The sequence below is a fragment of the Eucalyptus grandis genome, chromosome 9 (assembly GCF_016545825.1).
Source record: "Eucalyptus grandis isolate ANBG69807.140 chromosome 9, ASM1654582v1, whole genome shotgun sequence".
NCBI classification, from domain to species: domain Eukaryota; kingdom Viridiplantae; phylum Streptophyta; class Magnoliopsida; order Myrtales; family Myrtaceae; genus Eucalyptus; species Eucalyptus grandis.
In genome coordinates this window covers 4,530,412-4,591,359 of record NC_052620.1, presented here as the reverse complement: position 1 = coordinate 4,591,359, position 60,948 = coordinate 4,530,412, and the positions used below count along the sequence as shown (strand labels likewise).

At 41.2% G+C, this 60,948-nt stretch overlaps 2 protein-coding genes and 1 pseudogene across 2 annotated transcripts; 2 read left to right on the top strand and 1 right to left on the bottom strand.

Annotated features, from left to right (window-relative positions):
• The first annotated feature begins 3,392 nt into the window (after positions 1–3,392).
• LOC104420169 lies at positions 3,393–4,887 on the top strand (annotated as a pseudogene).
• Positions 4,888–5,830: 943 nt separating this feature from the next.
• LOC104418145 (serine/threonine-protein kinase ATG1t) lies at positions 5,831–10,349 on the top strand. Its single transcript, XM_010029391.3, has 10 exons — positions 5,831–6,133; positions 6,394–6,511; positions 6,598–6,656; positions 7,360–7,424; positions 7,525–7,618; positions 7,823–7,903; positions 7,995–8,106; positions 8,181–8,315; positions 9,200–9,302; positions 9,942–10,349. The coding sequence occupies exons 1-8, from the start codon at positions 5,876–5,878 to the stop codon at positions 8,246–8,248; spliced, it is 855 nt and encodes a 284-aa protein (XP_010027693.2). The 5' UTR covers positions 5,831–5,875; the 3' UTR covers positions 8,249–8,315; positions 9,200–9,302; positions 9,942–10,349.
• Positions 10,350–12,551: 2,202 nt separating this feature from the next.
• LOC104420168 (G-type lectin S-receptor-like serine/threonine-protein kinase LECRK1) lies at positions 12,552–14,888 on the bottom strand. Its single transcript, XM_010032064.3, has one exon. The coding sequence runs from the start codon at positions 14,886–14,888 to the stop codon at positions 12,552–12,554; it is 2,337 nt and encodes a 778-aa protein (XP_010030366.2).
• Positions 14,889–60,948: the final 46,060 nt, after the last annotated feature.

Genomic DNA, 60,948 nt, shown 5'->3' with positions numbered 1-60,948 from the left:
TGAATAGATTTTGACAAGAGTCTGTGCTATAACTTTAAAAGTCTACTATTCTTGAGAATAAGAATAATAACAAGAAATTTTGTCAAACCTGATTAGGAGTTTTTTCAATACTATGAAGATATGGTTTTAACAAGTCTGGATGGGGATCACATCAGGGCCCAACACCTACCAGAATTATGCTGGGCGCCTGGCAACTGCATTGAAAAACGCATTAGCTGTCGGCATTATTCAAGAACCCAGCAAGCTTTGTCAGGACACCCGAACCTAGCAAGCAGCCCTGCCACTCCTTGGCTGTGCGCTCGCTTGTTACTGATAATTCGCGTAGAAAACTGTCAACCTTTAAGTGTTTTTTTAAGAGACTTTCACAGAAAACTAATAGAGAGAAAAGAGAGAAAACTTTAACAATTTTCTTGGTTAGTCGAATGAGTAACATGACAAAACAGGTAAGAAGTAAGCTTTACATCCCCTGTTCGCCTGAGTCAATTTGTCACCCGGGCACCTAGAGCACGTGCACCATGCCTTTGCCTGTCTAGGTACGTGGCCGGGCGCTGACTGGACGCCCCAGCCCTTAGCCCGAGTTCTCATTCCCCGGTTCCTCTTCACCCTGAACGCGCTCAAACATTCCTCGAACCTACCTCACTTTCCGGTCTCGATTCAAACTCCAAATTATGCAAGAATGTGGACCCACGAATAATTCAACTAGACTGGTGTAACTTTTGGTATCTTATTGTTTTTGTCTCCAAGCAAAGAAGGTGCAGCAATGTGGCGAGAAGAGACAATTCTAGGTGGTGCTCAAGATTTTTAGGGAAAAGGGCCTTGTCAGCCATCGCTTGCTGACGAAAAGAGAGAAAAAAGGTAAAAAAGTGAGTGAAGAGAGGAAAAGTAAAAAAAAAAGAAAAGAAAAAAGTAGCCGAAACCTAATCGGCTACTGTTCATCTTCCCCGGAGCAGCCGCGCCGGCTGCTTTGCTCACCGCCGCCGCCGGCCTCCGCGAGTGCTCGCCGCCCGCCATGGCCGCGACGCCGCCGGAAGGCATCGTCATTTAAAGGGGCGCATCTATATAATATATGGTGTGAACCTTATGGTGAAAATTTGGTGCAATGACAACGCAGCCCCGTTTAATTTGGTTCATCGAATTTTTTTTTTTCCTTTTCATTTCCTTATAGAAGATGCCACAAATCTCTTCATGAAGGCCAAGGGTGAGAAAAGCAGAGAACAACAAAAAAATAATAGAAAAGAAATAAGAGCTAGCTAACGCATTATTATTCCTCATTACCATATTATAAGTTAGAGAAGTTCCTGGGAATAAAGAACATACTCAAGAAGTTTTAGTTACCTTGTCGTTTCGAAAACTATAATGTCCGACTTTTGAAAACCTTAAAACTCGAATGATTGGACTTTGTCCGCCCTGAGTGAAGTCATCCACGTGTTAATGCGCTTTGGATATTGCCATGTGTCTGGATTATTTTTCTTGGTTTAATCACAAAAGCCAATCAAACGTCGTCTTTTGGAAAGTTTATGTTTTAATGGGGAGCAACCGCCGACTAATCAGTGGGGGGTCTCCACCTTCAAGAAACCTACAACACGGCCTTGCTGGAATCATTGAATTTAGATTGACAAGAATCAAAGTTGGGGCTTGAAATAGTGAGCAGATGCTCCAAGGATGTTTTGATGAATTCATGCGAAGAGATTTTTGCGCTTGACATTACTTTCTTTCAACACTCATTTGAATCTTTTCTATTGATTACTTTGAATGCCACAAGTTTCATACGATTACTTGAGTCCCATAACATTTCAATTGATTATTTGAGTATATGATTTTTGGATTCTCTCACTCCAAAGGCCAATTCAAAAGGAATGAGGCTTTCATTCACACTTATAAAACAACCACTAGCCTTTTTGCAACCAATGTGGGACAACCTCAACAATCTCCCACTCACACATCAGGCTTAGGTCGGAGCATAAACAACCTGTAACTCTCCCACGTAACTATTGGATCTAGACTTATTGGCAATTGGGTTTGATACCGGTGTTAGGTAGTCTTGGACCTCTTTCATTTCAAAAGCTAGCTCAAAAGGTGATATTTTTTCTCATACTTATAAATTGATTACTAGCTCATTTCACAACTGATGTGAGACAACTTTAATAGAAGGTTCACCACAAGTTATTGATTAAAAAGATATGACATTAAAGCGAACGTTTTTCAAAATTTTGTCCCTTAAGTGAGCTTTATATGAAAGGTACGGCACTTGTGGCATCTTTTTTCTACATTTCTCTTTAGTTTACTTTTTGCAATTTCCAACTCATCCCTTAGTATGAGAGCCAGGATCAACTATTGTAGAGGAGGTAGGTTGAACTTGACCATTCGGCTTTTTTTATATGATGTGGAACTGGGGAAGTGCACTTTACGTAGATAAACCCCAAGACCATGAAATAAACTCAATAAACACATCAATCGGGTAAGATAGAACCAGGGTCCTTATATATATGGAATTTTTGCACTTGATGGTGTAGGGGTTTGAGTCTATGTTGAGCACCTAATCAATGCAAATGCATGCAATTGTATGACCTACTTTTCACTCTTCAGAGCTACAAAATGATAAAATGTGCTGCACAAAACAGCTTTTCTTTCACTTAGTCTTCACAACTTCGTACTTCGGAGCATAGTCATCTTCACACCAATCAATTCCAGTCACGCCTTGTAAAAAACTTGCCAAGATTCATTCCCAATTGACTTTGTGACAGCGGTCTTTAGATCACGTGGGTCTCAATCAAATTAGGCTTACTCGGTCATCGGGTACTTGTTCCAGTTATTAATCATCATATTGGGTATCTAGGAAACATGTATTCTCGTGCTTGAGATGGAATATTTCAATCTAGAATGGCATCTTTGCGTGAATGATAGAATGCAAGCTATGGGAAGATGCTTCGTCGGTAAAATAACAATCGTACCGATTCAGATACCAATTTTATTACACTTGGTTCTCGGATAGGCAGATCGTGCCAAGGATTCGGGAATCGAGTCCCCCTACATTTCGGAATGAGTGGTGGACGGGAGAGCTTCCCTGTCCATGTGACTGGCTACTGAACAATTAACATATTGAAAAGGTCATTAATCTGGGACTTTTCAGGCTCACTTAAACAATGATCAAGTTGTGGATAATTTATATATTTGTCTTGGCGGATATGTGTGGGTTTGTTTCTAGATGCATGAGTGCTCGTTTGAACATTAAGTACTTCATTTGTAATACTCATCTTAGACAGGTTCATCACAAATGGTCTCTCAAAGCTGGTATATGTATAAATAGGAATGTCTGAACTCAATCAGGCCAAGAGTAGGTCAGTTTCTCCAAAGAGCTTGCTCCGTTTGTTGTCTATGCTTGTTTCCTTATCATGGAACATGAACCAATCGAGCTCCCCATCGATGAACTTGTCTCTATCGACGACTTCTATGAATCCTATTTAGCAAACTCATTCCCTCTGCAAACAGACTCTCCCGCCCTTTTCAACCCAGAAAGACTGCTCCAGATTGAGTCGGAAATCACCCAACTGTTGGACTTCGACATCGCTACTGCACGACCGCCGGAGGCACAGGACTGCATGGAAGTTCTTGAAACCAGCATCGTGGAAGTTCTAGAAACTGGCATCATGGAAGTTGACCCACTTTCGGACATTGTTTTTCAAGGTCAAGAAGAAGCGAGTGAGGAAGATTCTTTGGGTGAAGAGCATTCCCCTTTGAGGGTAATCCAAGAAGAGTTGATGGAAGAAAACAGCCCGACTGATCTTTTACTGATGGGAGCTGAAGCTGTTGAATTGAAGAACTGGCCTGTGGTTTCTGCAATCATCTCCAAACTGAATGATAATCTATTCAATCAAGAAAATGAGAACAATCCATTTAACAGATTGGCCTTGTTTTTCGCTCAAGGCCTTCACTGGAAGAGCATCATCAGTCCTCTCGAAATGCCGCCTCGGACTTTCTCAAGGGGCCAAACACCATCTCCGCCATTCAGATGATTCAAGAGCTCTCCCCGTACATCAAGTTCGCGCACTTCACAGCCAACCAAGCGATCCTTGAGGCGACCCTGGCAGACCGGGATGTCCATGTCGTGGACTTCGACATCATGGAGGGGATCAATGGCCGCCCTTGATGGTCGACCTTGCAAGACACAATGACGCCTCGCTGCGGATCACTGCGATTGTCACCGACCTGGAAACCGAGGCTTCAATTCAACAGACCGGAAGGAGGCTCAAGGAGTTTGCGGACTCGATCGACCTGAGGTTCACATTCGATCAGCTCCTAATGCAGGAAGAAGAGGACTTCAGGACAATCCACCAAGCAGGTCGCACGGTGATAGCGAATTGCATGATTAACCAACCGCACATGCCTAGCAAGTGCCTCTCAATGGTGAGGACATTCTTGGGAGGCATGACAGCATTGTCACCAAAGATTGTTGTCCAAGTGGAAGAAGAGCTGCTGAATTTTGCCAAGGCCTCATCTTCCTTGTCCTTTGTGGAGTTCTTCTGTGAGGCACTCCATTACTACATGGCCCTCTCTGACTCACTTGTGAATGTGAGCGGCTTCACAGGTGGGTACGAGATGTGCCTCAAAGTGATTGAGCAAGAGGTGTTGGGGAAGAGGATTCTGGACAGTGTGAGGCAGTTTCCTTGCGAGGAGTGGGAGAGGAAGCTGTGGAGAGATGGGCTTTGCTTGAAAGGGTTCAGGCCTGTGCCTTTGAGCTCAAGCAATGTGGCTCAAGCCAAGTACTTGGTGAGCGTCTTCAGCGGGGAGTACTGGGTGCAATATGAGAAGTATAGGTTGGCTCTGTGCTGGAAATCTAGGCCATTGACAACAGCTTCCATTTGGGCTCCAATTTCAAGAGCTGTTTGAGAGACACTCGAGAGCTTATCTATATTCATTTGCATGTTTTGTTTGGGCTACTTGTTAGGAACTTGTACATTGTGATGTGCTTGTTGATAGGTTGAATGATTTAATCTTGGGTTCTTCCTTCTTCACATAAATAGAATTTCACATCTCTAGGGATTTAAAAAAGATGCAAGTTCATCTTCATCTCAGACCAACCATCGACGACTCCAATGGGACGAGCATTGAGTCCAATTCAACCCGAGAACTAAACCAAGTTGGCCTTCACTAACTTGTCCAAAGTTGATACCATTGATTTTATTTGGAATCTAGTTTGAAGCCTCTCTTTTTTTCTTGGATGGAGTAATCGCCTTTACACCTATCGAGAATTGAACAATAGTCTTATCATAAATAAGCAATGTCACAATTACTCGATGGATATATGTTATTTTAGTGAATGATGTGACTTTCACATTTTTATTATAAAAATTCGAGTTTTTTACATGGAGTCAAAGTTGTGCTGATTCCCCAAGTAAAATTGAAAACCGACTAGTTTGATTCCAAAATATAGAATTAGATGTCATAGGGCCCATTTTGGATCTAAGCTGAGAACCTGCTGTCCAAGAACCGATCACTCCCATTGAATTGGTACTATGTAATCTAACCCCTGTACAAAAAAATATTTACCTGCTTGGTCATTGATTAAAAAAAAAAAATAGACAATCTCGAGCTTGTTTATTAAGATTGAGAAAAAGTTAATCACATTTTTTTCTTTTCCCGATAAACTATATATATATATAAGTTATTATGAAAATTGCAGATATTTTGAATTTAAGAAATTTTATTTTTGGGTAAAAAATTTAAGAAAAGTTTGAAATGATATACTTATAAGATAATTAGATTTAGTAAAAAAAAAATAGTAAGCAAGCATGTACCTAATTGACTATTTTCTCTGAAATGGAAAAAGAAAAATGTCATCTTTATCGAAACGATCGAGCACTTCCCTGGGACATCGATGGAACCCGAAGCGGCGACCGTGAATCTCTCCGAAGCGACGGCGGTCGGCGACTACCTCCTGTCGTCGAAGCTCGGCGAAGGGTCTTCCTCGACGGTGTGGAGGGCGGCGCACAGGGCCAGCGGCGAGGTGGTGGCGGTGAAGCAAGTCCACCTCTCGAGGCTGAACCGGCACCTCCGGAGCTGCCTGGACTGCGAGCTCGATTTCCTGTCCTCCGTCGATCATCCCAACATCATTCGCCTCCTTCGCGTGCTTCAGGTCGATTGCTTTGGTCTCTACGTTGATGCTCACCTCTTTTCAGCTCGTGGGTCGTTGTCTTATGGACGGTCGGGTGATTAATACGGATCAAAGATGTGGTTTTTGCATTCTGAACTTCAGCTGTACATGCTTTACATTGTGATTGAGGGCGGGGCTTCCTGATATATCTTGGGTCGGTGTGGTGGATGAAATTTGTGTGTGGAGTCATTTCTGGGGATGGTTTCTCGTGGGATTGAAATTGGTTTGGTTTTCATCATCAGGCCAATGGTTGCTTATACATGGTCCTGGAGTTCTGTGCCGGCGGAGATTTAGCGTCTTATGTCCGACTGCACGGGCCGGTTGGGGAAGAAACTGCTAGAAAATTCATGCAGCAGCTGGGTATTTCCTCTGTTTCGTTCGTATGTTGGGCGAGTGTTGCTTTCTTTGAATTGATTACTGACTTTGCTTACTTGGCAAACATATAGGAGCTGCCTTGGAAATACTGCACTCCTACCATATGGTTCATAGGGACTTGAAACCACAGGTATGAGATTATTTTCCTTTGCAAATAGGCAGGTCATGAGCTTTTTGCATATGTGCCTCGCATTAAAGGTTTACATTGTTGAGGCCTATTTTATCATCAAGGTTGCCTTGAGTCTCAACAAATTTCTACTGCGTAAGACATCCTATCTAATAGCTGTCGAGACTGCTTAACTGAAGAGAATTATTAGGCTTGCCAATGAGATCAACTCAACGATGATCCCTTCCATGGGAACTTTCCTTTGGTTAACTTTAGTTGGACTTACCTTCTAAACATTTCGACATCCCGAGTGATCAATGGAATAATTAAGCAAGTAATCAGCATGAAGCTGAATGCCTTATTGTTGATTGTGTTTACTTTGATTGTTGCTTATATGCATATAGATAAGCTTGTTATATGAAGACTGCTGCTCAGAGGGAGAATTCAGTGATCGGGTGATGCGATGAAATATGTCATGACTGATTCTGGTTATTTTTCTGGTTGTGTATTCTTTTTCCCCTTTTCATATAGTTGGCATTCTGACCAAAAAAATTAGTTAGCATGTGAGGCAATGTATCTAGTACTCTGCTTCTAATCAATGATTTCATATACAACTATGTTTTTTCTGTAAATGCAAGTTTTTGAGAGTTTAAGTTGCAGACATGTCTTTGTTTAAACTTCAAATGAGCTTATCGCTGCTCTTCCTTTTTCGACACTGTTTGAGCAGAACATCTTGTTATCTGGTTCTGAAGAGGATAAAGTGCTCAAGGTAGCTGATTTTGGTCTCTCAAGGTACACTCAAATGTGCTAGACATTTTATAGAATTTAATTTGGTAATTGCTTTTATAGTTGAGGTGAAATTATGGGATTTTTTTTGGTATCCTTGGAACAGGACTTTACAACCTGGTTGCACTGCTGATATTGTATGTGGGTCTCCATTATACATGGCCCCAGAAGTTCTTCTATTCCAAAAGTATGATGACAAGGTACGAGAATCCTGTGTCAATGCATAATCAAATCTGGAATGAGATTTGCATTCTCCAAAGGTCCTGGCCAAGGATCAATTCCCTGGCCTTTGTTGGGGTAGCAATGTTGGTCTCTGTCTAGACCAGTAGGATGTACACAAAATACCAGAAAAAGAAAAGGAAACAGACAAGAAGAAAGAATTTAGGTTGAGTGATTTGCTGCAGGTGGATATGTGGAGTATTGGTGCCATTCTTTTTGAGCTTCTCAATGGTCGTCCACCATTTTGTGGGCCGACTAATGTTCAGGTAGGATTATCTCCTCAACCAATAGCTTGTTTAAACTTATTGAACCCAGTAATATGAGTTCCCTTGATTTGTTTGTTTCTCTTCTCTGCAGCTTCTGCGGAGCATCAAGTCATCTAAAAGTCTTCCATTTTCTCACCTTGTGCTACCTGAATTGCATCCTGACTGCATTGACATTTGTTGCAGGCTACTCTCTGTTAATCCAGGTTTAGCATCTACCTTGTCTCAGCTTCATTTTAAAAGACTTGTGGAATTAATTGTTCGATATGCATCATTGCAGTGAACCGTCTGTCCTTTGAAGAGTTTTACCGGCACAGATTTTTGAGGAGAAAAAGATCGATTACGTAAAATCTAAAAGTTGTGTTTCTGTGGAAGTACTACCAATTTTCACTCATGGTGATTTTACTTGTTGAAGGTTAGTATCTAATCAACTGCAAAGAAAACATCCTCTTCCAGTAATTCGGCTTTCCATTGATATGCTTCAGTTTAGAGGACTAAGCAATCTTGTATATCATCATCATAATTTGTTGGTAACTGTTTCCAGTTCTGGCCCTAGAGGGGTACATTAATCAGGCGGCCTAATTCCAAAAAAAAGCACGAACTTTAGGTCGAGTGGCAATTGTAGCCCCAACTCTTTTGTCACGTAAAAAATCACTTAACTTTAGGTCGAGTAACAATTCTGGCCCCCGACTTTTTTTTTTTTTTTTTGTCTAAAATAAAAAATCACCAAGTTTCACTTAAATTCCAAGTTTGGCCCCTTTAACATAGAACCATTGATTGTCCTAAGCAATAAATCCATGTGCACTTGCTGGGTGCATTTAAAGCACTATTAATTGACTTCTTCTCTAAGCCTCAGCTTGGAGAATAACAGTGAAGTTGTTCATCATGTCCTATACTTCACCGGCAAGAAAACAGCTTTCCAGTTTGAATTTCTCTAGCGAGACTTTCCCATTTTGTCGTAATTTGAAGCTGTAGACCACTGCCTGTTGAGAGATACCATGGACAAGATCTGCTAAGCTCACGACTAGAACCTTTTTTTATTGAAACAAGGTTGACTTTAGACAGAGAGTTAACGGTGGGGGCCAGATTTGGGAAAAGGGTGAATGTTTGTAATTTTTTATGAGATAAAAAAAAGTTGGGGCCAGAATTATTACTTGACCTAAAGTTGGTGTTTTTTTCAGAATTAGCCCTTAAGCAGGCTATCCCAGTAACTTTGTTTTTTCTATATCTGCCATTTTTCTCTTGTTGTGGCTCCATCGACTGTATCCCTCATACATCTGGTGTGATTTCCAATTTCAGAATTAGTGGATCCTCAGCATGCAATGGCTACTGTACAATCACTGTAGTACAGGGGGCTTGGAAAATTGTGGCGAAATCTGTTGTTTCATCACAATTTGTAAAGGTAATTGAATGTCCATATCGATGTTTATAATTGTTATAAAACTAGCCATAAGACCTGTGTTATGCATGGGAGAGAAACGACATTTTTTTCATCAAACTGCATAATAGATTCCTTTGAAAAAGATCATATGATTTTATCTAAGCTAAATCATCAAATTTTGAAATCATATTACATTGAGAAGTTAAATCATATTATTTTGGAGATAGATGAATTAGGGAAGCTCTATAGGATGTGTTAGTCCGTCCTATCACGTCTTTCATGTCTTTATAGCTCATATAGCTAGATTGACTTGAAATAATAATTTCTAGATTTATTTAAGATAATTTGCACTCTTTCATGTCTTGAATTTTTTCCTATGCAATTGTATCCAAATAAGATGAAACTAATGGATAAAAATGCAAAAGAAAATATGTCCATATCGCCAGATTATTGGATTGTAAATTTGATAATCGAAGTAAAATGATAGAAAGGATAAATGAACAACATGTTCATATGATTTTGAACTTTCCATGAATGTAGGTCATTTCAATACTGATGGATGTCTTTTATATTTTTAATTACTAGATATATTTTCATTGACAATAGGTTATATTTTTATAACTTAATAATGATAAAGAGTTAAAAGGCTATATGAAACAGGCGGTCTGGTGGCTTGAAACAAAGAACATTGCAGCTTGGGCATCTGATTTTGCGACACCTTTTCGAAATCCTTGATACCAAGCTGACAGCATCGACTGATTGCTCCCTTCTCAGCGCCCGACGGATCCCTGTCGGTGTTTGGCTATCTAACTAGCGTTAGCTTGTTCATTCCATTTTACTTCAGAACGGGCGGCAGGATATGTCTCTGTAGCCTAACCTTTGGGCTTGACAAAGGCTTGACTCAGGACGAGAACTGGTGTCTCCGAGCATTCTTGCATCTCTCTCTGACCATATACCCAAAGCATATGGAAGCAGTGTATTCCGCTTCAATACAACATCACATCAGAATGTCTTCATCACAGAACCACTCAAACAGCTTGCTTGCCCAAAAATTGAAAGAAATTTCTCGGACGGCATATACTCGAGATAAGGTAAGATCCTTGAGGTCGATAGGGAGTTTGACCCTCGACACCCCTGTTCAATTCTCTTAATGACAACTAGACTTGCTGCCTATTCGCTGGCATAGGTTAAACTGGTTCGAACATGGTTTTGACCGATTTAGAATGAAATGTGTGAGAAAGAAAAAAAGAAAACGGCCGGATTCATTACTTGTTCCCCTGCCCCGCCGAATGGGGTGGTCGGTCTGATTTCAGTTTGAAAACATATGGTGCCTTTGAACACGGCATCGGGCGAGTTGTGAAGGAGATTGGGGCGAGTTGTGATGGAGATTGGAGCAAGCTCTGAGGCTGTTGGCGAGTCGATGGACAACCAGTCCCCAGACTCGTTGTCAAGTTGATCGGGTGTTCGCTATCAAAGCATTTATTGCAGTATAGGGTGCTGATGTTGACCGATGGTGTCCGAGTAGAACCGCAGTCAGGAATAGGCGGTTCAATTGGAACAAGACGGAAGCACGCTGATAAAACTGACACAAAAGGTCACTTGCAAAACTACCCATCTCTTGTGCGAATATCCAATGCGATGGCCTGTCGCCTATGTAGCACGGATACTCTCCGAAAACCTTCGTGTTGTGTCTGACATTCTGACACGTGTTCGATATGCTCCGACACGTCCTGATACGCTCCGACATGCGGTCAACGAGTATCGAAAAATTCGACACGTAGTCAACTCTCTCCGACATGCGAGTTCAGAATTAGAATTTTGACACGCGATTCCGACACGTACGGGGTCAATTTTAAAAATTTATAATACTTGAGGGGTCAAAATATAAATATACACAAAAGAAGTAATAAAAGAAGTAATAAAATTGCTATAAATATACACACACGGGATCAATTTTTTTTATCAGTTTTGTTTTTTCAGAATTGTTTTATTTTTTTAAAAAAGTCTTTTACTATGAAAGAAGTAATAAAAATGCTATAAATGATAAATAAATACATTTAAAAATATCATTTCAGCATTTTTCTTTAAACAATGTTTTTTTCCTCTAAATTTTGTGTATTATTGTAACAAATTAAAATAATGAATGATATTATTTAATATTTTTCGTAAATTAATTCTAGGCTATTTTATTTATTTATTTATGTATTTATATATAAAAATATATTTAATATATAACGTGTCGGACGTGTCGAAATTCTTTATTTTTAAGAAATTACGTGTCGGCGTGTTGTGTCGTGTCGTGTCGCGCGTCGCGTGTCCGTGTCGGTGCTATATAGCCTGTCGGTTCTCCATTCCATGAAATAACCCCTTGAAGAATTCACGGTGATTCAACGAACATCACTCCTTTTTTCTGATGTATTGGCTTGTTGACTGTGGACATCTTGAACCCAGTGTGTATGAGTATTCGCTGCAAATATTTCAAATTCGTTTCTGCTGGTCAAGAGGATTCCTCCAGCAACCAGCAAGTCACGGCAAGTGAATTAGATATGCGGATTGTGAATGGAACTTAGCCGTAGCGAGACCAACCAAATGAGAGCATCCGTAAATGTCAATTTTGACGCCTTTTAATAATCTTTCCCTCGTAAGATGGGCTAATTTGTAAAGTACTCGACAGGTCAGTTCTTCCAACTAACGAAGCACAACAATCTTTGACGATTGGCCTAAATAAGTTATTTTCAATCTTTCTCCTTCATCACCAGCTGTGCTGCAGATTATATTAAGGGGTAATGACACCGTAAGTGTCCGAACTTTGCCCCTTTTACAATCAAGTATCTTAAAAATATCCTGGAACAATAGAAAATAGACATGTAAAATACTTAATAAGAATTTGGAAAAACATCACCATCCCAACTCATCTGTAAGTTTGAAACAAAGCATTCATGGCTGAAGCAACATGAATTCTGAAATCTGAAGTTATATACAGTGAAGAAAGAAGAGAAGGAAACAATAGTTGAAGGAAGCATGCACTCTGAGACGATAACCCTTGCTCACCGCCATTGTAGTCGTCTTCATTCTGTCTATAAATCGGGCATGTGGCGTTGGTTCGATTCGCCGTATATCATGGGAAAGTTACCAATTTTAGTGCACACATGAATGAAACATCATCTGTACTTTATTTAGTGAACAAGTATAACGTATACATATATTGGTCCAACCCCAAAAGGACTACTATAGAGGAGTCGATTCCCCAGCATTATACACATCAATCTGTTAAGCATTCACAACAAAACTTTTCTCTGTAAAAATGGAAGATGAAGGAATAGGAGGCATCAGGATTTGGGCACTTCCTTCCAACATCAATAGAACTCTCTTCATCGTAGGACGGAGCAACGGGTCATCAGAGACGCACCAGAGCGCAACCTTGATAGCGGCCTTCAGTTCATCCTCATCAACCTTCTCGTCACCGGTCAATTTCTCGATCTCACCATTCCAAAAGCATTCACAAACCCATTCTTCCAAGATGGCTTCCCTCTCCGGAAATTCCAATTCCAAGCTCTTCCGGCAACAGATGATCTCCAACAGCATGATCCCAAAGCTGTAAACGTCTGCTTTCACCGTCACGGGCTGGTTCCGGTGCCACTCGGGCGCCACATAACCTCTGGTCCCACGAATCCCGGTAAAGGTTCTAGTTTGGTCTTCGTTTAGCAGCTTTGCAAGTCCAAAATCCGAAATCTTGGCACGGTTCTCACCCATGAGTATGTTCTGTGGTTTTATGTCGCAGTGGATAATTTGTGTCTCGCACTCTTCATGCAGATATAGCACTCCTCGGGCTATATCCCGTGCTATCTCCATTCTTTCCTCCCAAAACGGCCGGCTTTCGAGACTATCGAAGAGTACGTTTGCGAGTGATCCATTGCTCATGTACTCGTACACCAAAAGCCTATTCGATCCTTCCATACAATACCCAAGGAGGCGGACTAGATTTCGATGGTGGGTTCGACCGATGACTTCAACCTCAGTCTGAAACTCTCTTTCCCCTTCAGCCAACAACTTATCCAGTCTTTTGACGGCAACCATTTTCTCGCCAATCACCCCTTTATAAACTGTTCCAAATGCTCCTCTACCTATCTGCTCCTTGAAATTGTCGGTGACTAATTCGAGTTCTGCATAAGTAAACAGTCGAGGTGCTTGATCTTTTGCCAAACCAACCTCTATCTTATTACGGATCCTTTGGTACGTCCACACGTTGTTCTTGCATATTAAAACTAGAGAAATAGCCATCATAATGAATCCAAAAGCGAGGAGCGAAAGGCTAAGAAATAGTATATCCATTCGGGTTGTCTCCTTCTTGTTTTGATTACCGTTAACGGGTTTCGCGATGCCTACCTTGATCAGAGCGCTGGTCGGATCAGTTACCAATCTTCTTCCGTATCTCAGTGGAAGCCTTTGTTTCCTGCAATTCCCACCATTGTAGAGCGCAGCCTCACAGTTACAGTCCTCTAAACAGGCCTGCTTGCAGCCATCTTTATCTGTTGACGAAACAACCGAGTACGAATCATCTTCCCAAAGGGTAGAATCAACAGCTTGGATGATGTAACTCGCACCTGCGTCTCCTGTCTTGCAAGTCTCCGCTGTGAAATTCCTCTCGCAGCCCGCTGCCCAATTTCCCGGCTCAACAAAATCAAATCCAGGAAGACATTGGCAATTCGCTTGTTGGTCATTTTTGACACAGAAACCGTTTAGGCCGCATAAACCCTTTGGATCACATTCATCATTTGTAGACGACCATACAACCGACCAATTTCCCTTTTGATTCAAATCATACGAATATAATCTCATCAAGCCATCAGAGTCAATCCTAAAGATATAAATGATGCTATTCGTCGGCAACCCTCCGGATGTAATATTCTTTATGACATAGCCTGTGGTGTTGAGCAAGAACAAATGACCATCAACATCAAAGTTGAGCGAGACGTTGTCTCCGGTGCCGCCCGTCCAAGATGTATAATAAGAATATGGAGCAGTATCCGGAGTGTTCACTGGATACTGAATCAGATTCCCATCGTGTTGCATCTTGAGACGGAAAATTCCAGTCGAGTGGTTCGTTCCGGAGATGCTAGAGATTATCTGTTGGCCTGCCAAGAGGCGCTGGGTCGGCAAAAGGGTATCTGTCGGGTAGTCAAAGCTCTCCCATAGTACGCTTCCCTTAGGATCATAGAGCACAAAATTGCCCGAATCAAGAATAGAAGCGGAATAAGCCGATCCAGTGGCCGAAGTAATGGAAGTTTCTTGACCCTGTGAGGATCGCAGTATGAGGCGACCATCGTTGGTGAAAAGCACGGTGGCACCAGCAGAAACAGGTGGATTGTCCTGGTTCACGGTCCAGATGACGGTTCTGGGCAGGATCCCAGCGAGGAAAATCCCGACCGCGTAGCCCTGGCCTTGAGGGTAGAAACCGAAGGCATAGAGTCCTGAAGGTGAGAGCCAAGAAGAGGAGTTAGAGGTTGGACTTAGGGAAGAACTTTTTGTTATGTTTGATCTTGTTTCTTGAGCTTTCGCAAGAAAAGCAGAAGCTAAAAGAAACAGAAAACATGTGATAGATGCCATGCTGAGAAGATGGAGACTCTGAATTGCCCAACCAGATCACAGAACTTATAGCGTTTGATCTTCTTGGAATCAGTCAAGGTTGGATAGCAACCAGGCCCTTTCTCAGCAACTTACGGTTGGAACCAGTAAGTCAAAGTTATCATGATTTTGATTGGTTAAAATAATTCTTTAGGGTTCTTTCTAGGTTGTTTGAATATTCTAATCCTTCAATCTGAGGTGTGACTGTCGTTTTCTCGATCGGATGCTTAGTAAAAACTCCCACACCGCCACGTGGCACCAAACCTAGTTATGTGGTTGAATTTCCTTTAAGCTCCTCTTAATGGAAAAATTAATTTGGTGAGAGCATGGTCAGATGTTCTTCATCGAAACCTTAATCTCCAATTTAAATGTTGTGCAATTGTAAATGGGAATTTCGTGTTCTGCTTATGTTTGATTGCTGCGAATCGCTAGATTAATTTAGTGAAAATGCTAAGCTAAGATCATCTTGGAAAGATTCAAGCGTTGGTTAGCAACCACCCTTTTTTCCCATTAGTTATCAAAGTCCATATGATTTGACTGGTTTGAAAGTTTCATTAAATGCTTTTCCGACATAAGACTTGTCAAGGGTTCTCTAGGTGCACTAGACATTATATTATTTGAATGGTACAACAATTCTTAAACCGAGAACTTAATTATCATGGCACCACACCGAATTGCGGTCAAAACTTTTAAGCGACTCATGATTAGAAAATTGACCAAGGGAGAGCATTGACCTCCTGCCATCATCTATATAGCATAGACATAGATACACGATGTTCGACACGACACGACACATCATTTTTAAAAAAGTAGAGAATTTTAATACTTTAAGACACATTATATAATAAATAATATTTTTATATATACATATGATTGTTTCAAAAATAAAGAGTAGAGTCAACTTATTTAAATAAGTTTATGATCTTTTACGGTGATTATAATTTATCATTATTTAACATTATTCATCTTTTTCTTGAAATCACCCTCCACCCTCCCCCTCCAAAAATGAAAAGAAAAAAAAAAAAAACGAAAAATCCCGCCAAATTGGACAGGCATCCCCATTTTAATTTTTTTTTTCCTGCTCTTCCTTGAAAACCCAAACCCTAGTCATCTACTCTTCCTCCTAGGCTCCTCCTCTACGGCACCCCCATTTTTTATTTATTTTTTCTGCCCTTCCTTTGAAACCTAAACCCTAGCCGCCTCCTCCTCCTTGCACGGCATCCCCAATCTTTATCTTTTTTTTTGCTCTTCTTCCTAAAGCAAAAAGAGCAACCTTGGAAACCCCCAGAAAACGTTGGCCGCTTCCTCCTCCTCATTGCACGATCCTCTTCCTCTCAATCTATACTCTCTCTTGGTCGCCTCATCGCAATTGCTCGCTGCCTTGCCTCTAGCCCTCCCACCTTTGTGGTCGTAGCCTTGTCTCCGGCCCTCTGTCACGGCATTGCAGTCGTGGCCCTCTTGGTTGCCTCGCTCTCTCTTCCTCCAATGCTCTCTTACAGTTGCGGCCTCACCGTCGTGGCCTCACCACTACAGTCTCACCTCCGTAGCCTCGCTTCCTTTCCCTTGCCCTCATCTCCACCCTCCATCGCCTTCTACAATAATTCACTCTCCCTTCACGCTTGCGGACCTACTCCAGAAACCCAGCTTCTTGCAATTTCGGACACGCGAGTCGGAGTGTGTCGAGAAGAGTTGACCATGCGTCGGATTTTCCGAAATGTGTTGATTGCATGTCCGAGCGTGTTAGACTCCCCGACACGTGTCCGACACGACACGGAAGGTTCCAAAACGTGTTTGTGCTTCATAGGCCACCATGCCGGCATCAATGAAACCTTGGTTCTATCATGAGATCTCATCAGCTTTGCGGCCACCTTAATCTCCCTTGTGTACGCTGTTCTTGCAAACGAATTAAAGAATGGCATCATATTCGCCAATAGACAATTTTGCAGTACAGGCCTCAGTCAAACTTTGGCTGACTCAGCCTCAAAGCAATTGGCTTAATGGTTAAAGAACGGCATTGCCTTTTTGCTACACGTGTGCGGTATGCGATACGCAACTTAAGTTTGGTTCCTCATTTTACCATGTGCTCTCACGTTAGACTCGTTCGAGTCTGTATAATCAATCGGGCATTTGAAGGTCTCGAGACTTGATCGCTTCCAATGGACTCATATTTGTCATTAGAATAGGACGCGTTTATTAAAACTGACCAAAGTGGTCCTATTCCACAAGCAATAAATAATAAACATTAAGAGAAAGGGACAATATAAAGACAAAAGTGCACTTAAGGTTTTATGTAGCTTGGCCCATTTCGAAATTTATACGAAAAAATTGATGCATCGGGCTCAATGGCAAACTCAAATCCCTTGTATTTCCGTTCTTCCCAACCATGAGGAGTTAAAAAGAATTATAATCTGTCTTTTATTTAGTTACAAATTTGGATATCACTCACATTTATATCTAACTAAGTTTGTATATGGTTGGTATCCATTGTTAGAAAAATCCCTTATAATGTTTTGAAATGACAAAATAAATCAAAAGCTATCAATGTGTTTAATGATTAAGTAACTCGGTGAAAGATGCACAAGCTGCTATGCAGATGATAGAACATGTAAATAATATTATCAATGATTACACTTTTTTTTTTGGAGCAAATCAAGGATTACACTTGAAAGAACCAAAAGATAGACTTTATATTGAAGTTGAATTTATTTAGACTATGTCTAGATTTTAAAGTTAAATATGTTCAGATGTAAAATCTACGAATAAATATGTTCAGACTTAAGTCCACATTATAAAGTCTACCTTAGAAGAACACTCATACTTTACATACAAAATGACACAAGCACAAAATGTGGTAGGTTTAGAATGACATAAGTGCAGAACATGACACAAGTCTAGAACACGACAAGTTTAGAACGAGACAAATTGATAAAATGTGATACAAGCCCAAAACATAAGATGGCTAGTAATTGTCGCGACTTCTTTTTCTCGGCGTTTCGATCGGGGTGGGCGCCTAAAGAGGTTAATGGTTCGGCTATGTTTATTAAGTGTAGCCCGGACTCTCCCAAGTCCACCAATTCACGATTTAATAGTCCAAGTTTTTAACCTGTAAGTTAATTTTAAAACTAAGTTGCTACTAATCTGTTTGGGGTGGGTCGATTAGAAACCCAAGCAAAATATCGAGAGAAATACTCGCTCCTGCGCAACCAAATAAATTAGGATCGGGGACTTGATTACACTAGTTAATCACTAATGCCCTTTTAGTACCTAATCTTGTTTAAACCTTAAGGCTTTTGGATGTTTGAGGGTTTTTCCATGCATTTTTGTGGAGAAAAACATTTTGGATCTTTTTTTTCATATTTTTTGAACATAAAAAGCATTTTTTGGATTTTTGATCTTTTCTGAAAATATAAATATTTTTTGGTTTTTTTCTAACTTTTTTGGGAAAATATGGGATATTTTTGATATTTTTGATTTTTTGGAAAATAAATTATTTTTTGATTTTATTTATTAAAATATTATATTATATTAATATAATATAATATTTAACGACCCGTCGGTTCCCTAGGTTGGGTTTGACCTAGGCCGCAAGCGCAATACTTGGACGGCCGCAACGCAGCCTGGCCCGGATTTCTTTCTTTTTAACCCTAGAAGCCCAAACCCATTTTTGGCCTGTTTTCATAAAAAACTCCAGCCCAACATCTACCTAGCCCACGCGAACAAAACCAACCTGTGGAAAACCTACCCGGCCGTCGACCTAGGTCCAACCCAGGTCGTGACCCGATGCGATGCCTCCTCCCTTTACGCTTGGACACGTCGTTGACGGAGGAGCTGGGATGGCGGATCGGCGTCAACGACAGCGGTGATACGGAGGACAGCAGTGGTAGGAGGATGTGGTGTGGCGACATGGCGGCGGTGACGAGTGGAGATGCAGAGGGGAACGGCGGACAAAGCGCGACCGAGGACTGGATCCCGCAGTGGCTCGAGGCAACGAGGAGGGTTTTGAGCGGAAATGGTGACAGCTAAGCGGGGTTGATACCTGTTTGTGGAGAGGGTATGGCGTGACGGCGTTGCTGGTCGGTGAGACAGCATCGGGGATGCGAGATCGGGTGGAGTCGTTAGTGGCGACGGATCAGCTGGAGTCGCCGGTGGTGGAGTAGTAGAGTAGCGGTCGCGGTGACATCGGGCCTTTAGCTTCGCAGATCTGGAGTGGCAACGGCGTCGGGCACGACTCAAGGTGGCGTCGGGGGTGCGATGAAGCTAAATCGACCCCAGATTTGGGCCTTCACCGACCCCTGCTCTCTGAAACCCACTCGCTCAACCCCTTACGCCCTCTGATTTCCCTCCTCTCCGCGGGTTTGCTTGTCGGCGGCCTCCCCCGATGTCTCTCGGTGGGAGGTCGTTTAAGCTCACGACCCGCTCTCTCTCTCGCTCGCTCTTCAGCCTTCCCGTGAAGTCTCTCAGGAGAAGGTTTCCGAGCTTGCAATCTCCGTGTCGCCGGATCTTGGTCTGCTCGTCCTCGGCCCCCCTCTGAAGTCTTTCAGTGGGAGGTTCGAAGCTTTGCAGCCATTGATCTTTCGCTCTCTATGTGTGTCTTTTGGCCATCTCCTCAATACCTTATTTATAGGCGGGGGGATGCCGGTCAACGGAGGCTAGGCTGGTGGTCCTTGGTGTGCCGACCGGCCTTCCTTCGCCAGCCGAATCGGCGTCAATTCTTCCCCCTTCCACGAAGGCATGCTCACCTTCAATGCCATGTCCTCTCAGCCATCGGCCTACGCTCCTCTCTCTGTTGTAGGTTGTGCTCGAGCGCGTCTTGGTCGCCGCGCGTGACTTGCAGAGGCGGAAGAAGGAGGAAGGAAGAAGAAGATGGGAGGAAGAAGACAAAGGAGAAAGAGGGGGCCGGGCCGGGTCACGCGGGCCAAGCCGTGGGGACCCGCGCGAGAAAAAAAGGGCTGGGCTGCATTTGTTTTTTTTTGTTTTCTTTTCATTTTTTTCTTATTTATTTTTTGCTGTTTTTGTTATTTATTATTTATTATCTGAAAAAGGAAAAACAAAGAGAAATTAAGGCCTAATTAATAACCTAATCAAAATTTAGGTGTCAACAGCTACCTCTCTACGAACTCCCTCTTTGAAGGTGAGTTCGCAGAGGTTGCATTCAAAGACAAACCTAATACCTAAATTTTGTCTATACATATGCAATAGATTATATCTTATTTGGGACCTAGCGTCCTATGTAAAAAATGAGCAATATGACATTACACATATTAAGACAGGTAAAAAGGTACATGTAGTTACTTACTGGGAGTGAATGAGATAGGGTGTGAACCCCGAGTTTTGGCAAGTATCAAGACGTCATTTTACCTGTTGCATGAAGAGATTGCTTCTCTAGGACATGAACCATTCTTCGGTCGCCTATTGGAGCAATAAGTGGTTTGTCTAGGACCCAAACCTTTCTTCGGTTGCCTTAACGGAGAATTGCTTTTCTAGGACTCAAACCTTTCTTCGGTTGCATGTTAGAGCAATAAGTGGTTTGTCTAGGACCCGAACCTTTCTTTGATCGCCTTGACGGGGAATTGCTTTTCCAGGACCCAAACCTTTCTTCGGTTGCTTGTTAGAGCAATAAGTGGTTTGTCTAGGACCCGAACCTTTCTTTGATCGCCTTGACGGGGAATTGCTTTTCCAGGACCCGAACCTTTCTTCGATCGCCTGTTAGAGCAATAAGTGGTTTGTCTAGGACCTGAACCTTTCTTCGGTCGCCTTGACGGGGAATTGATTTTCCAGGACTCGAACCTTTTTTCGGTCGCCTTGACAGGGAATTGCTTTTCTAGGACCTGAACCTTTCTTCAATCACTAGTTAGAGCGATAAGTGGTTTGTTTAGGACTCGAACCTTTCTTCGGTTGCCTTGATGGGGAATTGCTTTTCCAGGACCCGAAACTTTCTTCAGTCGCTTATTAGAGCAATAAGTGGTTTGTTTAGGACCGGAACCTTTCTTTGGTCGCCTTGACGGGAGATGCGCCGACCTTTCTCAGGGCATCTGTTTGTTGGGAGACAATACTTGGATGATCACAAGTACAAACTCTTGGGGGATACCTGAATGTTCACTAGTATCGAAGGGGTACTTGGATGATCACAAGTACAAACTCTTGGAGGATACTTGGATGATCACAAGTATCGAAGGGGTAGTTGGATGATCATAAGTACAAACTCTTGGAGGATACCTGGATGATCACAAGTATCGAAGGGGTACTTGGATGATTACAAGTACAAACTCTTGGAGGATACCTGGATGATCACAAGAATCGAAGGGGTATTTGGATTATCACAAGTGCAAACTCTTGGAGGATACTTGGATGATCACAAGTATTGAAGGGGTACTTGGATGATCACAAGTACAAACTCTTGGAGGATACTTGGATGATCACAAGTATCGAAGGGGTACCTGGATGATCACAAGTACAAACTCTTGGAGGATACTTGGATGATCACAAGTATCGAAGGGGTACTTGGATGATCACAAGTACAAATGGGTACCTGGATGATCACAAGTACAAACTCCTAGAGGATACTTGGATGATTACAAGTATCGAAGGGGTACCTGGATGATCATAAATACAAACTCTTGGAGGATACTTGAATGATCACAAGTATTGAAGGGGTACCTAGATGATCACAAGTCCTAACTCTTAAGGAAGAATCAATGGCGTACCTGAGATATTCGTGAAGATCTTTCACCTCCTGATAATTGGGAATTTGAATGTAGCACGAGGCTTACTTGGATGGCTGCAGGCACATAGGTGTACAAAGGTGGAATATTTGGATGGACACAAATATTTAATGCTACGCTCAGGGACCACTTCAGTAGGTCCAAGTGTCATGATAAGAGAGCATACCTGGGTAATCGCAGGCACACAAAGCAGTGGAATGCTTGAACAGCTACTAATATTATTTGGGGACAACTCGGGCAAGTTGAGTGTCATGAAAAGGAAGTACCTGGACAACGGTGGGTACTTGACGATATGGGGATACCTAGATAGCAGTAGGTACTCAAAGATAAAAGGGATACTTGGTCAATCACAAGTATCAATACTCTGGGACAACTTGAACAGGTCGAGTGTTAGGAAAAGGGAGCATCCGAATGGTGGCCGGTACTCAAAGACAATGAGGATACCTAGATAGTAGTAGGCACCCAAACTCAAAGGATGACTCAAATAGGTTGAGTGTCAATAAGAGAGTACCTGGACGGTGGTAGGTATTTTAAGACAAATGGGGATATGGATATGCTTACCTGGAAATATCTCTGATTTCTGAGAGTATGTTTGTTATTTGCACAATATGCACACATGATTGTATATGTTGTAAATTCATGAGTTTAAATGGGATTCATGCATGACAATTTTGTCAGTTTTTGCATCATCCGGATTCCATTGGGGAAAATTTGAAAGACAACCTTCATTCCAAATGTAGATGTCTTGAGCATGCCAGATGAGGGACTTTCCACTTTCTCTCATGGAAAAAGCTATCCTGACCATTGATGCAGGATTTATAAGGACCACACTTCTCACTATCATCATGTCAGCAGGGGTCCGAGTATTCTCGCAAACGGTACGATTTTACCAATGTGAGAGGTTTTTGTCGAAATTGTGATGAAGTCTTGGCCAGCAGCTCATCAAAGGAGACCATCGAGGTCGAAGCTGATGGACGAAATGTTGCATGATCATCTCTGGGTTTACAAGTCAAGAACCCTGTGAAAAGAGATAGAGTAATATTGCTCATACTTCTTCGAGCGATGCTTATATACATATGAAATCCTATGTTAATTGAAGTGTCCTAGTCTGAAGAGACTTTTACAATGTGATGCAATATAGGTTGATTCATGTGTAAGAGGGTGAGAGTTGGTGACTATCTTGGCATTTGTCACTGGTCTTTCTTCTCACTGTCAAATGGAGGTTCTTTGGTCCACAACATCAACTTTTTCTTGGCTGTATTTTTTATTGTGGGGGCATTGGCCTTGTTTTTACCAGGCACACTGCTTTTTCATACCCTTATTTTTTATTCCAGTTCTTCATTTATGGCATTGACTTTGCTTTTACTAGGTACACTGCTTTTTTATGCCCCTGTTTTTCATTCTTGTCGTCAGAGGAATTAGCCTAGGCAGGTTTAGGCACGACACTTTCGTTAGACTCTTGAGTCTTCATCTTCAGCTAGCACTCTGGGCTATGACAGTAACTTCTGTTTTGCCTCCATGTGAGGGTGAAATTACAGACTCACTTGGGTTGTACAATGCATACAAGTGCATAAAGAAGGAATTGCTCTTCGTTATTCTAAGGCACTTAAATTAACGCGAGTGTTCATATGCAATAAAGACACTCAAAGATTGATGCAAGTGCGAGCAAGAAAATTTCTATCTCTCTTTTCACCTTGTGATGCTGCTTCGCCTCTGATCTGCCCCAGTGTGGGGGTGGTTCTTGACGAGGGGGTAGGACAGAAACTTCACCAGTGTAAGGAGCTCAAAGGGGTGAGCAATGAAATGCCTCTCACTGTTTTGGTTATCATACCATTCGCGAGAGAACTCTTTACCCTGTAATCATGGAATCTTCTGCACTTATCTCACAAGTGTGTAGATAGGGGACTGTGTGTAGGACATGGCTTGCTTTTCATCATTCTAACGCGCCTCATCTAGCATGCTTGGACAATCTATGTCCTTTATTCGGCTGTCTATTCTGATAGTCTCCAACGGAATCAATGATTTAAACAGACAAAATCATCATGCAAAATCCATTTGGAAAAGGCATGCAACATTTTAAATGTGGTGGAGTTTGTACTCTCAGAACAAATGAATGGTTTTGGCTCAAAAAGATCTTGTTGGTAGCTTTAAGGGTCAATAGAATAGTGTTGTTAAATTTTGAACATCAAAAGGGTTATTCACAAAGGGGTGTCGATGGTTGTCCCTATTGATTAGGGATATGACACATGAATGATCAGCCAAGGATTAGGAATCTGATCGGGCATCTTTGCTTTTGCCCTTATAGAAGAGAAGATGTACAAGTAGATCAATTAGTCTGGCCAAAATCAAATGTGAGTTGAGGCCTAAAGATTTTCTGTCATTTGCTTTGACGATTACTCAGGATGCCATTTCGCTTAGGAGAGTTTGTCATGCCTCTCATTGATTTGTTATCCTTATTTTTGACAGTTAGGTGATCCTACAAAAGATAGGAAAGAACGTATTAGTCACGAATTCTCTCAGGAGTTGAACAATTGTGAACGATACAACATTACCCTCCATTGATTTTCAATTGATTGGATAGACCTGAGGCATCAGGAGAATATGAAGTCCTGCACTTTTTCACTCCGTTAGGTCACCACTAGGCTAAAGCGTCAGTGGTGTCCGTAGGGCACTCCTTTTTTCATTTAATTGAACTGGCTTTTGGACAACACATCCTTTTATACCAAGTTAGGTAAATCGATATGGGTAACTTGATTTGCCTAAATTAACCATTAAGCTTGAATCTTGAATCATGATGTTTCTTGTCAATAGGGAAAATACATCAAAAGCGGGCTCAGATAATGGAAGTATTAGAAACGATACCAAATTACCCTTCCTCTATAGTTTGTATTTGTTGACTCCTAGGGATCTCTGAATGTTGATGACGGCCTCTTCATCTTGACTCAGTTTGACATCTCTTTCGATTGGCCTTTCTCATTCGTGGCCATGTATGCATAATTGATAGTTGTCGATTTATCTTCAACGCCTTCCTTCTGTGGAATTCTGTCTTTGACCATATGATCATTAGTAGCATTGAGCAAAGTCATGTACTTCAAGCTTTTATGGAATTTGAGATGGACAATCAAAACTTCCAATTTTTTGATGGTAATCACTTCTTGGGAGAACATGTGTCTGGAGCATGAAGCGAGGTTTCTAGGCCCTAAGTCATCGTTTGAAAGAAGGGGCTAGAGATTGCCTCAACTGTCTAGATTTTCTCCTTGTTGACAGTAGCCAATTCAAAGAAAGAGAAAAGATTCATTCCTTGTGCTTTTGGGCTTGTCGAAGCTGGAAGTCTCGTTGATGAAACCACATCATCTAGTTGCTTAGGCATGTTGTGAGGAAAAGATATTGCTCCGGCTTGAGAAGGAGTTGAGCAGGAGCGAGGTAGAGTGCACAGAGCTCTTAGGGACGGCTTGATTTCAACCGTATGCTTGTACCTATTACATCCTATCTTTCGTTTCCTGAAAATAGAAGAGAGAGGACATCATCTCCAAAATTATATTCAAAGAGTAAAACTTACCTTTTTTGAAGTGGGATGATCTTTTCTGTTTGCCCCACTGCCTTCTTGGAAGAGTGTCTTTGAATTCGGCGAGTTCACATGATGTGCTAGCTTCAAATGCCCCTTATCACATTAAGTCAAGGGGGATGGGGATGATATTCTAAGACACGAAGTGAATGAGTCAGAAAGACAAATATGATTAAATTTAACATCTTGTTTTGACGAAAGCTTTTGATAATGAAATATTTTTTGTTTTCAAAAGTATATATTTTTGAGGAGAAAGCATGAGGAAGCCCAAAATTTCGGTATTATTCTTGGATGATATTTTCTTTTCATGGTTGGATAGCATCACCAGGCTAGTTTGGAATACCGCCTCATGCTTTTAAAATAAAATATTATAACTGTACATTAGATTACTAGAATGGAAAATGCAATGGTAGCACACTAATCATGATAAGAAAACATGAAATTATAAAAACAAGCAAAACTCATGAAAACTCCTATGAAAAGGAGCACTTTGATAGTGCTGGTTCTGAAATCAAGCGCCTTTGAGTTCCTTGCCTCCAGTATACTCGAAGTATTCGCACGCGAGGATCACTTCATTGAAGCTACGAAAGTGCAACCCATGCAACTAATAACGATGCTTGCGAGGTAAAGCTCCTATGAATGGCTTTATCATTTCTTCTTTGGCTAGTTGAGGGTAGGTTTGCATCATAAAAGCCTCTCACTTCCTTGCATATGCTCGGAAATCCTCCATTGGTCTTCTTCTAAAGTGAACCAAGTTCTCGCAAGGTAGTTCAGTTCCAATCTGGCTTTGATACTGATACAGGAATGCGGAAGACAGTTCATTCCAATCCCTTATGAGGTAGATATCTGCTGCGACGAACCATTGTAATGCATACCCCGTAAGACTTTCTTGGAAAACCTGAGTTGTGAATGACATCGGACTATAGTACTGACTCATTTCAGCGTAGAGATATTGCAAATGGGCCACGGGGCAAGTCGTGCCGCTATACTTGCGGAGATTAGTTATCCACATTTCTCCGGGGGTCATGATCCTATTAGGGCAAGAAGGGCCTGGTGCTTTTTGGTTAAGCCACTGGTTTTCCCATTGCATATTCATTGCAGTTCAGGAAAGCTGGATTCTACCGAAATCATCCCATTGCTTTCTTCCAAGTTAAAATCATCAAACGAGGATGAGACATTTAGGCTATCCTCATGGTTAGGTGAGAAGCTTAGTAGTTCATTGGGAGACAAGTCATGGCGGATAAAGACGAATGTTTCCTCTTTCAATGGGCTTTGGATCCTGTGTGCAGGTGGGAGACAGTCAAATGATGAATGGCCAATTTCATCTGTATAACACTGATAGCCCTCAGGATTGTATCCTAGGGACTGATAGTCTTCGGGGTTGTACTTTGGGGACTAGTAGCCTCCAGGAGTGTACCTTAGATGATGATAGCCTTTAGAGTTATACCCTAGGGGATGCTCAAAGTTTTGGTGTGGCAACTCGTTGGTTGTCAGGTTTTGCCTACATTCAGTAGCGGGTGTTGACTTGAATTGCTTAGGCCTTCTTTTCTTGACTCCTGGTCTGGACCTTTTGAGTAAAGCCCTTAGTTTCGCTAGTTGGACTTCGTCAAGGGGAGTGGGAGATGGTGGAGCTTCACTCTCTAGGTTGATAGGGTCCGTATTCTTTGGACCTTAGCTCTAGCAGTAAGCTTGGGGAGCTATCCTACTATGCCTTGGTCTTGAACATGCTCTGTGTTATTGACCTCGTAAGCAAGCTCCTTACCTTTCTCAGCGGGAAACTTTTCAGTAATAGGATATTGCTCAGTCACCCATTTATCATGCAAGGCTTCATTGACATCTTCTTTTCCTATTTCTGCGACTATCGGCTCCTCGTGCTCTGCGACCTTCTATTCTTCGTAAGGCAGGACAATGTCGAGGCTGATGTCAACATTATATTCTTGGTGGAAAGCATGAGTTAGTTCCCCTCAGGTCTTAAGGAGACTAATCTTCCTGACAATGTACCACCGCAAGGCGGGGCCAGTTAGGTTTGATTGGTACGATTGAATCATCCTTCGGACTAGGTAGGCTTGCAAGTAGGTCTCTGGAGGAGAGGTATCAGCATACCTTTCGCATTCAGGTGCTTTGAGTTCTTCAGGGATCTTAATGCCGGCGTAATTAGACAAGTCCATGGGATCCTGCTCTTGCAGCTAGCTCAGCTTCTTCATGATCTTTACAAACTGTCTATCCTGTTGATCATCCTCTAGCAAATTCACGGGTGTCATGAAGGTGTTTAAAGCAGTTACGGAGTTGGGCTTGGCTTGAGTGTATTCCATTTGCCTCGAGAGTTGTTGAAGGACAATGGGCATCTGTCCTATGCTGTCTTCAATGTTGGCGAGGCGATTTTATACATAATTCTGATTGGGCCCTATCACGTGAGGCCATTCGCGGGTGGCTGATAGTTGATGATTCATAATTACCTGGTATCGCAAAAACCATGAATAAGCATGAAAGTAAACAAAGATTGACCCATGGCAATGGTCTAACTGCTTTTTATTTATCAAAAGATGATTTTATAGATCACAGACTTTTGACATCTAAAACTTGAAATTAAAATGATAGAACAAAATACTAAGTATTAAACAGAAGTCCCTAAACAATGGGACAAAAATTTTACAAAATAAACACTAGGGGGCACATGACTGTTAAATTTATGTGCGACGGGGAGCCTTGCTCTTGCGAGGATGTTTGCTTTCTTGGACCGGCTCTGAGATGTGTATCCAGCCTATTCCCAAATTCCTTTGTATAAGCTCTACTTGCTCGTGCTGGCTGATCTCGCTGATTGGATGAGGGATTGATGGCCTTAGTTTCGTGGGGATGCGATGGTTGTGGATGTAGGACTCAGAGGCATGATGGGCATTTTCCTGTCCCTCAAGCCCTTCAAGTACCACGATCCTTTTGCGATGGCACTTGTTCCATGCTTCCTCGATAATGTCAATCTTGAATGTGTATTCATGACGTTGATAGGTGAAAAGGAGTGAAGGGGCCTTCCTCTTGAAAGGCGGTGGGATCTCCTGAAGAGCTCCATACCGTCGTGCCACTCGATATAGGAAATAGGAAATGGCACCGGTGAGGCCGAGCAACGGAATTGGATGGCGGCGTTGGTAGGCAAAGCGAGCTCTTTCTTCATAGAACCAATCAACACACCATTGGAATGCCTCAGGAGCCGAGTCTCTCATGAAGTTTATCTAATTTAAACAGCTTTGGTTAGGAATGTATGGTCCTAAAACCATAAAATTCTATAATGGATTTTCAAAATCATTCATTTCAGACGATCGCATGAAGCATCGAAATTCACTTAGGTGAGAAAAGAACCAGACTTGTAAAATTTTCGAGGAGAATCGTAAGATTTTTTTTTTTTTCGTGTTTTCTTTAAAACGATTGAGGGACAAGAATGTTTTGGTTACAATCATGTTGACATAATTTTGCCTCATTGAGATCTGATTAACTATCCATGCCATCTTTGGACTTATGATGTTTCTTTGATGGGGGAAAATGATGAACTTGAAAAAGGCCAGGAGGAAAATCTCACTTTTTTGGGTCATGGGTTGATTTTCAAAACAGGCAGTCAAAAATGCTAGGGGACAAGTGTCATGATTATTTTCAAGAATTTCCCACATAACATGGACTTCTGTTCTTACAAGTCGTGCTAACCCACGCAATGGGATAATGCCCGTTGATGGCCTAACAAGCTTATTCTCGAGAGGCATTCCAATGATGATGCTGTATTCTTCCAGAGTTGGGGTTAGCTCGAACCTACCAAACATAAAAGTAGTCATCTTCGGGCACCAAAAATGTGCCATGGCTTGTATGACTTTGGGATGAACAATGATTTGGATCAACGATAGAAGATGTCCGACTTTAGCTTTCACGCACTCTTGGGCATACTGGTCCAATTGACCCCACCATCTAAAGAGCTCTGCTTTAGGAGCGGGAATAAACTGGATATCATCCTCCCTCATCGCATATAAACCGGGACTCGAAATACCTACCTTAAATTGCCAATGGGCCAATAAAAAAAGACTGAGTAAAAGTAAAGAAGTTACTTTGCTTTTAAAGAGAATGGCAAGCATAGAGACATGCGCATGGGATGTGTGGCTTGATTTCTAACTGAGAAGGTTTGTTGAAGTTAAAAGGGTATCCGCCTATCGCAGTCTCGCGTTAGCAGCATACCCTCTTAACCTTGGCTAAAGAAATTCGGGGAAAAGAAAGGCAACCTCTACATTGCAGTCTCGTGTTCAAGGCCCTATCTTTCTTAACACCATTTTAGATATCCTATGGCAGCCCAGGTCCGGCGGCCAGGTTGTGTGTGCCATGTGTAGTGCTAAAACATTTAAGGATGCCCAAGTAGTTTATAATCGCAAAATATTTTATTTTAATAAAAGAAACTCTAAGCTATTAACCTGCACAAAAGAAAAGAAAAGAAAACCCAAGTTAGTAAAGCATTTAAACAATGATAAAATGGCCTAAGTCCTAAAAAAAAAAAGCCATCCCCAGCGGAGTCGCCAAGTTATCGTGACCTCTTTTACTTGACACCCCAATCGGGGTGGGCGCCTAAAGAGGCTAATGGTTTGGCTATGTTTATTAAGCGTAACCCGGACTCTCCCAAGTCCACCAATTCACGACTTAATAGTCCAAGTTTTTAACCTGTAAGTTAATTTTAAAACGGAGTCGCCACTAATTTGTTTGGGGTGGGTCGATTAGAAACCCAAGCGAAATATCGGGAGAAATACTCGCTCCTGCGCAACCAAAGAAATTAGGATCGGGGACTTGATTATACTAGTTAATCACTAATGCCCTTTGGTACCTAATCTTGTTTAAACCTTAAGGCTTTTTGGATGTTTGAGGGTTTTTCTATGCATTTTGTGGAGAAAAACATTTTGGATCTTTTTTTTTTCATATTTTTTGAACATAAAAAGCATTTTTTGGATTTTTGATCTTTTTTGAAAATATAAATCTTTTTTGGCCTTTTTTTTTTTTTTTTTTTTTGGCTTTTTAAAGGAAAATATGGGATTTTTTTTTTTTTATTTTTGATTTTTTGGAAAATAATCATTTTTTGATTTTATTTATTAAATATTGATTTTTTTCTTTTTAACCTCGAAGCCCAAACCCATTTTGGCCTATTTTCATAAAAACGTCCAACCCAACATCTACCTAGCCCATGCGAACAAAACCAACCCAGGCGAAACCCTACCCGGCCGCCGACTGGGTTCGACCGAGGTCGTGACTCCGATGTGACGCCTCCTCCTTTTCGCTTTGGACGCGTGCCGATGGAGGGCTGGGACGGCGGATCGGTGTCGACGGCGGCAGCGATACGGAGGACGGCAAAGTGGTAGGAGGTGCGGTGTGGCGAGACGGCGGCGGTGACGAGTGGAGATGCATAGGGAACGGTGGACAGCGTGACCGAGGACTGGATCCCACAAAGTGGCTCGAGGCGGCGAGGAGGGTTTTGAGTGGAAACGGTGATGGTTAAGCGGGTTGAACCTGAGTGTGGAGAGGGTATGACGCAGCGACGTTGCTGGTCGGCGAGACATCATCGGGGATGCGAGATCGGGTGGAGCCGTCGGTGGCGACGGATCGACCGGAGTCGCCGGTGGTGGAGTAGTAGAGTAGCGGTCGCGGCAATAGCGGGCCTTTAGCTTCGCAGATCCGGAGTGGTAGTGGCGTTGGGCACGACTCGAGGTGGCGTCGGGGGTGCGACTGAGCTAAATTGACCCCAAATCTGGGCCTTCACCGACCCTTGCTCTCTGAAACCCACTTGCTCAGCCCCTTACGCCCTCCGATTTCCCTCCTCTCCGCGGGTTCGCTTGCTGGTGGCCTCCCCCGATGTCTCTCGGTGGGAGGTCGTTTAAGCTCACGACCCGCTCTCTCTCTCTCTCACTCGCTCTTTAACCTTCCCCTGAAGTCTCTCAGGAGAAGGTTTGAGGGCTTGCGATCTCTGTGTCGCTGGATCTCGGCCTGCTCATCCTCGGCCCCCCTCTGAAGTCTCTTAGTGGGAGGTTCGAAGCTTTGTAGCCCTCAATCTTTCACTCTCTCTATGTGTCTTCCGCCGTCTCCTCGACACCCTATTTATAGGCGCGGATGTCGGTCGACAGGGCTAGGCCAGCGGTCCTTGGTGTGTTGACCGGCCTTCCTTCACCGACCGAATCGGCGTCAATTCTTCTCCCTTCTACGAAGGCATGCTCGCATTCAATGCCGCGTCCTCTCAGCCACCGGCCTACGCTCCTCTCTTTGTTGTAGGTTGTGCTCGAGTGTGTCTTCGTCGCCGCGTGTGACTTGCAGAGGCGGAAGAAGGAGGAAGGAAGAAGAAGATGGGAGGAAGAAGACAAAGGAGAAAGAGGGAGTTGGGCCGGGTCACGCGGGCCGAGCTGTGGGGGGCCCGCGCGAGAAAAAAAGGGCTGGGCTGCATTTGTTTTTTTATTTTATTTTTTCTGTTTTGTTTTCATTTTTTCTTATTTATTTTTTGCTGTTTTTGTTATTTATTATGTATTATCTGAAAAGGAAAAACAAAGAGAAATTAAGGCCTAATTAATAACCTAATCAAAATTTAGGTGTCAACAGTAATTTGGTTTGGATCTACACCAAGAAAGATTTGATACACTCAGTCCTATATGATTGACAAATCAATCTTGAGACAAGTTCTTTCTAAACAAAAAAATTCTATTTATGGAAACCAAGACTAATTGTATGGGCCATAAGAATCAGGTGGAGATCTATCTTTGTCATTCAATGGCTATAAAATCCTCTTTATAGATATCTATCTAGTGGGTAGATCAAAAGATGATCCTTAAGGGACTTTCCAACGATTAGTTCGGAAGTAGGGGAGTATATAAGGAGATCAAGGGATTGGGAAGCAAGTAAAAGATGAAGCGTAAAATCTTTCGTGAGTTTCAACTTGATGATCGTGAGAGAAGTACATAAAGAGTGACTGAGTGAGATAGTGTGATCTATCACTGAGTGTCTATGTTCAAAATTATAATCTCTTGTTGATTATATAGTGAATTTCAACTAATAGGCTATCAGTGTGGGATAATGGACATAAGCTTGCTATCCGAACCACTAAGAACGTTGTATGCAATTTCTCTCACTACTAAAGTCTTATTGTTTATTGTTATGGTCAATTGCACACTTGCTAGACACTTCTAAAGTTTGCTCAACCACAAAATAGATTATGAACCTTGTGCATACTTTGATATTGACTTATTTTATTCCGCATTAATTTGTCAAGATTTTTTTTATAATCACCTATTCACTCCCTTTAGGTGATAGTTGTCACACCCCAAATCTTATAGAGACGGGGATGACACGACCATCCTTCCATCCGAAGGATGCAGCCTCAAACTATTCAAGCCCCCGCAATAACACTCTCGCTCTAACTACCACTAACTGAAAGACTTCAAAATATTGGAAAAGAGGAGTGAGTAACCACAGTTTAGTCAACATTACATATTTCTTCTAAGTAGATTGAGCAGTTACTATGCATATGTATGGAGCATAGCGAAAAATTCATAATCCAACTCTTTAATATACATATCAAATCATATATAAGTTGTTTCATTACAATAAGCTATATACAATTCGGAAAAAAAAACCCATTATGAATCATCATTAATAGTTAAGTCCATTGATCAATCTCATATTAAAACATATGTCAACGATCTGTCCATCGACCAATCTTTGCTCAATGTCAAATTATGATCACGACACAATGCCCTATGACAAGACGACCAAGATTCTTCTATTGGCAAGGTTTCCATGTACAAAGTCAATGGCTCAGCTCAATAGAATATCATAAACTCGATATACATATCCATAAGCCCCTTCATGGGCTCATAACGATGTTGAGCACTAAACCCATATCATCCAATATCCAAAAATTTAATCCATAATTAATCTTATAATTCACAATACATTTTACAAACCAATCATAGAACCTTTCGTGGTTTGGTCCATTTGATAGAAATACTTTTTTGTGAAGCATTTCTCGTATCATTTCATAAAACCAATTCACAATCAAAACCATGATTCATCTCATAATGTAGTTTCGCAAATCGAATTGAATCAACTTTTGTGACTGAATTTATCAAATAGAATGTGTTTATTAAAGCATTTCATATATCAATACTCATTACTTTTGGTAATTTCTTCACAAAGCATTTGATCGAGGCGTTTACCAATAATCATCTCATGTTATTTCAAATAATGCATTTTTCAATTCCTCATTAAGCAAAACATATAGCATGTAACAAAAGAATTCTTTTTGTAAATAATTTCCATCATCCATTGCCTAATAATCGACTCAAGCCATTTCCAGGAATGCTTTACTTTGTCATTTCAAAATCAATAGGGTAGTAAATGCCGATCCAGATTTATGAAGCAATTATGCTCTAGACATCACTTCTTCCCTATATATAGATAAGATGTTGTGCCATGTCTTTCATACTCATATGATACTTGTCACGACCCAGATTTTCGGGTGTGAACCATCTAGGGTTTGGCTAATGGATTGTTAAGCCTAGACTTAACTCGGGCTCTCCCAAACTTATACCAATTCGCGACTTATGTTCAGATTCTTAACATGCAGATAGATTTTATTTAGGAGTTGCCACTAATCAACTTTTTGGTGGGTCGATTAGAAACCCAAGTAAAGTAATGGGAGTTTTGCTTTACTCATATGAACCATAGACTATGGGTACGGGGACTTGGTTACGCTAGATTTCTCTAACGCCCTTTCGGTACCTTTCTCTTTTATTTTGAAAAAAATGTTTGGCAAGCAGTTTGAATTAATTTTAATTTACTTTCCTATCATGTGAGGTGATCACACGAGTGTGCAAACCACCAATTTAACACCCAAGAAAGCAAATAAATAAAATGCAAGACTTACCTTATAACAACGAAAACATCTGCAATGTTAGATAAGAATTCACATCAGCAATTCTAGATATGATTTCTAATTAACACGCCATCACTCAATTTTTTATTTTCACTTTTTTAACGAGAATATAATCCATATGCAATGCAATGCTTCTAATCTAATATGGAATGATATGTCATAGCAACATGTCCTAAACTATATGAATAAGTAAAAAAATTTGTGATTTCTTAATGAACATGCAATAATTAAATATGCAATCTAAATTAACCAAAATGACCTAATTCTAATGACGTACAATGCAATGCAATGACGTATAAAATTATTTCAACTAAAATGACATGCAACATGCAATTTAATATGTGAGCTATATGTCACGCGACATTTATTAAATGACCTAGTCTAATGATGGGCAATTTCTAATTAAATGAATCTAACAACAGTCACTAAATGACGTGTATTTCATGAACCTAATTCTAATTTTTTTCTTTTTTTCTTTTATAAAATTCGAAATTAAAACTACCAAATAATTAAACGCGCAATTCAAATTTAAAACTAACATCCTAAATGAATGCATATTTATTTATTTATTAACAAATTCGAAAAATAAATTCCTACCCTAAACATGCAAGTTAACCCTAAAACAAGCAAATAACCTAATCTAACTAAGATTTTTTTTGGACTTTCTTTTGCAGAAATAAAATCAATTCAAACAACACAACAGCAAATCAGACAATATATGATTGATATCCATCTAATAAATTGACGAATCGTATCTCGCGCATGAGATCTTATTGGCCAATTTTTAACAAAATCACGAATCATATCTCGAGCGTGAGATCGAATTGGTGATTTTTCCGTATGATTGCGAGTCGTATTTTGGACATGAAATCAGACTGTCAATCGTATGCACATTGTGATAGCTATTCGGGATTATGATAACATCATTCGAGAGTTCAATCAAGAATGCAATAATTCGAGCAAGGCAATGAAATATATGAATCTTGACTAAGATAAAGTTATTACCTTGTTCAAACACTTGCTTGTCAAAATTGGGCAGACTCGACACGGTGAAGAGGTGGTGTTGTCTCACGGATGCTCGGCGGGACGCTCACGGTGAAGGGCAAAGAGTTATCATGGTGAAGGCTCAAGGACCATCAAGAATTATTGACGTGCAGTAATATTGATCAACACTCATATGCACTCAAATAGCAGAGAAAGTCTGGTCAACATGCTCTAATCATGAAAACACCGATTTGCACGATTCATAGTGGATCCAAGATGAAACACCAACAATTTGACTCGAAATTGACCCTCATTATCCCAATCCTATCGACATGAACAAATTATGATATTACACTTCCCAAGTTCATAAGTCAAAGTTCACGATTTTTTACTCCGATTGGACTCGGTAAATTAACGATGGTTAGATCATCTTCAACCTGTAAACAAGTCAAAACCAATCTCAAACTTACCAGTTGAAAGGAGCACACAATCTGATGGAGGTCAGCAATCGTTCATAGATAGCACCGATTCAGCGATGACTTAGATCGACCATGGGCTATCGCAGATGAGTTTCAGAACAGCGAGGTGGCAATTCGTGTGGATGCGCGCCTATGGATGACAAGCAAAGAGAAGATTGCGTTGGGACTGTCTTGGCTTTAGAATTTTTTTGTGAGTCTTTTTATTGCATGCTTCTTTTTCTTCCGTATCTCCCCTTGGATGCGTCACACTAGGGGAGACGTCCCTCCTTGTAACCTGCAGGAAAAGATAAAAAAAACTTTTGGTCTCTCTCCCTGTGCGTATCGTGGCCGTCTCTCTTTTTTGTGAAGGCCTCCCTCCATGTGGCCGTGTCAACCAGGGAGCCCCTCCTGTTATCAAGTGTCCATCTTTTTATAGGTCAAGGACGTTCGGGACAAAGATCAACGGAACAGCAACTCGTCACGGTGTCGGGTCAAGGGACAGTGTCGCTCATTAGCACAGCGACAAGGAGCAGCTCTATTCAGCGTTGGGCTCACGTCAAGAACAGGGGTACCTAGTCACGGGAGTACGATGTTGCGGCAACAAAAGATGGCAAGCCTCGACATCGTGCGGGGATCCGTGGCTCAGTGGATTGGCGACAAGCTCACGACCAAGAGGGCTCTTCCCCTCTTCGCTGGTGGACTTCAGGAAGATAGAGATTTGCTGCAAAAGTCAAGCGGGATCTTGATGGCTTGCGGTGGTGCTTACGATTGACAAACGTCGGGGCTTTGCGGCTCAGCACAGAGTCACGGACGGAACGACGAGGAACTCGAGAGTGGCGTAAGAGATCGTCTGGACCTGCTGGACTATCTCTGGAAGCTCGATTACATCAATTGATCAAGATTTGACTTGGCAATCCTAGCTCGGAAAAGTTATCTCCAAGAATGGGGCCGGCAAGGAATGATGTAAGGACGAGGACGAGTTCACAGATCCATGGTCAACTTGACACAACAATAGCGATCGTTGCGGGAACTCGGCAATTCCAATTCGATTCCTACGAGGCCAGAAATTCCATGCACGCAGTCGGTGCTTGCTGAGTAGTGTCACCGGAACTTGAACGAAACCTCGCCAGCGCTTCGCCGACTTCTCCTTTTTGTTATGCGAACATGATTCTCTCTTTCTGCGATCTGGTCTTTGACAAAACCGTCGAGCCTTTCTCCAATCTCTCCCGGTATATTTCTCTTTCTCCAAAACCCCTTTTGTGCGGCCGTATATTCAATGGGTGGCCTCCTCCAAGCCCTACGCATTTAATCTATTTATAGGCCACGAGTTAGGATTTTAATTTTTCCAAATTCATATCCACGAAAATTCCTTTTTCCAAATGCAATATTTGTTTTTGATACAATTTAGGATTGCAAGAGGATTCTTCTAAAATTTGAAATCTCGCACAAATAAATTCGTAAAATCTCTCCAAGGATACGTGTTTGGGCCAATTTACTCCCTTCGTGGGCTTAGCTCAATTCACCAAATTAAAGTTCCGAACCATCAATTTGAACTCATTTGTCACTGGCCCAATGTAAATGCAAATTAAAATAAATGCACCTAAAACTATATGCTATGCAATTAATTAATTAACTAATATTTTTTTAGGGTTAAAATTAATCCCTAATTTTTTAATGCAATAAATAAATAAACGGGTTGTCAAAATTTAGGTGTCAACAATACTCAATTTTATATCACTCTTAATAAAACATAAGTTTTCAAATTCATAGAATAAATAGCATCACTCACCTCATCGCCTACAACCAAACAATAAATGTACTCGTGTCGTCAAACTCACGATCCTAACATATAAGTGAGGAATAACACTAAAATCAAATAGAAATCTACCTTATCTACGAAATGGTTATATTACACATAAATGCTAACAAAATAACTTCCATGTGCCAACAAATCTTTTATGCGAAGCAATTATTCAAATTTAAACTCAATACAAAACTCGCTTGTCAAACCCTAAAATTTTGCTCGAGCCAAACCGTTACATTAGATCAACCTTCATCAAACTCCACAGCTCTACAACAACATAATCCATCATTTTCATGAAATCCCAAAGCTCCTCAACTAAAATATCGGACTTCATGAATCAATTTTCATGTAACTTCAAATTTAAGCTTTTATTCCGAAAACTACCCTAATTAAACGAACGAGGGATGTGAGTACTTATCAGGCGTTATGATATGTAGTTGATTTGGTTTGGTGAGATCCCCATGGTGAGCCCACGCAAAACCCCTCTTTTCTTCTTTCCCTTTCTTTTTATTCTTCTTGTTTCTTTTCTTTCTTCCTTTCCTCTCTTCCTCATTTTCTCCCCAAAAGTTCTCGATTTAAGAAGAGCTAGCATCCCCATCTCTTCCTTTTTCTCTCTGACTTTTCAACACTTGAGTTTTTCTTCCTTTGTTTTTTGGGTGGATCTCACCACTTCTTTTTGACTCAGTCCAAAGTCTCAAATATTACAATAGCTACTGGTTATCTTTATTCATAACTCATAACCCACCAATCAAAAGATGATTGAGGGTAATTTTCATGAATGGAGAAAGCATAACCATGTAAATGCTGAAATGGTTTGTTATATATATAACTAAGAGAATAGATTGAATTGGACAAAAGAAGAAGTGATTATTGACATGAAGAGAAGTGATGGTTTTGATAAGATACATATTCCTAAGAGATGTGTTGTTTGATTGTACTGGACTAGTATTAGTGGGAGAGAAGATAACGGGGTCCACATCCCACGAGCGTTGCATCCTCCTGTTCCTGGCAGAGTCATCAACATTCTTAAAGGTAAGAGCCTTATCTTTGACGACCTTGAGGAGATGCTTCTTCATGGCTAAAATAGACAGTGGCTCCCCCCTGAAAAGGATATTGTTCTTGTTCTTCTAGATGATGTGACAAAGCGCCCCAAAGGAAAAACGGGCAACACATTTATAAAACTCATTTTCGGAGAGCAAGGTAATGGCCCAACTAAGAGTCTCCTCCCAAGTCCTATTGATCTAAGGAAGATTGTTTCTAGTAGCCCAAAAGAAGGCAATACTCAAAGTAATGCGACATCCAAAAAAGAGATGATTGATAGAATCGGGCACCTCGTTGCAAAAAGGGCAGGAAGCAGCATCAATCCTACCATAGGTCATGAGAAGAGACTGTGTAGGCAACCTCCGCTTTGTGATGAGCCACAGGTTCAGTTGGTATCGAGGCAGGATGGCATTACCCCAAATGAAACAATGCCAATTGACTCTAGTCTTCTTTCACCTTATGAATTTCCAAGCCGAGGCCACCGAGAACAAGCTTGTCGAGTCCTCCCTCCAACAGAACCGATCTTGGATTCCAGACAAAGAGGGAAGCAGCGAACCCCAGGACTCAATCTCTGATTTGATAGCCCGTCCATCCTTAGAGAAGAGATCAACAACCAAAGCCTACCTAGAGAGAACAAAACTATAGATGAGGGAATCCATGAAAAATAATTTCAAAGGACCCCTAGGATGCCAATTATCAAACCAGAGTGATGCTAATAAGCCATCGCCTATCCTCCAGTGGAAGCGAAGCCGGACTTTTGTCCTAAGTTGTAGAAGTTTCTTCCAAGCTCAAGAGCAACGGGTCGGTTTTTTTACAACCCAGAAGTTCTTGTTTTTTAAGAAGGTCGAATGGACCCACTTGCACCATAACGATTCCTTATCTGAAAATAAATTCGAGATATGTTTGAGCATAGCCGCCTTATTGCACTCACGCAATCTCTAGATACCTAGACCTCCCTCCACTTTGGGAAGATAAACATCTTCCTAAGAGACTTTGGCACCCCCCTGCCCAACTCAAGTCCCTTCCAAAGAAATTGTCTGAGAATATGCTCTATCTAGTCCAGCAGAGCTATAAGAATGATAAATACACTTGCCTAGTAGGCCTGAATGGCATGGAGGACTGACCAGATTAGTTGAAGACGACCAACATAAGAAAGAAAACGATGAGTCCATGATTGCACCCTAGAGGTGATGCGCCTCACAAGATCAACGCAATCCACTTTCTGGAGCCTCGACGTGATGATTGGAACCCCAAGATAACAGACTGGAAGGTTGCCCTCAACAAAACCAAGCTCCATAAAGATTTGATTCCTTAAGGCTGGCAAGCCTCATAGTAAGAACACCTCACTTTTCCTTAGGTTTGGAAGAAGTCCACTCCAAGAAGAAAACGGATGGAGACCTTCCTTGAGAAGTTTCACAGATGGCAGGTGGCCTTCGCAAAATAGGAAAACATCATCTGCAAAAAACAAATGCGAAAGGCAAGTAGACTTGCACTTTTAGTAGAATTTGAATTCCGACTTTAATGAGCACCTCCCAAGAATCTCGGAGAGCACATCCATAACCAACGTGAATAAGTAGGGAGAGATGGGATCTCCCTGTCGCAAGCCACGCCCACTAGGGAAGAAACCATGTAGCTCCCCATTCAACGCAATGGGAAACTGAGGAGTCCTCACACAAGTCATGATGAGGTGAACCAACTGAGCAGGAAACCAAAAGGCAAGTAGAACACTCTCAAGAAACCACTAGTCCACGGTATCATACACCTTTCTAAAATCGACTTTTATAGCACACTTGGGAGAATATGGTTTGACACAAAACCTAGAGAAAAGTTCCTGCACCAATAGAATATTATCCCTGATTCGACGTCCCTTGACAAAGGCACTCTAAGAAGGACTTACAAGGTATTTTAGTACAACAGCAACTCTATTCGCCAACACTTTGGTAATATTTTTGTACACCGTGTTACAATAAGCAATAAGCCTGTAGTCATTGATAGTAGTTACATTGGGAACCTTCGGAACCATGACCAAAATGGTGTTATTAATTTCCTTGAGGAGCCTCCCCAACGTGAAAATGTCCTTCACTGCATCCGTGACCAGCTGACCCACTGTATCCTAATTCTCCTTAAAAAACTCAACCGTGAAGCCATCCGGCCCTGGTGCCTTTCCCCTAGCATGGGGAACCAAAATATCTTGAATCTCAAGATCAGCCATAAGGCGAGTAACAAAAGGTGATCTAGTCATTGTTCAGTTGAGAGCGGATAACCTCCCGAATCTCCGATACTTGAGGGGTATCCAGCTTCATCTGTGGCAAAAGGAGATCATGAAAATGCTTCACAAAATGCTATTGGACCAACTGAGGCTCAGTGATTTAGTTGCCTGAAGAATCCACCACAGAGAGAATTATGTTTCTCATTTGTCTCTTGTTGACATAATGGTAAAAGAACTTTATGTTCTGATCACCTTCCTTAAGCCATCTTATTCTAGCTTTCTGCTTAAAAAACGACTCCTCCTGAGATTGGAGCTCCACTAAGGCACGCCGCTAGACCCTCTCTAGGCCCGTGAGGACCACGCTAATGGGATTATTAAGGAGGCCAACTTGAGTTTGCCTTAAAGCTTCCCTTGCTTCAGAAGTCCTTACGAAAATATTGGCAAGGGAATCTCTATTCAACTGCTTGTGTCGCCCTTTCAAGGCCTTTAGTTTACATACTAGCCTAAACATAGGCACCTATGAACCCGGATTCTCCCAAACTTGCTTCACAATTGAGTCGAAGTCCGGGTGCTGCATCCAGAAGTCAAAGAACTTAAATGGCCTTTTCCGAAGGTTCGGGTTCCTCACCTTTACAACCATAGGTGAGTGGTCAAAATTCCTAGGTGCAAGGAAGGATGCCTCCGAGAAGGAAAAAACCTAGCTCCAACAAGGGTTTACCAGGACTCTATCAATCTTTCTCATCTTTTGAGAGGGACCTAAAGAAGTCGACAAGTGTATCAAAACCCGACATAACAAAGGTCCCCCAGCTCTACCTGATCCAGACACTGTCCAAATTCATCAAAGCACGATAACCAAAAGTTTGAACCACCCAGTTTGTCCGAGGGATCCTTTATAGCGTTAAAGTCTCCTAAAACAAGACAAGGCACATCTTGCAAAGAAGAACTTCTAGACACCAGCTCCTCCCAAAGAGGTTGACGCGTAGAGAAAGAATGTTTGGCATAAACGAAAGAGACACAGTAGGCCACTCCGTTCTCCAACCAGCAAAGCTTCCCATGAATCACCTGATCTGAGACCAATAAAAATTCAAAGGAAACCATAGTAGGATCCCAACCAACCAAAATCCTACCCCGATTGGAGTACTCAGAATTAGCCCTCCAGCACCAATTTGATATCAAATTCTTAGAAATGGTATTGAAGAGATTGTGGGGAACTTTAGTCTCTCCTACCCCAATCAAAGACAACCGGTTCGTCAAGGAAAAATTCCTCACTTCTGCTTGTTTAAGAGAGGCAACAAGCCTCCTAATGTTCTAACAGTCTATGTACATATTATACAAAAGGAGAAATAGAGAGCATTACCTCTTTTTAGAGGAGCTTTGCCAAGTAGAAGGCAGAGCTATCCGAGTCGTTGAAGGAGGAGGATCTGGAGCATGAGTAAGCTGCTTGTATTGCATAGTCGAAGGAGGAGGATTCGGCGCCACAACAAGCCTCTTATCCATGGTGGATGCCTTCAATGGAGAGCAAGGGAGAAGAGGTCATCATCCGAAAATGAGATGTCCGAGCCCCTGCAATCTTGTCCAGGCACCAACGGCTCCAACGGGGTGACAACTTCATCCGAAGTAGTTGGAACAGCTTCAACCTTCTCCAAAATGATCAAAGGCTTCCTAGGGTGCCTGCGTGCATAGGTGCCAGGCAACCTCTGCTCCACAACTGCGGTATTGAGCTTCAAAGACCTCACTTCATTGCTCGGGCTGACCATTCTAGATGAGATCTCCTCCATAGGTGGGTGAGCTTTCTTCTTACTCTTGACCTACTTCCAACTATGCTCAGAAGCTACAGGGGTCTTCGAAGCCTAGCCAAGGGGTCGAGTAGCGTCCAAAGGAGGAGGAGTGGGAGCCTCCAAAGCTTGGCCGGGGGGTCGAGCATCGTCTAAAGGAGTAGAAGCAGAATGGCCTTCTGCTGGGGACACAATAGGCCGAGCAGGGGTAGGGGCATCACCACATTTATGACCAAAGACCCCACATTTGGAGCATTCAACAGGCCTCCATTCATAGTCCACAGCAACGGACCTGGAGACCCCATCAACAACCACTTCAACCGTCAAAACTCTTGGCTAATTAGCTTGGATCTCCATGCACACTCTAACAAAAGAAATCATCCTTGTGCTCTCAGTACGCCGATCCACATGAAGGGGTTTTCCAATGGCATTGGCTATTGTACAAATCACTGGTGTGGACCAAAGGTTGAGGGGAAGGTTCTTGAGTCTTGTCCACACTGGAACGGAGGATTTATTTGCCTTCTTTAACTCCAAAAGGGGTTTCCATTTCTGCAAAATAAGGGGAACACGAGCAACAATGAGTGGTCCCTCCTCTAGGATCTTCCTCTGGAACACCGGATCCGGGATATGGAAATAGAATAATCCTTGATCATCGGCCAGCATATCAACTAGCTTCATGCCCCAAGTATTCTTCAAAGTTTGTTCGGTCATTTAAAGGGGAAGCCTTTTCCCAACAAAAAACCCCACCAAGAACTCGTTCCATTTGGGATCCGAGGCTTGCAACACCTCTCCCGTCATATTAATTATCGCTTTCTCCCCCACAGTAGCCATCACATCAAGAGGAACATAAGTCAGCTCATAGCCCTTCGTGGCCAATCGCGCCACGTTGGCCCACAAATGAGCTTGGGGAGGCTTGGAAGCGCTTGCTAGCTTGCTCGAGGCTCGCTTACTAGGAGCCCGTATTCGACTCCGTCCCCTGGAACGGCCTTCCCGAAGAGTCCGAGGGAACGGCCCATGACTAGCTCCATCCCTTGCCGAAGAAAACCCTCCTACAAGATAGGATCGCTGGCTCGAGAAACCAGCATGATGTTTCCTAGCTTTGTGGGGAGGGGAGCTCGGCCCTTTCCCCTGACCAACACCTAGCTGGGGCTCAATCGAAGAAGACACCATCGAGCCCAGCAGAGAACGGCTCTAGTTACTCACAACAGATCAGTTGAAGTAAATAAATCCATACCAGGCCAATCTATAAGGATGAGGGGCGTATGGGAACCACCACAGCCTCCACGAAGCCTAGGTTCTCCTGGCCAGCTCGAGCAGCACTAGTGAGTCGGACCTACAATGTTGAGTTAGTTGGACTAGGCCGAGAAAGCAAAAGAGCTCTCGACTATGGAAGAAATCGGGAGAATTAGGAAGAGATCTTCAATGGAGTGAAGTAGCCAAAGTTGCCTCTTTCGCCCAGAGCCCAAAGAAATCGCGACTAGCTCGAGCGGGGTAAAATAGAGTAGCGACGTTGCCCTAGGGTTCACTCGAACTTGCACCAGAGGAAGAATTGGCTAAAACCCCTCGGTGAAAAGCTGGAGGAGGGTCAAACGACCCTCACCTTCAAGTTCCAATCGAGAAGATCGACAACAGCCACCGGGAGAAGCAGATCCAGCATCAGTGAATAGTAGTCGAGTCACTCGGCTTTCCATAAATAGGACCAAATGACACATTATTCAACAACTTTCTTTTCATCATGACATTCTCTTTTTCGTGATTCTCTTTTCTTCTCCTTTCTCAAACATGCTTGACAATGCATTCAAGGTGAAATTTTAGAAAGGAAATTGAGTATTTGTTGGAACTCACTTTTCTGTGATTTTTGTGTATATTCTAAAGGTATCTTTACATTAACTCAACAATAACAATAATATGGACAAACTATATCGTAAGGATTGTAATTGTCATCATGGATCAAAGCATCAAAAATCAATAAACTAATGCTCATATTTTCATCAACAATCAAATTTTTCTCAACAATAAGTTCATAAAATTTCTAAACCACATAATAGGTTTCCATAACTTCTTATTTTCCAAAGCAAATCGAGACTCAAAAGTTTTTTTTAACTACCATGTCTTGACTATTATTACCAAGGAGGTTAAGCTTAGAGGAAATGTGATCCATGTATTATAATTGTCAATAGACATGACAATAAAGTCACGTTTCTAGTTATGAGAAAAGTCCAGATTTCCAAAATATTATTCTATGGGTTAATACGGTTCTAATGTCAATAAATAATCTAGGTAACATAATTTTCTCCGAAATCTTGTTTAAAATACTTTTATGTTTCACATCAATTGTTAGTAGTTGTGTGAATTTTTATTGAGTTCGTCATTAGTGTAAAAGCTAATTGCTACATACGCTATTGGATGGTTGACATATGCAGGAATTTGATTAGAAATTTAACTATAAATACTATGTCACTCATCTAATGGTAAATATATGAAGAATTTTCTACATTGACACGAGACCCAATAATATCAATTGTAATTATTGCGGTTTCATTACAATAAAGACGACAAAAGTACAACATAAGTACAAAAAATTGGCATGAAGGGACACTTAAGTACCAAAAGTTACGAAAAGTACACTTAAGTGTCACTGTTTTTAAAAAATGGACACTTGAGTGTCAAGTTTGGCGAACCATGTTGGAAATCCTACGTGGCAATTTTTTATATTAATATTACTCGTTTACGTAGCTCGTTGGAGAGTTAACTCAGCTCTAACTCACCCAAAACAACACTGTTTCCATGGTTAGCCAAACTAGAGCCCTAAGTCGACCAAAACGGCATCGTCTCCCCAATTGCCCCAAACCTAAAACCCTAAATCGGCCAAAATCCCAATTGAAGCGCTCAAACCCTAATCTCAAACCCTAATTTCGATTTACCCCAAACTTCACAGTCGAAATTGGAAATTGAGAGTAGAACTTTCAGCAACGGCTCAAATTCCTCTTACCGAACCGAAGGAGAAGGCAAGCGTTTCTATTTTTGTGGGTTATCGAGTCCAAAAAGAACATTATGGACTTGAATGAATCCCAAGAGAAAATTCTATGGATGTGCTCGATATAGAGAAGAATTGAAGTGCAAATATTTCAAATGAGTTGATACAAAGTTCTTTCACTAAGTGACAAAGGTGACATTGGACCTACTTAATGGAAGACATCAACCTCCATCTACGTTCATGGACAACTTGGATGATGTTGACTCAATGCAAGCTGAAGCATCTTCGATTAACCATTTGAAGAATGGAGTTTCAAGGATGAAAATTGAACGGGAGTATTACCAAGTGGTTATTCGTGGTGTTGTTTTATTGTCTTTCTTACTTTATGATGAAATGTAAAACACTTGAAGATGAGAAGAAATTTCTTCGGCTACCATAGTTGAAAATGAATGGACAAATGTAATTGTCTTGGATCAAATGTAGGCTTTTTTTTTTTTTGTTAAAGATGAGAAGAAGTTTGTGTTGTCCACAAGATCGTTGTAACTTTGTTATTGTTTGTATTATCATATATATTGTAGCTTACTTCTTGTGCTTATGAGGAGGTCAAGGAAATGGAATGCGTGAATGATATGTTGCATTTGCTTGTTTTTTAATATAAATCAGCAAGGATGTGTATTGAATCAATGTGTTGTGGTGACTTCTTTACTTAAACTGAATATAAAGTTGCAAACATTGAATTGAATGAGTTGCTTCTCTAGTTTGCTGTAAACTAGCATATACATAAGACATGCACAAGTAATTATTCAAGTGCCATAAGTTATATTTAGTAATTACTTAAGTGCCGATCGTGATGAAAAATGATCACTTAAGTGTCAGGTAATTATTAAAAGTTGTCATGTAAGTGTCATTGATGATTAAAAGTGAATATTTAAGTACCAAGTTTTTTAGAATGTGATCAATTAAGTGCCAATTTTTGTAGATTTCCTCTACAAATTGCACCAGCTACCAGCCACTACCAATTGCTACCGGCTACCACCCATTACCACTAGCCACACTAGGCACCCCGGTTACCACCACCAGCCACCACTGTGGTGGTGGTGTGCTGCTACAGAAGGTGCTGGTGCAAGATGTGCATGTTGCACACTTGCATCAAGTGTTGCAAGAGCTTCCAAGTACCACCAGCCACCATCAAACGCCACTACTAGCCACCACCAAGCATCCCGGCTACCACCACAGACCACTACCAACAACTATCATGTTGGTGGTGGGTTTGTTGCATAAGGTATTAGTGCAAGCTAAGTATTACACTAGCTTGCACTAGCACTACATGGTACAAGATGTGCATAGTGCACACTTGCATTAAGTGTGCACTAGCCCCCAACTACCACTAATAACCATCAGCCACCAACATAACCACCAGTCACCATCACATCATAAACAACCAAAACCACCAACTAATAAAAGTAGTAACTGAAAGCAAAATCCAAAAAATGAAAATGGCAAAAAAAGTTGACAATAAACAAAATCATTCCATTGTTGATATTGAAATTAAATATCACAAACTCAATGACAAACTAAAGAAAAAAACACCATCTATAGTAAGTTATAAACAAAATTGACTTATAAGCTCCACAAACCCCATCCCATCCCATCTCATCAATCAATATGCACAACCCTCCGGTTTCTGCTTCTTTTGATGGACTTTTTACTTGATTTATAATTCTCGCACTCTTTCTAAGTAGATGTGCAACTTCTTCTTCAATTGTCTCAAGATACACTGATTCATATGGAGCTATAACTATCCCAGGTTGAATTGATTCGAATGAAGTTGCAACTGTTCTAGGCTGAACTGATTCAGATAGAGCTACAACTATCCTAGGCAGAACTGATCTAGATGGAGTTGCAATTGGGTTCTTTTTCTTTCTTGTTGGCACGACATATGTCTTTTTCTTTCTTGGCACAGACTTTGATTCTTGATTTAGGCCTTGAGAAATAAGAACCTCTAAGCTTCTCCTAGGCTACAAAAAGACAACTAAATTGTCGGCAAAAGTTTGCACCATAAATTAAATTAAATATAGTCAATAAAACTCACATTAATAATGACTATCCAGTATGCTCATCTATATGAAGACCATAACCATATTGTCTTAGCCTCTTCCCAAAAACCCCTCTTGTTTGAATGGGAGCGTTACTTTCAGCAACCTATGATTTGTTGACCTTTTTTTCTCGCTTGTGATTTCTTGAACCATTCTTTTGGCTGGCAGTTCAGCTTCAACTACATTTGGCTGTTTAGTTTCAGCTTCTTCGACCAATTCTTCAGTTGGACATCTTCTAGATGGCCTTCTTGTAACTAGCCCTTTAGTTGGTCTTCTTCTAGTTGTCTTTCTTCTATCTAACCTTTCAGCTTCAATTTCAATGACACATTTTGTTCACCTTTGTGGTGATCCTTCAGTTGGTAGTTGAGCTCCAGCTTGCCTTCTTTGAACTTGAGAAAGAGACAAAATACATCATAAATATAACATCGGGCCATATAATAACATAAAGGAAAACTAAACATAAATTGTTGAAATTAATAGATTTTTTTTTTTTTTGCTTAAGAACAATCGACTGAACTGGTCTTTCAATTACTTCGCCCAATCCTTCAATTGGCCATCTTCTACTTTGCCTTCTTCGAACATGCCTTTTAGTTTCAAGCACGGCAGGGGCTTCCGCCAATACTTTAGCTGTCATTCTTGTCACCTGACAAATACACCAAGGCAATTAAGGCTATATACAAATATGTGATAAACTAAAAAAAACAACATAAACACAAATGTCGTGACTTTTGTGTTTCTTGTCCTCGACTGAAAAACAATCGATGAACTTGGCCTTTCATTAGGCGTTTAACTGCCCCCCCCCCCCCCAATTATTCCTTCACTAGGTCCTTCGACAGGCCCTCACTTAATTGTTCTTGTTGTTTCCTCAAACGAGAACTTTTAGTATTGTGTCATGTTACGTGGCAATAAGAGCACATCATCTTTACACATGTCCTGCTCATCCTTTATTGACCCGTGACCTCTTTCTCTCTACCATTTTTTATCTTCATTTTGGCCCTCCCATTTTCCTTTTCAATGGCAAAGTTTGAGGTGCTTCACAATTGGTTAGCTCTAAGAACTTACTACTTCTGATTGGCTACATCATGAATTAGTATGAAGCAAGATATTTCGTTTTCTTATACCAATCATCAATGTAATCTTCTAGATTGTGACCCTTCAACTAGATGTCATATATGGCATGTGCACAATGAATTCTACGTAGTTGTCATGCTTTACATGGACACTTTCTCGTACCTAGATGGATAACATATTTATCAAAATCCTTCATTATCTCATATCCTTTATCCCCATTTCAAATGGGATGATAGTACATACTTGCACTTAAGTTTTCATCAAATATCTTGGCAATTCTAGGACCACATGACCTAATCTACTTTGTTGCCCCATCTCTTTATTTGTGCAGTCGAGTCATGACTATAACTCATATATCTTTGAGCATCGAGATGATTGGTTTGCATATGGCATATATTATCCTCACATTGGATGCTTCGCAGATGTTGCTATTGATGTTATCGCACTTGATTTCCCTGGTGAAAAAGGCTCTACACTAATGCTTCGGTTCTATTTGGAATAGGGCAATAGAACCTTCCTTTGTCAACTCAAGCAAACCTTCTTTGGCCATTCTAAAGTCAGCCATGTTTGTGTTCTTTGCTAGCTGCCAAAATTGCAACTGCATCTTATCCCCTTTATAGGTCTTTGCCCAATTTGTGTATATGTGTCGTGCACATATTTGATATTTGGCATAGGGCAACAACTTAACTACTACCAGAACTGGTCCCTGCAATAATTCAAAAGAAGACAAATAAGTAAATAACATGTTGTTAATATCAAAAGGCAAACAATCGATCAAAACATTACATTTTGTTGGTTGTTCATGAACACTCACCCTTTCCCATTTATTATCTCCAAGGTAGTCATCAAATTTTTCAAAAACCATGACCAATTATCTTTGTTCTCTATCCTCACAATAGCCTAAGCCAATGGAAACATTTGGTTATTTGCATCTCTTATAATTATGGCCAGCAATTCTCCTTTACACAAGCCCTTCAAGAAATAGATATGCAATCATATAATATATCTACAACCAAAGAAAAATCATCGTTTGCATGCATCGAAACACACATAGAACTTGTCAAACTTGATCTCACTATTGGAAGCATGATCTCTACATACACTCTACTTGAAGGGTTTTACAACCTATACTTCCAAGCATAATCTCACACTTGCCCATACTCCTTACCATACTAATTAATGAGTATCCTCATCGCTTTTTGCTTCGATGTTTTGCACTAACTCCTAAACACATTGATGCCTACATGCTTCTTCACCAACAGCCTAAGCTCAGTACTTTTCATCTCAGGCATCATCTTAATCAGACTGAAGAAGTGCTTGGATATCCATGCACTTGTTACTCTTTTGTTTTCAAAATTAATGGAACAAGTATGTTCCTCTTGATGGGCTCTAATCTGGGAAGATCCACTCCTCCTAACAAATGCACCATAAATCTTCCATGGACAATTTTGCTGTGAACACCTAACTCTTACGAAGCCCTTAGTGTTTCTAATAAAGTCAATATTCCTTTATGTGGCAATGTAGTTTTTCAATATAGTTTCCTTAAATTGTTTCGCATTTTGAAATTTCATACCTATTGACAAAGTAGGACAGGTGACGGTTGGATCATATGAATGAATTTTTCTTTCTTTCTACGCATGACTCATTGATCTTTTTCAAACTCGTCATGGGAAGTAGTATTCTTAACACTTTCTGCATAATCAGTCTCCTCGCCAGTAACACTAGCATCTATAGCTCCTTCAGCCTTATTTAAAACTTCATCAGTCACCTGCAAAGCTACAAACCCACCTGATAAGAATTCCCTTTACTCTTTTCTTGATTGCGCAAGCTTCTCATCATCGTGATCGCTTAAGAAATTTTCAAAGGCAAATGCTTCATCGTCATCATCACTTGAATCAGCTACGTCCCAATCTAGTCCAGTGATGGTGACATCGCTTATGTCATCATTACTTTGGTGAACTGCATCTGCGCTCCTCTCCTCCCCTTCTTGTCTATCTTGCTGTCTTTCATCCCTCTCCTTATTATCAGCTTGAACACCATCTCCCCTTCTCCTACTTGGGTGCTCTCTCCGACATCATTTTCGTCCTCAATTTCACTATTGTACTCAATGTATACTTTCGCTTCTTCGCCATTAAGATAATGGTATAGGACATCTCTAAAACCAGTATCATCTTCTAAGCTTCTCAAACCATCTCTCAAGCCCTTTCTAGGAACACAATACACTAAGTAATGTACTTTGCATGGCAAATAGTTCACTATATCCCTAACAAATCTAATATAAGATGCATTATTTATATCAATAAAAATAGTGACCTTATTTCCCCTCTCATACTCCCACTCATTCTCCCTTATCGCAAAGTCCCCACCGTAGCAAACAATGATAGCACATAATCCTTATCATAAGTCATTTATGCAACCAAGGGAAAAAATGATTAACTTTTAGGGCTACATCAATAAAGGACAATAAACAATTGTACACGGAGGTCCCCACACTTTCATAGACTGTATTAAAGAAAAAGAAAGAAATGCACAAATTAGACCATTTGCTGGAAAGATGCCTCTCACGACAAATAGAGGTCCCCATACTGACAAGATGTCCCCACGACAGCCACTTTGAGTAGCTTGCATTCCCTTAAAGTATTGATCAACAAACAGAGATCCCCACAACAAGCATAGATCCCCATGACACCCATTACAACTCTTCGGTTTTAAAAGAATAACTAGAGGTCCCCATGATAACCATTTCAAGCCCTACAAATCGCCTTCGTACATCATATTTCACATTTGACCCATAAAAATTACACTTGTACATCACAATGTCACATCCGAGCCTTAAATCACACATTATACTAGCATAGGAGCCTTAATTTTCTCTTCGCCAACCCCTATATTTCAAGGCTAAGCCCTAAATTGCCAATTCGAACTCTTTAATCACTCTAGCACCACATTTCAGCCCTAAATCGCATATTAGAGTACCATCCAAGCCTTGTATTTCCCAGCCGATCCCCACATTTTCCAACTGAGCCCTAAATTTCCCATTGGAGCCTTAATAGTCGAGTTTAATGCCTAATTTCACATCACAGGGGAGGGGAATAAGACAACTAACTTGGGTGAGCGATGACGGTGTGTGGCGATAGCGAGCCATGACAGCGACCCACAACTGACTTGAGTGAGCATGAACGACAATCGTGAATGGCAACGGAGAGAATACCATCAATGTGAGCATTGTGAGTGTGAATGGAGACAATCGGATCTAGTCCTTAATAATAAGCTAAATGACGTCATTAAGCACAAAGGAAAAAACAACGTCGTTTAACTTGCCCAAGTAAGTGCAGGTGGAGCGACGTCGTTTTTATTGTCCACATGTATTTTTTTTAAAAATATTTGCCACATCAGTAAAGCATGTTGTCGAAAAATGCTATGTATGCAATTTGACCAGATTTTCTCACCGTTGGCACTTAACTAATCATTTTTGCTCCGATTTTGACACTTAAATGTACCTCTCTAAACTTTTTGCACTCAAGTGTCCTCATGTGCTAAGTTTTGGCAACTCTCCAATAAAGATGTGTCTCGTCCCAATATGAGAATCCTAAGGTGTAGTCTTTGACTTTTTTGATATATTCCAAAAAGGAACTTGGGATATTTTTTCAACCATACAACTAGTTTCCTTTTTTTTCCTTTTGCGTATGCACTCATGTGTGTGCCAATCTACTCGTGTGAACATCTTCTTACACTTTATAAATAATAAGAGTCTATTATTCATTTCAGGAAAGAAGTTAGCTAACATGTTTTACCATTGAGTAAAGAATATTGAATATCAGAGTCGCACGACTCTAATAACAGTCTCACAACATAAGCTCTTAAGGAATGAGATGAATACACTACTTTACTTGAAGAAAAGTCTTTTCACTCTTCATTATTTGAAATGATTACAAGACTCGTTTATATGTAGGCTTATAACAAGACTCTTGACATACCTTCAATATATGAAAAGACATGTCTAAATAAATAGTAATAAAGACACTTTAATATGTGTGCCGAAACGGCTTCCATTGGAAACTGAACAGCCTTTTGACCAAAACACGAAGAGTCACGAGAGATAGGCGGTGATATCTTCAATACTCTCCCTCATTGACTACTCTCTCTAAGGATAGTCCTCGTGACCATACTAAGCTAAGCTCGAAACTCTTCAAACTTTGCAGCTCCAAGACCTTTGGTGAAGATATAAGCAACTTGATCACCTGTCTTGATGTACTTCATCTTGATCTTGCCCTCCAACACTTTCTCTTGTAGAAAGCGATAGTGGAATTCCACATGCTTAGTCCTAGCATGGAAAACTAGATTCTCTACTAAGCTTTTTTTTTTTTTTTTTTTTGGTCGAACTCTGCTAAGCTTATAGTGGATAGATTATCACAATACAATATTGTCGAATAACCTATTGACTAATGAAGATCATCCAATAACTGCACTAGCCACGTGCTCTCCCGAGCTGCCATTGCTGTTGCTCTGTATTCAGTTTTTGTTGTAGACAAAGACATAGTCGGCTATCTTTTACTACACCAGGACACTACTGTTGATCCAATATTAAACGAGTATCCAGTAGTTGATCGTTGTGTGTGTTGATCTCCATCATAGTCGACATCACAATGACCGAACAACTTACTTGATGATTCCTTTTTATACAAAAGCCCAAAATCAAAAGTCTTCTTTACTTACCTTAGGATACGCTTGGCTGCATCCAAGTGAGGCTTCATTGGCTTCTCCATGAATTGACTCACTACTCCCATTGCAAAAGAGATGTTAGGCCAAGTTATGGTAAGGTAAATTAGACTACCTACCGGTTGCCTATACATAGTCGAATCTTTTAGCTCTCAACCTTCTTCAGCACATAGCTTTGCGTTCCCATCCAACAAAGTAGATATAGGTTTGCAATCAAGCATTATGAATTTTTTTAAGAGATCTCGTGCATACTTTTGTTGACATAAGAATAATCCTTCCTTTTTCCTATCAATCTCGAGCCCCAAAAAGTGTTTTAGTTCTCCAAGCTCCTTCATCTGGAACCGCATAGGAAGGTTGGCTTTAATTTGACATATCCCATCTTCATCATCTCCAGTAATGATGAGATCATCCACATAAACCAACATAGCTGCAACCTTTCCATCTTTTGCTTTCGCGAATAGACTTGAGTCTTCTGGAGCTACATTATAATCGTTCTTCAACAAGAATTCTGCAATCTTTCCATACCATACTCTCGGGGCTTGCTTCAAGCCATACAATGCTTTCTTTAGCTTGCAGACATATTCTGGATGAATTTTGCTCTTGAAGCCATCCGGTTGCTCCATGTATATCTCTTGCTCGAGTTCTCCATACATGAAAGCATTCTTCACATCCATCTATCACACATTCCACGACTTGCTTGCTGCAAGTGCTAATAGAACTCGAATAGTGGTAACCTTTGCCACCGGGCTAAAGGTCTCTTCATAATCAACCCCATATTTTTTGCGAAATTCCTCGAGCCACTAGCCATGCTTTATACCTCTCAATTGACCCATCTAGTTGAGTTTTAAGTTTATAAACCCATTTGCAAGAAATATGACGTACCTCTTCAGGTTTCGATACCAAGTCCCATGTCTCATTCTTCTTTAGTGCGAGGATTTCTTCTTCCATGACATTCCTCCATTATGTACTCTTTGAGGCTTCTTCATATGTCAAAGGCTCGACCATGCCAACATCTTTAGTCAATGCTACATTGGCATACTTGGGGTTCGGCTTCCTTTGCCTCGTCAATCTCCAAAGTTGAGCCTCCTCCTCTTCAAGTTCTTCAACCTGACTTGGTCGAAGTTCTTCTGTCGACCTTGGATGCTCACTAGATGAACTTGTCATCTTTATTTTCAGCACCAGTTCGACTCTAGCCCTTGAACCCTCTTTTATCACTCAAGAGAGCACTTTCTTCTTCCTTAATTGAAACCTTAGACATTTGGCTATCTAAAGTCTCTTGGTTAGCCAGAATATTCTCCAGATCAGTCAACGTCGGTTGAGTTGCCCATCCACGAGTAGCCGTAATAATACCGTTATACTCCGGCTTTAACCCGTGAATAATAATTCCTCTCATTCTTGTTTCTAAGATGGCATTAGCGAGATCCAACTTTGAAATTTCGTCACAAATAGACTTAACTTTGGAGAAATACTAACTCATCGTCATATTTTGTTGTGACATCGACAGCAACTCGTTCTTCAGCCTTTGCAGCTTGGCATCATTCGACTTTGCGAATAACGCTGCCAAGTTATCCCACGCCTCCTTGGGAGTCTGCACACTCTTAATGTGCAGCAATAAATCATCTTCAATAGTTACAACAAGAGCGTAAAGAGCCTTACCCACTTTGATCTTCCATCTCCTCTGTTCATCATCATCTCTGGGTGCCGTGGTGTTGCTACCGCCAACAATATCCCACAAATCCTGACCTAGTAAATAAAACTGCATCCGGACACTTCAATTATTGTAATTAGAGTTGTTGAGCTTCTCAATGTCATTCATCGAATTTGAAATATCCGTCATCTGACTTGAAATAATGCCTAGCACTACTCCAAGAAACCTTGATCCTCGACCAATCGATCACGGTCCTTAATTGTACATCGGTAGAACTTCGACGTATTTCTATCCTTGACCGCCTGCGCACGAACAATGGTCCTTGTCCACCGTCTTCACAAACTACGCTCTGGAAGACTTGACTTGTGGCATCCTAAAATTTTACGACAACTCCTGGATATACCATGAACCATGATTAGGTGATGGAAGCGCCATTGGACTATGTTATGGTCATTAGGCTAATAAATTACAATAGATTAAGGCCGAGTATTTTAATGGACAATTATTTGGTTGGAAATATATCCTATGTCCATGAATGACCAAGGATTGTACTAAGGGACAAATTGATAAGGAAAATTTTATTCTTGGCCATGCACCTTATAAGTTGAATTTTTATTGAATTATGTTACAAATTTTTATGGCCATATAAATTGTAATTAGGTATTTATATAAGTGGGGATTAAATAGGAAAAATTGGAGAAAGAGTGGGTTGATTTTCTTAAGGCCAAACCAGCCCAAAAACCAGCCCACAGCCCCACTGAATCCCCCACCATTTCTCCCCATTTGGTCGACCAAAGTTGGCCCAAATGCGGCCCAAAGAAAGCCCATCATCTTGCATGAGAAAAATGACAAGTGGCAAGAGGGAGCAACCAAGTGACCATTGCATGCAATCTAATGATTGCTAATCATGGGTGAGAGAAGAAAAAAGAGGAGAGAGGGGGCGGATTGCTTGAGGGATTGAACCGAGCCAGAGGAGTGTCACGCGAGGAAGAGAAAGAGAGAAAGAGAGAAAGCCGAGGGAGAGAGAGATTTTGTGGGTGCTTCGGCGAGGGAAGAGGAGGACCAAGCCTCACCGTGCGTGCGCCTAGCTTCGCCGTCGACCGTGCCGTGTTCGAAGTCCCCGAGTCGCCATTGCTTGCTTGATTTCGTCGGATCTAAGGCAAGTAGAGTCCATTGATCTACACTTTGCTTGCTGTGATTGTGTGTGATGTATGATGAATTTCGGAGGTGGTGGAGGTGAGAATTTTCAAAGTTATGGGAGTAGTGCCTTAGTCCAGTAATCTGTTTTCTGGAAAAACAGTCCGACCTTTGGTGATTTCGTGAGCTGTATGCATTTTTATAGTTCGAATCTCACTTCGGCTTCTTCATGAAAGTTGTAGAGAAAATCTTGAAGATTAACATACTAAAATTTGAGATGAAACGGAAAAGTATTGGATGGTGAAACCATTTTTCTTCAAAGATACTAGATCTGGAAAACTGATATGTTGATCCCTTGCGGTTCTGTGAATTTTGTGAAATTATCCAGTCCGAATTTGATCTCGTGTCCTTGATAAGAGTTGTATAAGGCATCTTGAGGAATAAAATACTGAAATTTGAGAATAAACGTACCATTATTTATTGGGGAAATAATTTTTCGTTAAAAGGGATTAAATCTGGAGATTGAGCCGAGGGTTAGGGAAAGTTGCAATAATCATATCTTTTAATCCAGAATTAATTAGACTTTTATTTATTCATGATACTTTTACCTCTATGTCTCAACTATAACATATTAAAATCTCAGAATTTTCGGAGTTCATTTAAGGACTTCATCGAAATTATTTCCGAAACTGTGCAAAAGTGGCGTTGGAAATCCTTTTGCTGTGATGTATGGACCTATGTGATTGATGTGAAACTTTATTGACATGGTGTTCTGAATGAAATCTCTTTCTCTATGTCTTGTTTACATCATGTTAAATTTACAGAATTTATTGAGATCGTTTACTAATTTTTCCAGAATTTTTATTAAAGAAGTGCATTATGCTTTATCCGAAAATTGTTCTATTTTCAAAAACAAATGAATTGCTTTATGAGATATGATATCTTGGGTTGTTATTTGTACTGCATATGTGGTGATATTTGTGCATTTCATATGACATCAAAATTTATGAGATTTTATAAATTTCATGAAACTTTTGGCATAATTGCATCAAATGGTATCTTCCCTTCCAAATTGAGATATACATATGTTATGATGATGATAATACTATTGGAGGTGTGAGCCAACGATGCCCCGGGAGTGTCGAGATGCCTGGAGTGTGTGTGCCAGATGTCCTCGGGAGTGTTGAAATGCCCAGAGGTGTGTGCTGGAGGTTCCTCGCGATGCCAGGTTGGGTGCAAGCGATATATTAGGGATGCAAACACTGGTCCCTGGAAGAAAAATGAGATCCTTTTGAAAAGTAAAATGGAAATTGAATTATGCGCATGTGTGTGTGCATATGGCACGGGATATAATTGTCTATGAATTTGAGTTGGTACTATATGGCATTGAGAATGCGATCATGAGGTATTGAATGGATCTCATGAGGATAGATACATGATGGTATGGATGATATGAATCATGCGCATGCATGTGTATATGGCATGGAATATGAATTGCTTCAATGATTGAATCTCATGGAAATGCAAGCATGATCACATGGATGGTATGTGCATGTCACGTGAAATTGTGGTTGTCTTGCCTGTTGCATTATGTAGTTTGATGGATCTTTACTACTGAGTGGTTGTACTCACCCCTTTTGGGGACTAACATTTCAGATTGAGAGATGCCTCTGTCACCTGTCATGCGTGGTGCATTTTATGGCTTACCGTCTGATGTTGAGGTCGATTGCTTGGAACACCCCTGCGTTGGTGTTCATGGTCTGGTGTTTATCCGTGTCCATATTTTGGTTATGTATGATGTGGGCCTACCTGATGGCCCCGTAGTCCAGGAGTTCCTGTCTGTCCATATTCATCGAGATGGGAGGATGATGGGGATGCTGCCGTCGCCACCGGTTGATGCATCGGGCTGGGTGTGATAGGAGCGTGTGACTGGTAGAGGTTGACACTTTTTGGATGGTCGACACTGGATGATGGATTGGTGTACATGTCTGATGTAGAGTCGGGTTCTTTTGGGTTATAGCCGAGCTTAGTTAAAGCCTTGGCATTTTGTTGTACCGACTCATGATGTCCATCAAAGTATGTAAATAAAAGTGATTTGACATTAGCTTCTATATATATATATATATATATATATATATATATATATATATATATATATGAAAAGTGTAGTTGGTGTGCATTGTATTGTATTATTTAGTTTGAGTACGGGTTAGGGAGATGTCGAGTATGCTTTCGTTATATGAACTGCGCTGGGACCAATTGAGATGATACAAACCCCCAAGATTTATGGACCCACTACAATTCAAATGGTATCAGAGTGACATGTCATTAGGACAAGTGAAAGGTAAGCGCACTGTGGCGACCCTAACGGATCGGGGGCCGTGTCCAGGGGTGCCACATGACTCACAGTCCTTGACAACCATGTTCTTGGTCCCAGATAACCTTGCTCTGATACTAATTATTGAATATCAGAGTCGCACAGCTCTAAAAACACTCTCACAAGAGAAGCTTTTAAGAAAGGAGATGAATACACTACTTTACTTGCAGAAAAGTCTTTTCACTCTTCATTATTTGAAATGATTACAAGACTCGTTTATATGTAGGCTTAAAACAAGACTCTTGACATACCTTCGATATATGAAAAGACATGTCTAAATAAATAGTAATAAAGATACTTTAATATGTGTGTCGAAACGGCTTCCATTGGAAACTGAACAACTTTTCAACCAAAACACGAAGAGTCATGAGAGATAGGTGGTGATATCTTCAATAAACAATAAGTTTTGATGTTTGAACAAATGGACCACGTTTAAACACCCGTTCGGAGTTTGTCATATTGGTTCCTAAACAAGCTTTGATGACATAATTAGTACAGTCAGCACAGAGGCAATCAGCCTATCTGAATCTCACGAGCCTCGGCCAAGAAGAAATCATGGCAGAAGCAAACATATGTTCTGAAGTCCAAAGATATATATTGTGAAGATTGAAGAGAATGGCACGATAGTTGAATGAAGTATGCACTTTGAGACGATAACCCTCGTTCATCACCGTTGTTGTCGGTTTCATTCTATCTATAATTTATAGCAGGAATGTCGCATAGTTTCTCCGTATAGCATGGGAAAGTGACCGACGGTCATAGCTAAATCAAGGCAATACACAAAAATGAAGATCATGTGTACTTATTTTAAAGGAAAAATATGTGTACATATTTTGCTCAAAACAGAGGACTCTCGGGTAGGAGTTCTTGATTCCCCAGCATTATGTACATCAGCCTGTTGAGTATTCAACAGAAAGCATTCACAAACCCAGTCTTCCAAGATGGATTTGCTCTCCCGAAAGTTCCGATCCACCTTCCCTGGTAACAGATGATTTTAAACAGCACGATCCCCAAGCTGTAAAAATTCTGCTTTCACCATCACGGGCCGGTTCCGGTGCCACTCAGGCGCCACATAACCTCTCGTCCCACAAATTCTGGCAAAAGTTCTGGTTTGTTCTGCGTTCAATAGCTTCGCAAGTCCAAAATTCGAAATAATTTCATGTTTCTCATCACTTGCACATTCACTGTTGCAAGTCCACGAATGTGTCAAAGCTAAGTTACGCATTCCCTAATTTTCCGACATAAAAAACATCGGGAGTTCTCCTGGGTCTATAGATCTTATATTGTTCCAATAGCAGAGCATCTTCATTCTAGGACTTGACTCTCATTTTCTCAAATTCTGATTTAGGGAAGTTTCCGCTTCGTTGGATTCCTTAGAATAAATTGTGTTAGAAAGAAATAAAGAAAACAGCCAGACTCATTGCTAGTTCCCTGCCCCGCAGGTTGGGGCGTTCAGTCTGTTTTGAGTTTGAAAACACGTGGTGCCTTTGAACATGGCACCGGACGAGTTGTGACGGAGATTGAAGCAAGCCCTGAGGCCATTGGCGAGTCAATCCTGAATGTAATGGACAACCTGTCCCCAGGCTTGTTGTCGGTCACAGATTGTTTATGGCAACTGGGTTTCAGGTGAACAGGTGTTCGCTATCAAAGCATTCCTTGCAGTATGACGGGCACTTGTAAACACTCAGATGGTGCTGATGTTGACGACAGTGAGTGAGTAGAATCGCAGTACGAAATAGGCGATTCAATTGGAACGGAAGAAAGCGCACTGACAAAACTGAAATAAAAATCACTCGCAGGACCACCCATCTCCCGTGCAAACTGTTATCTCCCAAAAGTTCACGCAATCATTGGATAGTGTCGCTTCCCCGTTCCATGAAATAAACCCCTAAAGAATTTGCTGCAATTCAAAAAACAGAAGCTGGCCACCACACTCACGCCAGGAAATCCCGAAAGCCGACAGCCGGCGGGTAGAACCTGGGGCTGACACAAACTGGCCACCACACTCACGCCCGCGGTTAAGTCACCAAGCGACGCACTAGGGATTCGAACCTCTCCCTTCGTGAGGGGGAGAAGGCCCGGCCAGCGACGCCACCATAGTGGGTGGTTTCAATCTAAGGTTTGATTGTTGTGTTTCTTATGGGAAAATTGTCTAAAAGTCCTAAACCTATTGCAGTTTTGCCAAAGTTTTGCCAATTCGGTCCTAAACCTTTTAACTTTGCCAATTGAGTCCTAAACCTTTACACTTCTTGCTGATTTAGTCCATCCGGCCAATTTTGGTCGGAAAATGCTGATGTGGACGCCAAAGAGTGCCCTCAGGATCGCTGGCGCCGACGTGGACAATTTTTAATAATATTTTAATATTTAAAAAAAAAATTGAATTTTTTTTTTTTATTTTCTGTTTTTTCCTCTCTTTTTTATTTTCTTTTGGCTTTTTTCGTGGCCGGCCACAGGCCATAGGCGACGGCCGACCACCGGCCACAAAGCGACGGCCGGGCGGCTTCTCCCGCCACGGCGAGGCCCGGCCGGA

Bases quoted from the DNA above. Each gene is read 5' to 3' on its own strand.
- LOC104418145 (XM_010029391.3), top strand. From the start codon at position 5,876: ATGGAACCCGAAGCGGCGACCGTGAATCTCTCCGAAGCGACGGCGGTC. The intron at 7,619-7,822 runs GTACGAGAATCC...GATTTGCTGCAG, and splicing joins TCCAAAAGTATGATGACAAG to GTGGATATGTGGAGTATTGG. The intron at 8,107-8,180 runs GTTTAGCATCTA...GCATCATTGCAG, and splicing joins GCTACTCTCTGTTAATCCAG to TGAACCGTCTGTCCTTTGAA.
- LOC104420168 (XM_010032064.3), bottom strand. From the start codon at position 14,888: ATGGCATCTATCACATGTTTTCTGTTTCTTTTAGCTTCTGCTTTTCTT.